This window comes from Argentina anserina, chromosome 6, assembly GCF_933775445.1.
Source record: "Argentina anserina chromosome 6, drPotAnse1.1, whole genome shotgun sequence".
Lineage (NCBI taxonomy): Eukaryota > Viridiplantae > Streptophyta > Magnoliopsida > Rosales > Rosaceae > Argentina > Argentina anserina.
In genome coordinates this window covers 27,068,838-27,125,641 of record NC_065877.1, presented here as the reverse complement: position 1 = coordinate 27,125,641, position 56,804 = coordinate 27,068,838, and the positions used below count along the sequence as shown (strand labels likewise).

Here is a 56,804-nt window from a genome sequence, read left to right as displayed (position 1 = left end):
CTCTCCACACCTTTTAGATGTCCAGAAAACATGATCAAATTTGGAAAATCATGTTGAAACATGAGCAGAAAGAATGGATAATGCTTGAGTCACATCTTAATTTTTAAAAACTTATTAAGCAATATGATTCGACGTGATGAATTATAAGATCAAAAAGTATGAACAAATATTACGGTTCGTATTTTTACTACTGAATCACCCGGTCTAAAATAAGTTTAAATCAGATGAAGTTTGTTATATGATCGAGAAAAAAAAGGTGTAGTTTTTTTTACAGCATTGTCGACACAGTGAAAGAGGGTTAAAACCTATTAAGCGGTACAGTTCATTTTATTTTTTCACTTAAAAGCTCATATATAATTCAGTGGAGCCATGAACATCATCTTTGAGTATACCAACACAGTGGAAGAGAATTAGTTTATAGCAGGCGACGTGTCACGACAAAATGACTCCCATCGTTTATTGTCGGACCAACACGTGTACCAAAGATTGGGGGAGTTGACCTGTACCAAACCATCATGACCCATTGTTTCATACCATTCATCTACACTCCGGCCAGAAAAGCAAAACTGAGCAATCACACTTGCTCAGCAAGTAGCAGAAGCCATCTCTTTGATTTCTGCATAATTATAATTTTATAACCTATTAGTTCACAGCTGACTTCTACATTACTAATTCAATTGCTCGTTTCAAGAACCATCTTTGAATCTTTCTTTACACTTGATTGGATTATTGAAGTCTAAACAGTATCTTAGACCAACCAGGAGAACTAATTAAAATGAGCATAAACACTGTTTACTTGGTTTGAGTCTCGTGTTTGTCAGTCTCAGATTGCATGATGCCACATTAAAATACAACCACAAAGCCCTTTAACCCAAATTCAATGCAATTCTTTTTTTTATTAGTGCAAATATATAACAATCTAAACTATAGACGTCAATGAGTATTTAAAAATAAAAATAGACGTCAATGAAAATATAATAATATTTTGAAAATCATGGATCAATTAAGATTTCCAACCAAAATTTTCTCAAATTGATTAGATTGAAACTCTCAATAACTCATACTTACACTATTAGATTCGATATATAAAAAGGAAGAAGATTAGAAGAGTTATACTTGAAGATTTTGATAATTTAAGAAGAAAAGGACCATCTTGTCAATAATGCATACTAAAAACCTAATTATATATATAGCACTAATATAGTAAAAACAATTAGCTTAAAAAACATGCATAGGCTCCAGCCCGGATCCGCCCCTGCAAATAAACCCTTTGATTGGTGGAAACAACTCTCACATGGACCAGCTTAAGCAAATCCCAACATCTGATAATGTGCAGCCTACAATATGTGATATCGATCAATCCCTACATGTTGAAGAACTAAATGAGCTATGTGTAAGATGTTCTTTGGTTTATATACTCGATACACGGTTAACACATCTAAACCACACCTTAGTTCATACTTTATTTGATACACAATTAGCGTGGCTAATCCCTAACCTTAACCAGTTAACCATAATATATTACCACAGCCTGTACTGAAAGGGCTATTATATGAATGAAAACTTACAAAGGTACATGATTGATCCAATAGAAAAAAGAGGAAGATTTAATTTTAACCAACATATCCCAAGCAATATGCTTTATGTACAGGTTTAGATTGTTCAAGGTTGTATACATCTGCATGCAATGGAAATATGGAATTCATGAATCAATCCTTAATTGATATTCGAGAAATTGACTACCTCTTTGAGATATTTTATCGAACACCTTGCATTCATAAGAATAAGGTTCTATTTTCTCTATATATCAAACGCATGCTTTCAGTGATAATACATATGCGGAATTTACTTAACATAAACAGAGTGAGTTAGTATTTTCCTCACCCAAAAATTGATCTGAATCAGATGAATGCAAGTGAGATTCCACCGTCACTGCGCTTGTCATCCGCCCAAAAAAGGTGTCTAGAATATGAAAATTTCCTCGAGATGCAATAATATGCAAAGAGAGTTCAAAGAAATCACTCCCTCCAAGATTCAACTTTATAATGGAAAACGAAGACGAAGCCATGTGAGATATGCAGCTACTAGATGTCTAGGGTTTACAATTTTTGCTTGATTTATCAACCTGGACCTAAAGTTTTCCATTTTCGGAATGCAGTATACTTTGTTTAAGATCTTGTCTGATGTGAAGCTCTATCGTCCAAAGGGTTCTAATAGTGCCATCATTGTTTGACTCTCTCTTAATTTCATTGGATCTTCAATTAGTTTATAAAGAATGTGTTTCTGCAATTGAGATCATAAAGCAAATGTTTAGTCTTGCACTAAGGTCCCTGTAGACCCCAGAAACTATAATAGAATATCTTTAGTGACATAGAAGTATAAGCTAGGGGCTTCTGTCTGTAGAAAACGAAGAGAAACCCACCATTGTTGGCTGCTAATTAGGACCTTGTTGGTCCAGTCTAGTCTGCCTGTAGTTTACATGAATTCCCATTACTAGGGTTGATTTGATTAATTCAACAAATAAGAATATCTGTTTTACTCAAGTTTGTAAACATTGAATTATAACGTTTGTGTTTCCATCAAGCTAGGAATCAAAATTTGTTTCTGTAGCCAAGTAGTCAAATTTAGCCAAGTTATAAGCCATTGCTTCCTTCTGATTAAGCTGAAAAACATTGACTTCAAGATTAAAGGGTACAACTAAAACTGCAGGGTTTTCATTCATGATTTCAGGGACTGAGGACTTCATATTCTCTTAGGACCGCTACCTGTAATGCGCTCCTGACATTCAGGAAGCAGGAAGCAGGAAGCAGATCATTTTTAGATATAATCTTGAGAATTCAATAAAGGTCCCAAAGTATTCTCGAAAATTAAGACCATTTCAAACTGTAGTAGTACAATAGTGTTTTTTTTTTTTTATGGAATCAATACAGTAGGTCAGTAGTACATTACCAACAGTCCTGATTCACCAAATGGATGAAAGTAGTGATGTAGCAAGATTCTCAGTATCAATCATATTATGAGCTTTCAGTGCAGCGTCATCAACAACATCTTCGTATGCATCTCCTATACTTTCCTCTGCTTTGACAATTCCACAGTTCCACCTGAGGTACTGATTCCACGATATGGAAAAACAAAGTATCTGATTTCTTGCTTTTCAAGGAAGGCAGAAGCAAACTAAAGAATGAAAATGGGAAGCAAGATTGCACTTGATTGACTATCTATAACCGAAATAATATACATTAGATGGCTGGCATTTCACAAGAGATGCCCCAAACTGTAATCAAAGAATTGGTACAGCAGTTTTTCCTCTTAAGACACGGAGTGGAGAACTGCAGATGTTGAAGAGGCTTCTCAACGAGGTCAAGTTTAGAGTTCTGCTTTGAGTTTTCACCAGCTACAGTTCATCATGTTCAGTAACTACTCTAACTGCCAAAAGAAATAAGCAGCATGAACTTTTTATTTAAGGCTTCTTCAGTCACATTCCAAAGAAATCAAGGATACATATTTTTGCATGAGGAAATAAAATAATGATTGTCACTTAAATCCTACAGCCAAGAAAGGCTAACCTTCATTAATGAAGGCTTGAGGGTAGCCGCACTAGCCCTCCAATAAAAAAAAGAAAAAAGAAAAGAAAGGCTAACCTTTTTTCTTGTAAAATTGTTTTGTACATGTGCACAGATCCTAAAATAACACCATTGCAAATATATTTTACCTGAAGACTTCTCGTCGAAGAAGAATGCAATCTCTCGTTGAGCTGACTGCAAAGAATCTGACCCATGTACACAGTTCTTCTCTAAAGTCACCCCACACATTGCCCTGATGCTGATGGCAGAGACAAGGAAATTAAGGACTAATCAGTATGATATATAATAGCAGCTGAAGTCAAATTACAAACATTGTGAAAGAAAGAAAGTATGATTCAGAAATTTTAGGTGAACATGCAAAAACAGAACAGACCTGTGAGGATCAGTAATCTTTGCTGCACTCGCATCAGTTGGGCCAATTATAGCACGCCAATCACCAACAGCATTTTCCTTCTCCAAAACCATAACCAACACTGGTCCACTGAGAAAAATAATGACAGGTAAGACACCGCAGTTCCAACATTATGCAATAACTTCAAAGCATCACTGTAAGTACCCCCAATGCACATTTTGAGTTTAAATTCATTCAAGCATCACTCCAAATAAATATTTCAACCTTCTGATCAAATTGCTAGAATAACAAAAGCTCCAAATAAGAGGGATATGCCTCATGATACTGACTTTTATAAAAAGTTATGGAGAAGCTGAACACTTCAGATAACTAAGGCATTGATAAGTAGCTCATCCATCAGATGGTTGTTCACAAGTATAAGTAGCTCATCCATTGGACGAAAATGGATTTCCTAGTAATTAAAAAAAATACATGTGTGCTCATAGTCAGATTTCGGCATTCTGCCACTTACAGTTGACATCTATGAGTGAATGGCCTAGATGCCAACACAGTTAGAAAGACACATGTTAACTTATGTAATTCCTATTGTAGAATAAAAAAAGAAGTGAAACCAAACGGAAGCAAATTTGTCGCCCTCCCCCATATCATGCCCCTTTTTCTCAACAAATTTATAATTATGGTTATTTAAAAAGACACTTGTAATTTATTTGTGAGGTGGGCATGGAGTGGGCACGGTAGGGGTGGGCGACAAAATTTGTTTCCAAAGCAAACATCCATCAGCAACATGTACCATCCCTACACTAATACAAAGCTTGTAGAGAGATATTATCCCAACATATCTAATCTTTATAAAGGCAACTAATAACCATTGTTTAGTTTAGACTGTTTGGTGCAAACGCCCTGCTAGAACAATTGAAAGGCAAGAGAATATTTCGAAAGAGAACTTATATTGAACAAGAGAACTTACAAGTTTACTTGATAGCTTGCTTGCTAGATTGCTTGATGCCTCAAATGAGAGGGGTGCCTTGCTATTTATAGGCCTCCTCATCCTACTTTACAAGTTCTAGATATTTCTAGGACTAAGTACATTGTAGAGAATTCTAGAGAACTCTACATAAGTCTATACAACTCTACATGCTTCTAAGAGAATCCTTGAGTGTTCTAGAGAACTCTAGAGTGGTCTAGTTCCACTAGCCTCTCCAAGGTTCTAGAGAAATCCGGAAATGTCTCAAGGCTTCTTGAGACATCCACCATCTTCTATGACCTTCCAAGGAGTTCCGCCATATTCCGGATCCATCTAGAATGCTCAAGGTAAAATTTGGCTTGACTTTGGCGGGATGTGACATTCTCCCCCACCAAATCTCGCGATGCCCTCATCGCGCCTCATTGTATCGCTGGATCATGTCCTTGAACTGCCAAAGCGTATCCTCGGACTCCCAGCTTGCTTCCGTATCGGGCAGACCTCTCCACTTGATGAGGTACTCTTTGTAACTTGGTACGCCTCGACGTCGAATGACCCGATCTGCGAGTACTTCATCGACTTCCTTGTCGAAGTTGGTGATTACCGCCGTTGGTGCCCGATGCGATATTCCCCTTGACGGGTCTTCCTCGTCCTCATTGTATGGCTTCAACATACTCACGTGGAAGACCGGATGTATCTTTAACTTGGGCGGGAGGTTGAGCTTGTATGAAACTTTGCCGATGCGCTTGATAACTTCAAATGGCCCTTCGTACCTGCGGATCAAGCCTTTGTGCACCTTCCTAAAGGCCTTGAACTGCTGCGGCAAGAGTTTCACAAGTACAAGGTCGCCTTCCTTGAACTCGACATGCCTCCTCTTCTTGTCCGCCCACTTATTCATCCTCTTGGCAGCCTTGTGCAACGCCGCTCGAGCTAACTCCGCTTGCTCATGTCATGTCTTGGCGAACTTGAATGCGGCTGGGCTCTTCCCTTCATAGTGAGTGGCAAGGGATAGAGGGGTAGTAGGCTGCTATCCCAAAACGATCTCAAAAGGACTCTTGTTGGTGGCCTCACTTTGCTGCAAGTTGTAGGAAAACTGCGCCACATCTAAAAGCTTGGCCCAATCCTTTTGATTGGCACTCACGTAGTGCCGTAAGTATAGCTCCAAGAGAGCATTGACGCGCTCCGTTTGACCGTCGCTTTGTGGATGGAAGCTTGTTGAAAAATTCAAGTCTGACCCCAACATTTTGAACAGCTCCGTCCAAAATCTCCCCGTGAAGCGCGGGTCTCTGTCGCTGACAATGTTCTTTGGAACTCCCCAAAGCTTGACTACATTGCGTAGGAATAGCCTTGCTGTCTCCTCCGCTGTGCAGTCGGCAGATGCGGCAATGAAAGTTGCATACTTGCTAAATCTGTCCACCACCACAATGATGCTTCCAAACCCTTCGGACTTCGGCAGGCAAGTGATGAAGTCCATAGAGACACTCTCCCATGGTCTCTCCGGTATGGGTAAGGGGTCAAGCAAGCCCCCCGGCTGCTGCTGGACTACTTTGTCTTGTTGGCAAACTAGACATGTCCTCACATACTCTTCGACCCCGTCTCGCATTCTAGGCCAATAATACATGGACTTTAACAAGACAAGTGTGCGTTTCATACCTGGGTGGCCGGCCCATTTGGAATCATGGCATTCCTTTGTGAGCTCCCTTCGCAAATTTCCCCACTTCGGTACGTAGATGCGGCGGCCTCTTGTGTAAAGAAGGTCGTCGTCTAGCCAAAACCTCCGGGTTTTTCCTTCCTTTACTAAGGTGATGAGGCTTTGTGCTTGAGGGTCTACCCTTAGTCCCTCCTTGATCTTGCCTAGCAATGGGCTAGTGACTTGCGAAATGCTTGCAAATTCCGCCTTGCGGCTTAGTGCATCCGCGACCACGTTCGCCTTCCCGGGCTTGTACTCCATGGTGTAGTCAAATTCCGCCAAGAAGTCTTGCCACCTTGCTTGCTTTGGACTTAGCTTCTTTTGAGTTTGGAAGTAGCTTGTTGCTACGTTGTCGGTCATGATCACGAACTTTGTCCCAAGCAAGTAATGTCGCCACACTCGAAGGCAATGGATGATGGCAGTCATCTCCTTCTCTTGCACGGTGTAGCGCCGCTCCGTGTCATTAAGCTTCCGACTCTCATAAGCAATTGGATGCCCTTCTTGCATGAGTACTCCGCCTATAGCAAAGTCGGAAGCATCGGTGTGCACCTCGTATGGCTTGGCATGGTCCGGTAGGCTAAGTACGGGCTCCTCGCATATCGCCTTCTTCAAGTCTTCAAAGGCTTCCTGACACTTTGTTGTCCATTCCCATGCCTTGTTCTTCTTGAGAAGGTCGGTTAATGGTGAAGCCCTCGCCGAGTATCCCTTGATAAAACGGCGATAATAGTTAACTAGCCCAAGAAAAGATCTTAAGTCATGTACCTTGGTGGGTGGTTCCCATTCTTGGATGGAATGCACCTTGCACTCTTCCATCATAAGCTTGCTGTCCTTAATCTTGTGCCCCAAGAACGACACCTCCGACTTAGCGAATGAGCATTTCTCCATCTTGATGTATAATTGGTTTTCCCTCAAAACCTTAAGCACTTCCCGCAAATGCTCCACATGCTCCCGCATGGTCTTGCTATACACCACTATGTCGTCCAAGTAGACGACCACAAACCGATCCAAGTAGGGGTGGAATAACTTGTTCATCAAGGTGCAAAAGGTTGCCGGTGCATTAGTTAGACCAAATGGCATGACCAAGAATTCATAAGAACCATACCTTGTGATGCATGCGGTCTTCGGCTCATCTCCTTCCGCAATGCGCACTTGGTAGTACCCCGAGCGAAGGTCTAACTTGGAAAAATATCGTGCATGGCCCAATTGATCAAAGAGATCGGCAATGAGAGGAATAGGGTACTTGTTCTTTACCGTGATCTTGTTGAGTGCCCTATAGTCGATGCACATGCGTAGAGATCCGTCCTTCTTCTTTTGGAATAAGACCGGGGCACCGAATGGAGCTTTCGAAGGTCTAATGAACCCCGCGTCCAAAAGCTCCTTCAATTGCCTCCTTAGTTCCGCTAACTCTGGCGGCGCCATGCGGTATGCACCCATGGCGGGTGGCTTGGTCCCTGGTTCCAACTCGATTTCATGATCGATCTCTCTCCTTGGGGGTAATCTCTTGGGCAGCTCCGTGGGTGATACATCCTTGAACTCTTCAAGAACTGCTGCTACCTCCTTGGGCATGTCATCTTGTGGCCTTGGCTCCTCGTCATCGAACTCACTAAGGATGGCCAAGTAGCTTTCCTCTTCCCTCTTGATGCCTTTCTTGAATTGCAATGCCAACAAGACCTTGATGTCTTGCTTTGCTCCTCGGTTTGTTGGCACCATACACGACCTCTCGCCATCCATAATGCATAAGCTATTGGTGAATGGCACCGGGAATGCCTTGACTTGATCATGGAACTCCAACCCCAAGACTACCTTGTAGTGATCCATCGGTACTATCGAGAAGTCTAGGTTCCCACTCCAAGCTCCCACGCTTGTCTTGACTCCTCGAGCTACTCCTTGTATTGGGCGGGCAGGTGAGTTTACCGCCTTAATGGAACCTCCTCCATTTGTTGCCTTGAGTCCAAGCTTGCATGCCTCCTCAATGGAAATGAAGTTGTGGGTGGCCCCCGTGTCGAGCATTGCCGTTGTTGGCTTCCCACCTATGGTGATGTCCGTGAAGAGTAAACCTTTGGCTTGGACCTTGGGTGTAGAGCGGATCGCATTAAGCACCTGCAAAGACCCCAAGTGTGCACCTCCATTGCCACCCTCGGCTTCACTCTCGCCTTGATGACTTCCTAAGAGCGCGCTTAGTGCTCTCCTTTGTGGGCAATGCCTAGCCCAATGCGGACCATCGCATAGGAAGCACTTGTTGTCGTTTGGCTTGTCCGAGCTCCGCATGTCCCTTGACTTGCCTTTATCCTTGAACCTTGCCGAGTAGCTCTCACGGCGGGGCTCCTCCTTGCGTTGGATTTTGTCTCCCCCACCTTTGGCATAGTTGCTCTTCTTCTCCTTTGGCTTGGTGGACTCTCTTGGACTTGAGAAATCAACTAAACCCTCGGCCACAGCTATGGCGGTAGCAAGGTCTTGCACTCCACATCGCCTAAGCTCCGTCTTGGCCCATGATTGGAGACCATCCATGAAATTGAAGAGAGCATCCTTGTCGGATAGGTCGGGAATCTCAAGCACCAAGTTAGTGAATTCTCTAATGTAATCACTAATAGGCCCGGTGTGCTTGAGCCTTCGCAAGCGAGCTCTTGCCTCATCCTCGGCATTCTCGGGATAAAATTGCTTCTTGAGTTCTTTAACAAAGTCATCAAAGGTAGAGATGGTGCACATACCTCTTTCGACATCTCCTCGCCTTCTCCTCCACCACAACATGGCGGTGTCGGTGAGATAAAGAGTCGCGGTCTTTATCTTGGCATCCTCCTCCATGATGCCTACGGCCCCAAAGTATTGGTCTAGCCCCCATAAGAAGTTGTCTACTTCTCGAGCGTTGCGCATGCCTCCGAAACTCTTTGGCTTTGGCACCTCGATCCGCTTGGCTTCCACGTTGTTGCTGGTACTAGCCCCCGCGGCTAGTGCGCGCTTGCAAAGGGCAAGATCTGCTTGCATTGCCTCCATGCGTGCAGAATCTGCCTGCATCTCCTCCATGCGTGCAAGCATGCTATTGTGCTCCCTTTCTTGAACTTCACGCATCCGGGCGAGTTCCCCCATGAACTCCTCGCGAACCTTGTCTATCTCGCCCCGCAAGGACTCCTCTAGCTTGAGCATCATGCCCTTGATCGCAGTGTGGATTGCGGCGTCCTCCGCTTCCAAGTCTTCCACCTGGGCTCCCATGCCACTCACGCTCTCTTCCACTTGAGCTAGGCGTGAGTCGATTGCAGCTAACATGTCCTTCACTCGTTCCTTCTTTGGAACCGTCGGGTTGACAAGTTCTTCATGACCCTTCTCTTGCGTGTCGTCGGAACCACTACCAACAGGATTGCAATTCTTTGCCATTGTGTCGAGCTAGCCTCTTGATCGAACTTCGGCTCTGATACCAACTGTCACGAGCTTACTTCTTTCGCTATGTAACTCGTGCGGCCTTAGCAATTCCCTTATGCTAAGTCAGCCTTACTCGCAAACGCCCTGCTAGAACAATTGAAAGGCAAGAGAATATTTCGAAAGAGAACTTATATTGAACAAGAGAACTTACAAGTTTACTTGATAGCTTGCTTGCTAGATTGCTTGATGCCTCAAATGAGAGGGGTGTCTTGCTATTTATAGGCCTCCTCATCCTACTTTACAAGTTCTAGATATTTCTAGGACTAAGTACATTGTAGAGAATTCTAGAGAACTCTACATAAGTCTATACAACTCTACATGCTTCTAAGAGAATCCTTGGGTGTTCTAGAGAACTCTAGAGTGGTCTAGTTCCACTAGCCTCTCCAAGGTTCTAGAGAAATCCGGAAATGTCTCAAGGCTTCTTGAGACATCCACCATCTTCTATGACCTTCCAAGGAGTTCCGCCATATTCCGGATCCGTCTAGAATGCTTAAGGTAAAATTTGGCTTGACTTTGGCGGGATGTGACAATATGCCATCATATAATAATTCAATCTCAAGTGGCAATTGAAATGAGTGAGGCAGTGGCAGAGCTCATAGTTTGAGGAAAATACGAGAAGATCATTTACCTCTTCTACTAATTTATTTCTGAAAAAAAACTTTGTTATTGAGATGATACAAAATGCTGGAGGTGTGTGTGTACAATAGATAGTGGAATCTTGACAATATTAGTATCACTCGAACACTAAGGCAGAAAATAACTCGTCAATATTATGACAAAAGAGATAACATTCAAGCCAGAAGATCTCATCCAATATTAACGTCAATTATATGTAAAATTATCAAAGTTGTCATTTAGTATTGAATGCTTCATGGATATAGCTCATCCATATATAAAATTGTTTTAAAAAAAACTCTTCAATTTCCACATTAAACGACAGCTTAACAATGAACAATATCTCTTTTTGTCAAATAAAAAAAATGAACAATAACTCGTAATTGGCTAGTTAGGTGTTTTTTCTCCAGGTTAAACTGTTAAAGTATCAATCTCTGTTAATGTTAAAGTATCAATCAATCGTAATTGGCTTGTTCGATCGCCAGTAAACTAAATAATGCTTCTGTAGTAATGGAAACTGCTAGCGGCTGCATCATCTCTTGTTAAAGGCATGGGCACTAGCTTTCATTGAACAACGAGCCAATTTGCAGTTGACAGAATTTCAATCAACAATACCATAAGGATTATATATATTACAATTACAGTGCTATACATAAAGCATAAGGATTACTTTACCTGCACCATTCACTCACCGTATTTATTATTACTATTACATCAAGAAAATAGTTCAAAGCAACAATTTAAGCACTCGCAGCAGCAAAGGGCAGTGCAAAGCTGTGTGAGAAAGATTGCGCACTGGTTATTTACATGGGTACAAGTCCTAATGAAACACATGCAACAGATCCGATCAAGTACTCTACTACAGCAGCCTGATGCAGCCTTAACCAAGACTTCTGCAACATCAGAAGACTTTGGTTCTTCACTTGCGGGTGCTTTATTCTCGACTGTAGCAGCCAAGTCACCAAAGCCAAGACCAAGGCTTCCGAGGATTATGTCCTTCTGGCTATTTGACTCGAATTTGGTCCGCTGAATAACTTTTTTGTAGATCTAATAGGGATAATTAATGGAAATTACTCTCTTTGATGCTGAGAACTTAAGAGATCATAGATGTACGCGAGTAGCAAGCAGATATTCTACTGTAAATACTAGCATACAGTATTAACAATTAACCAATCAATCAGAAAACAAATATTTTTTTTTTTGAAAACATGTTAGTATCAAATGCTTTTAGACTGTCCAAAAAATCATGGCTGGTATGGAGCATCAGGTTGCTAACTCCACAAAAAATTGACACGGTTTTTAGATGCATTCATGCATACCTCTTGTGTCCGAGTTAATTCTAGAGCTTTCTTTCCTTTATCAGTCCGGAACAGTGTCATGTTAGTGTACTCAGATGGGATCCCGGCTTGAATGCTCATTTTAGAGACCTACAAATCGTAGTAGGTTGGTCAGCAGTTCTAGCTGACATAGATTCCATACAGAAATCGGAATTTTAGTAAGAGTATATCTCCATTTGCCACCATTACTAAGGAACGTATCTACCAGTAAGGGAGATTGATAGATTTGAAGGGTTGTTGAACTAAGTTCAGTAATAACAAGAAATCGAATCACTCTACAGAAATAAGCAACAGACCTTCTCTTCAAGCTCTTTAGTTCCTAACAACCATGCGTGAGCTGTAAGCATACCAATATGCCTTTTCGCAAGGACCTGTTTAAAATACAGGTCAGTCCAAGACTACCAGAAGTAAGTTGAATCAAGCTAACAAATAAGCACTTCATAGATTACTAGCTTAAACAGTTCAACTAAATCTTCTTGATGACAATAACACATTAGATTTGTTCAGTTACCCGATCAAGTGGGAAATCCTTAGATCTTTGCACTTTCAAGTCTATGGTAAAGTTGCTCGTATCAGCCAAGGTACCGCTAACTTTGATGGATGGAGGAAAGCGTCCCTCATATCTGCCAGATATTATCAATGGACTCCCAGATGAAAGATCCAGCATATGAGCTGGGAACAGCTGCAAGAAACATAAGATGACAATGTACCAGTCATCCGACAGTTAATACTGAGAAGGCAGGCCTAAAATATTACATTTTAGTCAAGGTACAATGCCAGCATATACCTCAAGTGAATCGAGATGTTCAAAAGCGTCTACGGTTATATTGGCAAGAGTAACTGATGATGCCCTTGTGAATAGCCTTTGCACTCTATAGTCAATCGACTCTGAAAAGGTCCAATCCAACCATATAAATAAGAAACGCTATTAAATCAGGGTACACTAGATATACAGATTGCAAGCAACTTCTTCTAGATATAATCATCCTGTCTTGAACTGCATACTAATATAACTTCCGTACCATCATCACACACAAGATTAGAATGGTGACACAGGGGGAGAGAAATAGACCTTCATTATAAGCAGCATCATAATAGCCCCTGCCGATTTGTGCTAGCATTTGCAGGAAGTAATGATTACAATATAAACCTGGCCAAGATATGTAAGATATAATCACCATACTAATTTTTAAAAGATTGAAATCGTGATAATGTCAATATTGGATTAGTCATCTAAGAGACTAAAGGAACAAAGCCCGGCCCTTACCTATGCCAAAAGTAGATATTCGAGGACATGTTGCGCCCTCACTTGTCAGATATCCTTTCATCATATTACAAATCTCTTTTTCATCTTCAACAGCCCCATCAGTAATGAGGAAAATGAAAGGAATTGTATCAGCAGTTCTGGCCAACAACTTCATAGCCTGAAGTCAAGATACAATGTAAGATGCACTAAGAAGAGTGTAACTGCTGTGCACATTAGAATGGTGCAAAGAATACAAATAATTGAAGAAAGTAGTTATTAAGCTCTATGTTGCAGATACACCAATAAGAAAAAACAGCTTTAAACAGACGAGGCAAAAAGACAAGGCAGTGTGGTCAACATATACCCTACCTGTCTTAGGGCAAGCATGATATTTGTACCGCCATCTGCAATGAGGTTAGCGCTAACCCAATTCGTAGCTTTCAGCAATGCTTCATTTGTTGCTAACTCCATTGATGGTGAGAATAAGTGAACCTCTCCATTGAAAGCTATTATGTTGAAAGTATCTTCATGGTTGAGATTGGAAAGCGATGCCAATACTGCACTCTTTGTATTCTCAAGAGGGTCTCCAGCCATACTTCCACTTATATCAATGATAAATATAACTTCCTTTTTGAAAACCTTGCAAAATTCAAATAAATAAAGTTATAAATATTCAATTTTCTAAGAGTGAATGAGTGATGATGCCTGCAAACCCTGAAGGCAACATGATCCGGTTTCTTTCCACTAACCTCATCAAATTGCTAATTTATCCTTCACAGAAAATATATATATAATAGGTAGTATATATACTGGTGGTAAATAACCTTTTTAGTCTGGTTATTCCCGGGGATCAAATAGAAACAGAACATTTCTCTGTCATCAATATCACGAAGACTTGGAGATTGCAAGAACACACCGCCGTATACCTCCATTGTTTTAACCTGCAAGTACATTCACCAATCAAAGGAAAACTCCACATGTATCATGACTGCTACATAACACCCTTTTCTATTACAAGCATTAGTACAAAGTCTTACAGTATATGAAAAGCTGAAGTCTGCACTGGACCATGCTGCTACCTGTGATTCATGTGAGAAGCTCAACTTACCGCTTTGGCGCTTCACAACCTGGGAACAGCCATGAATCATCATCGAGTATCGCCAACTAAATGAGTACTTATAGAAACAGACTTACCTTAAGAGGATGGCTTGTACTTTGGCATAAAACTTCTGCATCAGCACCCATATTCACACTCAATAAAATCTTCTCTCCTTTCGTAATATTATTCCCAAGGGGATTAACATATGCCGGAAAATTAAAAGGCACACTGAGGCAGAACTTTCCATCATGGTATATCAATTTCTGTGACCATCTGATTCTCAGAGAAATGAATGAGCCTCCTTCAACCTGAAATGTACGCATCCAACAAAAATCTTAACACTAACAAACATAGAAAGAAAAATTGAAATGAATGTTAGTTGCATGAGGTGATGATACTTTACCTGTGGAACTTTGAAGGTGTATATGTGACGTTTCACAAAGTACCCATCTTTGGCTACTTTCCGACTATCACGTGTACCTTCTGCGGTGATCAGTTGACTCCGGTACGAACTTCCGGTGACCTCAACCTCTACACCTAGAAGTGAACCCTGTTAGCACATCATGATCCCATGGTATAAATATACAATTACGGAAAAGAAGTGTGCCAATTTTGCAATAACTGATAATTGTATCTACCTTCTCCCCCATCGGCACTGCCACGCGGCAGTCGCACCTTTTTCCGGTGGAAATACAATGCACGCGCCAATTTCCGGCCACCGTGACAAACGCCGTGTCCAGATTGCTCTCAATCTCCAAAGCCACGCCGTGCATATGCAGAGGTAACAACGCCGGCGGCTCGCAGCGGCCGTAGACATACGGCTGGTAGCTCGGAATGTCCGGATTGTCGACGATTTCCGGGTCGGACACGGCCGCGTAGACCATCGGTGCCTCCGGCAAGTAGCTTTGCTCCGGCGCAGCAGGCCTGGAACGGGAAGACGACCTCGACATGGCCGAAGGAGTCGGAGCTGACTCCTTGCCATAGAGTATCCGCTTGGAGAGGCCGAGGCCGTACTCGACGCAGCTTGAGAATTGGTCTGCCATGTCGCCGGAGAAAAAAATTCCGGCAAAGGTGGTGAGCTGTAGGTAAGAATATGGGGAGAGAGGAGAGAGAGAGAGAGAGAGAGAGGTGAGAAGGTTTTGCAGAGACTCCAGAGAGGGAGTTGAGTTTTTAAGGAGAAGGGTTAATTATAAATAAGAGACCAGTTTCGAGTTTTGACGAACAGTTACAGAGGGGAGGGAGAGAGATGAGAGTGATGAGGTGAAAGGGAAGCGGAAAGGTGAAGACGAAGAGAGGTCCATGGTGGAGGGAAAAGATTAATTTATTTTTGTAATTATGAGTTTTGAATTATTTAATTGGGCTACCGACCATTAGAGGTGGCCGCGTGCAGGCGGGTTGAAATCCGGAATCTTCTTCTACCGGATTTTTTCACGTTTTCTGTTAATTTCTTATAGAGTTGCATCACTTACATTTAACCGTGATATATGATTCTATCCTAGCTTATGAGGGCGTTCTGTTTTCATGTTGTGTCTTTCATTTTAATTAATACTTTCTTTTTTTATTATCGTCATTTATTGTAATCATACTACTTTCAAACTGATGACATTGCTAAACTTGTTGTCCTAGAGGGAAAGAAACAACAACGAAGTTGCAACACGGATGGTTTAGCATGTTTTGCATTTTTAATTTATTGTTAATAAAGCATGTGATTTTTTTTGTAATTGATGAAAAGTCATGAATTCGACTCACCTACGATAAATTAGTTGTAACATTGAAATTATTTATTGATTCAAATTGAAAATTAGAAATAACAAACACCATATGGACAGTTAGCTAAAGTATACTATTAACCCTAATTGCTTATAATGTTGTATATATTAGTACTTTGATATATTTTTAATGTTTTAGTTGGCAAGATGTCTCCTCTTAAATATGTAACATCAATGAGAGCACTATCATCTCAGGCCAGCAGTTAGATTTCGATATCGTGTTAACAATGACGTTTCCTTAACATGTTATCGAACAAAACCAATGTACACTTGATTGTTATTGATACATTTTTAACTCTTATATATATTAAACTTTCTACGTTAGGAGTTCCATATATTCATATATGCTGTCACAGTAATATAGTTAAACTTTACAAGTCAGGGAAAGACCACTAATGACAGTAGGCAGCAAACAATAATTGCCAATTGTGGAATATATTAGTGGAAGCTTTTGGCCTTGAATGGTTCGAAAAGGAATGATAATAGTAAATCTGAGTGTTTTCTTTTAGAAAGTAGAAAGGAAATAGTCAAAACTCGTGATATGTGGCTATTTGCAACTTGTTGTATTGTATGTGATCGTATCATGTACCATATCTAAAATGAGATACTTTGACATTATTATTAGGTAATCGAGAGTGCAATTGGATATATACGGAGCTCGTTGCCATGCATGGAAGGGAAGAATGTTTCAGTAAGAGGCCAAATGAGGATAGGGTGGGGGATAATTAAAGTTATTTAATTGATATACTTGCCTTCGAATCTATTAACGAATTGGGTTGTTTTACACTCGGCATTCTAGCTAAGAACATCAATCAAGCAAACAAATTTGTGTATCTAATATGGGAAGACGCTTGTCTCAAAATCAAGCAATTTTTGTCTTACCCACGATTGTAACCTAGATGTGAAGCTAAATCATTTGTCATCATCCGCTGTGTTAACCCACAAACATAGTATATGATCTTCAAACATGTATGATTAGTCTTAAACTTTCACTCTATTTATTTTGTCCAGACGTACAACTTCAATATTCGCCATACTTACACACACAATCAGTAAATTACTGAGTAAAATCTTTGTTATTTTTTTCATTTATGAATCCCTTATTGATTTCTACTAGTTATAGTAAGGAATGATGGAAACAATATGATTTGCCATCACCAGGACACCATCTTTTCAATTGTATTAGAGTTTTTTTCACCAACAGTCTCTCAATTCTGGTGTACCTACCAATGTGATACCTCAACTCTTAATCGTACCAATGTGATACCCAGACTCTAGTATTGCTATCATTGAAGTACTTCCGTTAGTTTTTTAAAACTTTTCCATTATCTTGGTGACGTGGCAGGTATGTGAGGCCCACAAAGAGGGTTAAAAGACAAAATTAACCTCATCTGAGAGGAACAATGTTTTTCCCGCCCTTTACCTTGAGAAAGACACCCAACAATTCCAATTTTGGCGCCAATTTTCCCTCTCTACTCCTTAATTTGTATCTCTTATCTAAACTAAAGAACTACCGCCAACCAGTCGACCACAATCTGATAAAACCTAGATCAATCTCATTTTCTATTTTTACCCTAGCACTTGTTAAACTAACAGAATAAATATATAAATTTATATGGAACATCTCATTTCCACAATCTCATAAGAATATAAAAACACATAACTTAACGAAATTCAAATACATGTTTAAGTACCATTAGTTGCCACCTTTTATGTTGATCTGCCATGATTTTTGCTTGTAAGAACTAATGGTACATGTAGTTGAATTTCGTTAAGTTATGTGTTTCTATATTCTTATGAGATTGTGGAAATGAGATGTTCCATATAAATTTATATATTTATTCTGTTAGTTTAACAAGTGCTAGGGTAAAAATAGAAAATGAGATTGATCTAAGTTTTATCAGATTGTGGTCGACTGGTTGGCGGTAGTTCTTTAGTTTAGATAAGAGATACAAATTAAGGAGTAGAGAGGGAAAATTGGCGCCAAAATTGGAATTGTTGGGTGTCTTTCTCAAGGTAAAGGGCGGGAAAAACATTGCTCCTCTCAGATGAGGTTAATTTTGTCTTTTAACTCTCTTTGTGGGCTTCACATACCTGCCACGTCACCAAGATAACGGAAAAGTTTAAAAAAACTAACGGAAGTACTTCAATGATAGCAATACTAGAGTCTGGGTATCACATTGGTACGATTAAGAGTTGAGGTATCACATTGGTAGGTACACAAGAGTTGAGGGACTGTTGGTGAAAAAAACTCATTGTATTATGTGTAAGTTTTCAACGCAAAATAGAAAGAAAGAAAAAAAGGAATAGTGTGTTTGACCAGAAGAAGGCTTTTTTTTTTTTGGGTTAATGACCAGAAGAAGGTTGAAACTGTTTGTAAACCACGTTTTTATAAATGAATGAAGATACTGATTCTGTCGCGTAGTAGAACCCACGGTGCCCTACAAGTCTACAACTATCATCTCAATTCTCAATCTCTCGTTGTCACTCGGCTCTCTCCAACATTTCTTTTCCATTATCTATTATGTTCAACCAAAAAATAATGTGTTACAAATAGTGGAAAGATATTAGATTATTCAATTTGTTTTCCACTCTAAAATGTGACCAGAAGAACAATCAGCAATCTCATACTCTTAGTATAACAAATTATATTTATAGATAAAGTCGCCGTTGTTATTTTCTGCGCCAGAGTATATACCTTTCTTTTCACAAATTTGTAATGTAACTAGACATAAAAACAAACAATATACATATAAAGGATCAAGAACAGACGTTCGCAAGTTTGCGATTTCGGCAACTGACAACACGTAATGACAGCACGGATGGTGCTGGCCATGCTTCCCTCTCTCCGCGCTCATGTATGTGCCGGTTGGAGCTCCATCGCCGACCCACAACAGTCGAAATCTGCAAATTTCTCATAAACCTGAAATTTCTAGAAATTTACAAATTTCGGCCGCCGTAGACCAGTGATGGAGCTCCGGCCGGCACAGACAAGAGCGCCAGGAGAGGAGGAGCACGGCCAACACCTTATGCACCGTCGTTACACATCACCGGTCGCTGGAAGCGGCGATGTCCACACTTTTGGTGCACTACGAACATCCGCTCTCAAACCCGCCTATATATACATATATACCGGGAGGATCTAAAGAGGACGACTGCAACTCACTTAAAAAAGATGTCTTGTTTCTCAGCTACATCCGGCGCCGACGGTTGTGCTAATCTTGTTGGATTGAGGCCATAGCATCCCATAAGACGTCTGATTGAAGATGGAAGCCAATTCAATCGAGGTTCGAAGGTTCTGGACATTAACCTTGACTGAAACTTCAAATCGGTCAAAAGCAGATCACAAACTGGTAATTGACGGCTCCACTATCAAGAAGAAGCTTTAGTTAGAGGCATGGACACCGTCCGGCAAGAGAGGCGCCGTCATCGGATTGTGATGACTGAGAAAAGCAAGACGTTCGCACTTTAGGGGAGTTGCGGACGTCCTCTTCAGATCTTCCCTATGTGTCTATATATAATTTGTAAAAACAGTTTTGTCCTTCTACTTTCAAATTTAATCTGTATATCCTTTAACTCTTATTTTTTAACAGTTTTGTCCTTCTTTTTTTAACAGTTTAGTCAATTCCGTTAGTTGACCGTCAAAAAATTCCGTTAAGCCGTTAAAATACCTAGAATACTCCCAATTCAAATCATATTTTTTTTTCTTTTCTTATGTTTTTTTTATTTTTTCTTTTGGTTTTTCTTGTTTTAAAATTTAATTCATCATATGTGCTATCAAATATATATAATTTTAATAAACACAAATTATCAAATTAATTATAAACAATAGGAGAATTTATGACAATTGCTTAACATCAAGTTGGAAATAAATAATTTGAAACTATTTTTGCATCAAAGTATGTATATGATAGTAGAAGTTTTTTTTTGTCTTAGCATTGTAGAAAATAATCAAAATGTGTTTGTAGAGCATCATAATATAAAGAAGTTTCTAACTTGATTTGAGTACTGACACTCACATGTCATTTTAGACATTATCCAATTGATTATAAGATGTTTACAATTAATTTGATAATTTGTGATGATACAATTATATATATTTGATAGCACATATGATGAATGAAATTTAAAAACAAGAAAAACAAAAAGAAAGACCAAAAGAGAAAATAAAAAAGGCATAAGAAAAAAAGAAAATTTTAATGGCTTAACGGAATTTTTTAACGGTCAACTAACGGAATGGACAAAACTCTTAAAAAATAAGAGTTAAAGGATATATAGATTAAATTTAAAAGTAAAAGGACAAAACTGTTTTTACAGCTAAAATATAGGGTGTCACAAGTATTTAATCCTACAATGAAAATAAATATTTTCAATTCAAAAGGAAACTTCTACTTTTTTTAGAAAGAAAGGAACTTTTAGGGGTGGTATGGTTTTCATAATATTGTTTTCAGTATTATAAAATAAAAAATAGATAATACGTGTTTAGTGTGAAGAATCTTGAAAATAATGAGAATTGTTTTCGGAGTGCAACTCTGAATCTCCGTGTAAATTGTGAAAACGACTTTTCCTTGTTTTTTGAATACAATCACGAGAAAAAAAAACACACAAGTCTAGTAGTCTACCATACTCTTCATGAAGCTCTTTCACTCTCCCTGCAACCCTTGTTTTCTTGTTCTTCTACTTGTTCATCTTTTCCTCTATCTTTCTATTATTGCTTTTCCTCGATCTGGGAAACCATTGTTCATTAGGAGAGAGAGAGACCAAAAAGTTTCCCCTTTTATGATTCCTTTTTAAAATGGATTCATTGTGAATAACTAATGAGACAATCTACATGAATTCAATTTGATAATTGAATTGACATATATGCTGGGTTAATTGGTATGAAATAGGAAGAACCACCAATTGTTTTGGAATAGAGAGATGAATATGAGTTTCAGATTTGTGTTTTCTGAGTTTAATATTTGTGTTTCATCATGCTTTGTTTAGAGACACATGGAGGTATTCAGAAGAGAGATTAGATGGAAGGGTGACAAGTGGAAAGATGAAGAGGATAGCAATTTCAAACATGACCGCACAAGTTTTATTTCACTTGGATTAGAATCTCTACCAAATACAATCCAGTGTTTTTGTTTTGCAAAACAATTTTTGAAATATCGTTTTGTAAAACATAACCGAACATGCCCTTACTTTTAGTGCGATGTCCGTTGGATATTTTGAAAGTATAAATATCAACTGAAAGATAAATGTTTGCATCTAATCTATACTATTTTATTAATAAAGCAAACATGGTTTGTCAATCAAAATATACGTGAAATTATATATACATCATTGTGTCGTATGTTAATTTGAAATTTGTTTTAATAATTTATGAGTATAAAGATAAATAACAAAATTAAAATAAAATTAATATTTTTAGATATCATCCACAATCCTCTCTGCAGATTATTACCCACTACCAGCATGTTATGATCGTAATCACCACTCTCCCATATTTTCTAAAAATAAATAAATATGTATTTACTAGTTATTTTCACACATGCAGGGCATTCGTTTATGATTAGTTACAAGGGTTCTTTTTGAATTCCTAGTTCTGTTAACAAAAAGAAAATTTAAAAAAGGGATCTCGCATTATCGACAGACAAAAAGGTCAAAGATACTTGATAATTGAGTGGGAGACACATTATTTGCTCTTGGCTATTTAGGTAATGGAAGCATAGTACTGGTAGTAGTTCATCTTTTTGTTGCTTTCTAATTTTTAGCAAGGCAAATCCTAGAGTTAAGGGCCTCCAAAGATAAGGGCTTTTAGCCGGTGGGAAATGTAAGAACATCTCCAACTCATATGACTATTTGTAACTCCTATACTACATTATGACATATTAAATCGGTATAATTCATCGATGTGATATTAATTATTACAACTCAAATGATAAATTTAATATCTAGTATCTAATTATAGCCTTTTAATATTTTTTAATGTGTTAGTATCTTTTAATTTATATATTATCATTTAATTACAACTTTACTTTTATAAATGATAAATTTAATAAATGTATCATGAGAATATCAAAACTTAAAGTTTTATTTCATAAATATTAAAATTGCATGATATTTAACTAATTTAAGTTACATAAATAATGGTTACAAAATACTAGTAATCATGATCATTTGATGTATCGGCCAGTATTTTCGAATAATAGGCATCATCGGATGAAAAATAAAACACTTATTGCACGGCTAGTTTTGTATAGCCAAAAGACTATGAAAAATAAATAAATTAAAATTATCTTATAATGAACAACTAATTTTTATCTTATTTTATAAAAATTAAAATTACATGAAAACTTAACTAATTTAAGTTTCATAAATTATATTTAATGATTAAAAAAATACTAGTACTCGTGATTATTTGATGTATAAGTCGATATATCCAAATAATAGTCATTTGCATGTATTTTTAATTATATTTATTTACAGAAGTAAAGTCGGAAACTATTCGTTATATTTTAAATGATTGCTTTATTTGTCGCTTTTATTTGTAATTTAGTTAAAAATTATTAGTTTTAATAAGTGATTATTGTTTGTTCGTTCATTAAAAAATTATTAGTATTATATCGGCAGTGTTGTTGTATATTTAATGAGTTATTACACTATAGAAAAGACAAATTTAATTCCATTTTAATATAGTAGTATATTATTTTAACAAAGAAAAATACAGTTTTCTTTTTCAAATAATGAAATATATATATATATATATATATTCACTAAAAATGTTGTTATGTATTTATGAAATTATTCACCAAAATAATAATAAAAAATAATTTTTGAAACGAGACACACGTGTGTTAGTGTGCCAAAGTAACCCGAAAGGGCTAGAAATGACAATTTCAGGTTACTTCGGCATACTAACACACTAACCCATCGATTGGAGACGAAGTGTGCGACAATTTGGGCAATAGCCCATGAGTTGGAGATGGCCTAAGGTTTCTTTTATTTTTCTTTGAAATCATGTGAGGTTTCTTTCATATTCTGTTTTTACAATTGATTAGAATCGAGTGTGTTCAAAATTGGGACCGTCAAAGTCGGTACCGGTGGCGACTCTGATCATCAAAACTAAGGGACCATCTTCATTTAAGCATGCATGCCAACATCGATGACATTTCACCAACCATAATTTATAACTAGATCTATCATAGATTCATATAATGGATTTCAGGATTTGATATAAACGTGGGAGGGGGGTCAAGAGTGTAAGCAGGAAGCAACCTTTGATCCATAATTTTCATCCAAAGAAAAACATCTTTGATCCATATTTCAAAAAGCCTCGTGCTTAGGCTTCTAGGTTATCACAATCAACATTTAAGAAGATGCTCAAGACTGAGCTTCAGTCTATCAGCTTGGCAAGTGGTTTAGTGAAGGTGGAATGAGACGTATCGTACGCTTAATGTTTCATAATTGTTTCTGTTTATGACTTTTTGGTGATTGTGAGTTTTGTAGGTCATTCTTCTATATGTTCTTGGTGGTGATACTGCTAGAACTAAAATGATCTCCCTTTTGAAGTTTAAGGACGTCATTTCCGAATCCTTCCTCTTAGTATTAAATGAGTAGTTATATTTTTTTTTTCAAAAATTGATGTTATTATGTTAACCGACCAGGCATGTCTTACTGACAAATAAGTATTTCAAAATTTCAATACACGTGGTATGATAAGAATTTCAATTATTTTGTCAATGGTTTCTATAATTATTTAAGACAAGATGATCGGTATACGGAAAACAGTTTCCTGCTTTATCAATTGCTCTATGCTTAATCATAGAGCTTCTTCTATTCATGGCAATGATGCCTCCTTACAGTGGTTCGTAACTTCGTATTCTCGCGAGAAAGTAAGATTGAATGTCCCTTTGTTTGTTTGTTTCACTTTATATATATGTTGATCAATCGAATTAGCCACATTACTGATCAGGAACTAATTTCGCATGATCCCAACGGGTATAATGGTATATAACTCATAACCTCTTTAGTTAGTAGTCGATCATCAAGGGACTCAAACCTGCATTTTAGAGCCAAGCAGAGCTTAAATCATTTGGATATAAAATAGATACGCAGTGGTCATTATCGCATTGAACCATTGAGACGAAAAGAAGTAGGGGTGCACCAAAAAAGTCTGTACAACCTAGTTCCACCAAAATGTGATACATCGTCTTAATAATTGGATCAAGACTACCATTTTAAGTTGTTAACATCAGAACATACATAGATTTCTTGTGGACGCTGGCAGTTGCATCTAAAACTCTTTTAGACGCATATACAGATCGAAAACCATCAAAACATGCGGGGGGTGAAACCACCTGCCTAATTAGCCGAACAATATCGTGCATCATAGCCAAAACCTATCCTCCAATCTCCCTCTGTTGATATCCAAAACAAATTGCCAAATGGACTTTAAGTGGGCCGAAATCGGTTCTCTTTTGACCCGAAGGCCCAACCCGCTGTGAACGAAAACGACGCCGTACGGTGACTAAATTTCAGCTCGAAACTAACTTGAGAAAAAAGCTTACTTTGCTGCTCTTATTAAATCTCTCGCAGAACCCAGACGAGCTCTTTAGTCTGATACAGAAAACCCAAAAAGCCCTAAAGCAGCGAAGAAGACGAAGCAGCAGCTCAGAAATCGAATATGAGTCGCGGTAGTGGTGGAGGTTACGACCGTCATATCACGATCTTCTCACCCGAAGGTCGTCTCTTTCAAGTCGGTATGCGATTCTAATCCACTGCCTCCGTTTTTATATCTAAACCTAGGGTTAGTGATTTGGAGTGTTTAATTTTAGGTCATTCTGTTCTTACTTGTTGATTATGGGTCACGGAGATTAAGACCCATTAATTATTATTGTGTGTTTTGTTGATGAAATCTAAGGAACTGTAGTGAATATTGTTCAGTATGACCAAGATGAAATCTTTGATTCATTAATTTGATGGGTTAAGAAGTTTGAGGAAGAAAAAAGAGTATAAAGATTCAATTTGTGGTTAAAAGATCCAGAATGAACTGTTGTAACAATTGAATGTAATTTTAAGTTCAAAATGGTTAGCATTATCTGAGTTTGGTTTGTTTTTATGTGTGAATAGAGTATGCATTCAAGGCTGTGAAGTCTGCTGGGATTACTTCGATCGGTGTCAGAGGGAAGGATTCAGTATGTGTTGTGACTCAGAAGAAAGTCCCGGTGAGTATTAGTGGTGTATATTGCTGAGAGTTTGTTTGATCATGGGTTTAATTTGTGCGGGCTGTAACTGTTACGAAATTTTTGCAGGACAAGCTCTTGGATCAGACCAGTGTGACTCATCTTTTTCCCATTACGAAGTTCCTAGGGTTGCTGGCTACCGGCATGACAGGTTTCTTTTTTGGCCCTCCTGACTTGCTGTAGCCCCAGCTAAGATGAATCTGTTGTTTAGATTTTATTCGTGCATATATGTGTAAATTGCTTGAGTTCTCATATACTTGTTGTATACAACCTCACATTTGCTTCATTGTCTTGGCATGTTGTTTTCTAGCTGATGCAAGGACCCTAGTATCACAAGCAAGGAATGAAGCAGCTGACTTCCGATTCAAAAATGGATATGAGATGCCTGTGGATGTATTGGCTAACTGGTAATGAGTTGAACTGTTTCTGTCATGTAATGCTAAATTTGGCTAGAACGTTTAGATTAATTGCCTCATTTCTGTAATTTTTCACTTATTGAGTTTAGATGTTCAAAAGAGATTTATCTGATCCCCACAAGACGATAAATAGAATAGTAAATCAACAAGTGTGCTGTGGTATGTGGACTTGCTTTGCTGTTGGTTGCTCTCTCTCTCTCTCTCTCCAAAATATTACGGCAAAGCCACCACCCAGGATAGCCAAACATTGAGACAAGGTCTTAGAGCAAAACCACCACCCAGGATCTCAAACCAATACTGTAGTACTAGGTACTGATCATGCGATCTGAACATTTCAGCATTGTGTTTCTCAAATATGTATGACTGGCAAAAGACAAGCATCTGTGATTTGTGAACTTGGCTTGCCTGTGAATCCTGGATAGCCACATAGGAAGCCAACAATATATTATTTTACGCTCTGCCCATTTCTTATAAACCTGTGTTATAAGACTATTATTTTCATGATAGTTTTCATATGGCCTCAAAATACGAAGTATCTTTCACTACTATAATTTGTATCTACAGGATTGCAAACAAATCACAAGTCTATACTCAACATGCCTATATGAGACCACTGGGAGTAGGTTTGTTTCTTGTTCCCTTTTTCTCAGAAACTTTAATTATGTACATTGGTTGTACGTTTTGGTCCTCTTGCTATATGTCTATTATTTGTCTCTCTTATTGTACTGATAGTATATGTTTTCTTGAAGTTGCTATGGTGTTGGGTGTTGATGAAGAGACCGGACCTCAACTATATAAGTGTGACCCAGCTGGTCATTACTTTGGTCATAAGGTACGTCCAAAGTTACTTTCTAACTTGATCTGGAGAAACTAAGTTTGTGAAAAGTTAATGTAATCAGAACCTTCCTACAGTTGTCCAGAAGTTTCTTCTTTGCATCAAACGTTTCTGGGTGACTGAATCATGACATATTATTGTTGTGTGATCTTTTCTTATTTCACAACTTTCCTATTTAAAAAAGACAACTTAACTTGCACCATTACAAAACTTTGATCTTGTTGGCTGAAGATTGAAACATTGATTTTGAGACGTTATTGATTTTGTAGTTTTACAGACAATTTTATCTTCTATTGTGTCTACTTTATGAGAGTATCCATCTATATCTTTAGTTCTCAACTGACACAATTTTGTATCATAGGCAACAAGTGCTGGATTGAAAGAACAAGAGGCAATTAATTTCTTAGAGAAGAAAATGAAGAATGAGCCTTCCTTTACTTACGAGGAGACTGTGCAGGTAGATATTACTCATCCTTTTATCAATTTACTGTTTCCAAAGTATTACGGGCTGACTTTTTTGAACATGTAAATAACGTAATTTCACCTGATTTATTTTATATTGTAAATAGAAAATATTCTATTCCGCAAAACTCACTTATAACTAAATTTTTTCCTGGAAATTTTGGATGTGGCTTTTACTAAAGGTCACTTAACAAATATTATCCGTAATCCATCTTCTGACATCCCATGATGCTTTCTTTGTTAGACTTGCATTTCTGCACTGCAGTCAGTTCTGCAAGAGGATTTCAAGGCCACCGAAATTGAGGTACTGGAGCCCCCTTATTACATTTGAGTAGTGTTTGTTTTTATAAACTATAACTATGGAGGCAATATTTCTTGCATGGGGTTCTGGAGTGCGTTGTGATACACATCAACTTTTGAAGACTAAAGTTAGTTGCTAGTTGTTATTTAAGACTTGAGAGATACCTATGACGGTTTCAGTCTTGCATTTAGTAGGAAAACACGTACAAATGGATGTCTTATTTCAAGCATATTCTCCCTTACCTCAGAATCTCTTCGTCAATATGTTAAATCATACATTGATAGTGGTGAAAAAAGAGAATACAAAACTTCTCAAGCTTTGACCTACAGATGCTTTATGTTTATCTCATTTGTCAATTCCATGAAATACCTGCAGATGCATATGGTTTTGTTGACTGTAATAATGTATCATGTTAATGACTTCTGTGTTCTCTTTTAGGTTGGAGTGGTGAGAATGGACAATCCCGCTTTTACAGTGTTGTCCACTGAAGAGATTGATGAGCACTTGACTGCCATAAGTGAGCGAGATTGATTTTCTGGGCAAGAACGGATACTGTATGGAGGGTTGTTTTTCAATGTGATAAAATGCTGGATGCTTTTCTCTCCCCCTGGGAATATCATATGCTTATTTTTATCGTTAAACAATTGCTTAAGCAACTTGCCTGGGATCTATAACTCTTATTAGCTGAAATTACTACAATTGTACTGTCATGCTTCTTAAAGTCTTGTATTCCCTTGAATTTAGCTATTACCATATTTATTTTGACAATCACAATGCCTCTTATTTTGACAATCACAATGCCTCTAGTTACTGTGGTTCGTGGAATAGGCATCACAAGTGACCGTAGACTTTGTATTTAGGTGTTATGACACAAGTCACTGAGCACGATCAGGGATTGGGGATTCAGTCCAATTGAGTATTTTATGGCCGAGTACTAGAGAAATAGTGGTAGTAACAACCCGAAAAAGAACCCTATAGTAATGTGGTGGAACTCGTGTTTCTACTTACCCCCTTCTTGTATAGAATTTTAAACCAGGTCGCAAGAATAATATTCATGTTGGCTCTGTTTGCTATCCTCTGATCTCAATTTGATGCTTCCTTAATGCGTCATTGAGGAAGGACAACAAATCAAGTTCATACAATCTCGGTATATCGATTTGGCTTGAACACATTAGATTTATTGCTTCATGAACAATTTTTGTCACAAATTATCTGTGAATCACTAATATTTAATGGTAGGAAAGAATGGTATAGTTTTCATCGGACACTAGAGCGCTAAGATTTAGACAATGAAAAATTGTTTTAATCATGATTTTATTTATGTTTTGGGATGGTGAAGAAAATTAAAATTAAGCGACAAATGTCAAGAAATAGAAACACTATAGCCCAAATTAACTATGAGATTCAGTAAGACGTTGTACTTGTCCAACTTTTGTAATAGATCTAGTACGTGAATAGTGGTCATACTTGATAGAATTACAATGCCCGATTATTTTAGCTTACTTTGACAAATTTTATATCATATTGTAGCTACATTCAATAGTATCACATACAATGCATGATATTTATTTGTTTTCTCACAAAATTTTGGTCACATGTTTGAATTCAAAATACTAAAAAAAATTAAAAAAATATCCTATAAGAAGAAATAAAACTCGATATCTTGTTATATTCTCATTCATATAAAAATCTTAAATACGCTAACTTGTATAATGTGACTCGAACTCACAAACTCATTACCTGGTAGGAGAGGTGCATCAATTTGTACGTGTCCAATCTCATCTTCTGCTATTTGAAATGAATAACTAATGATATAAAATAGAAAAAAGAGACCAGCTTGACTACCAAAAAAGAGGACTGAAAGAAAGAAAAGGTGAGACGCGCGTAGACGATGGGTTCCAGTCGCGAGGTCGGTTTCTAGTTTCTCCTCCGCCACGTGTCTCCCCTCCCCCTTAACCCCCCCCCCCCCCCCCCCATATACTACGCCGCAGCTTTGCCGTTTCCCTCTCTCTCTCTCTCAACGACGCATAAGAATTTGCACGCTTTGCTTCGAGTCTAATCCTTTTGATGCCTTAGCGACGAAGCCATCATATCAACCCCTCAATCATCTCTCTCTATCAATCTCCCAAAATCGATCTCCTAAGGTACACACGCTTTCTCCTTCTTCATTCTCTCCCAATTTCTCATCCTAACCTAATTAATCAAATTCATCCACAAATTACGATTCTTTTTTGTTTTCTGAGAAATCGAATATAAAAGGTTTCGGCTATGTGGTGGTTAGGGATAGTAAGCTGATGGCAACTGCAACCATGGCCACCGCAGCCGGTGCAGCTGCTCTCTTGTACTACACATTGAACCGCAAGTTACAGACCGGCGCCGCCGATGACGACGACGACGACGACGATAGAAGCGGTGATGGCTTGCCCAATCGGCCGCTTCTGGGGATTGACCGTGTTTCCAATAGGTTAATTCAGGCGCCGGCCACGTGGCTGGAGACGATTTCCACGTTGTCTGAGACTCTGAGGTTCACTTACTCCGAGACTCTCGGCAAGTGGCCCATTGGCGACTTGGCTTTCGGCATCAGCTTCCTCCTCAAGAGGCAGGTCTGGCTTTTTACTCTGACTCTGATGATATTTGACTCGGTGGATGACATTTGAGTTGTGTGGTTAGACCAAGGCAATGCTGATTTTTTGTATGGAAGAGTGATGCCTGATGATTATTGTTGTAGGGAAACTTACTGGTTGATGGTGTATTCGGTGGAGAAGAGAGCCAACAGTTAACAGGGCCTGCAATTTTGGAGGAACTTAAGCCCCTCTTGAATTTATTGACACTCTGTTGGCATTTTTCGAAGAAGCCGTTTCCTTTGTTTTTAGAGGAGACCGGTTATTCCGAAGAGAATGTTCTTCTTCAGGAACCCAAAGCAGGAGTTAGTCTTGTTTCAACTCTAATTTTGCTACCGTTATTGATAGTTCATCACTGCCTTGAATGATTTCATGATTCTCTCTGTTACTCACTGTGATGTGTATTCTGTGTGTACTTGTGCAGATCTTGAAGCCTGCTTTTACGATTATAGTTGATCATAACCAAAAATGCTTTCTCTTGTTAATTCGTGGAACTCATAGTATCAAGGACACTTTGACAGCAGCAACAGGGGCTGTTGTACCTTTCCATCATAGTGTTGTGAATGAGGGTGGGGTCAGTGATCTAGTTTTGGGCTATGCACATTGTGGAATGGTTGCAGCTGCAACGTGGATAGCAAAGCTTGCAAAACCGTGTCTTTTAGAAGCTCTTGACCAATATCCTGACTATGAACTTAAGGTAATGTCATTGATCGGATGTTAGATAGTGATACTAATCATATTAGTAATTCAACAAGCGTTCCTTTTAATGAAGATTATTTTGATGACTGCATCAATGCGTTCTGGTTTTTTGTATCTTGTGAATATGTGTGCAGTTGTTTTTTTCCTAGAAAACGCCAGAGTTATTGCCTTTGAAACATTTTGTGACAGTACATTTTATTCATGTTCAGTTGTGTGATCATCTCAAAGGCGCTCTATATATGGGGTAGCTAGGTACTCTTGTCAAGTATATGATTATCGACATGTTTATCAGATATGGATCGTTACTCTCTTTTAGTATTCTAGCCTCTTGACACACACTTAACGTTGGAGGTCCCATATCCGGGCTATAAGATAAGATACATCTGTTGTACTGCTTTACTGGTAATAAAAAGCTTACAAAGATTGGCTTATATAGTTTAATATGAAGGATGCTTGATTTTTGAAATATAATGACATGGCAGTATCAGTCACAAGTAGAGTTCTCCCTCCCCTCTTACAATTTCGCCACTTTTTTCCTTCTTATTAAAGTCTTAATGGTTATAAACAGATTGTAGGACATTCTTTGGGTGGAGGCACTGCAGCACTTCTGACATATATATTGCGTGAACAAAAAGAACTTGCAACAACCACTTGTGTGACATTTGCTCCAGGTTTGTTTTCGCTACTTGTCATAACTAATATAAAATCAATGTGTCAATCATGTGGGGTCCCCTTTCATACTACTGATTCCACGCAATAGTTTCACCTCTGTAATGAATTTTTCTCTGATGTTTTTTTTTTTAATCTTGAGAAAACCACATGGTCTTTTCCTTTATGCTTGGTGCTAACTCTGTATGTAATGCAGCTGCCTGTATGACCTGGGAATTGGCGGAATCAGGTGTTAATTTTATTACTTCCGTTGTTAATGGTGCCGACTTAGTGCCCACCTTCTCTGCCGCTTCAGTGGATGATTTACGTGCTGAGGTTATGCTCTTGAATTCAATGATGAATATTTCTGTGTTCTGCTGTTTCTTAATGTGGCTAGAGGTTAATTAAGGTTAATTAGCAGCTTGCCCAGAATGTGTTGGTATATTGATGTTGTATCATGTGGGGACTTATCTGTTTAGTTTCTTTATAAATCGAGTGGGGTAATTTTGTTTTACTGAAGTGTATTGTTGTTGTTAAAAGGATTTTCATTGTGTTGTTTGGCCCTTCCACACATGTTCCCACTCCCGCGGTTCCTTGTTCATAGGTTTGCTATATTCAGATATGCTCTTTCTCTGTTTGTGGAGTTCTAAAGAAAAACCATTGCATGGCCCAAATTTTCTTGAGATTTCATAAGATCTTAGACAAGTGTGCCGAAACATCTTTATGATGCAATCAGTGGGTTCTCGGGCTTGTTGGGTAGTTGAAAACCATGCATGCTTGGTATAAGTGTTGGAACATTATCTGACAGTGTTTTGTAAATTTTTACAGGTAACTGCATCTGCTTGGCTAAATGATCTGAGAAATCAGATTGAGCAGACAAGAATTCTTAGCACTGTCTATCGTTCTGCTTCAGCTTTGGGTTCACGCCTTCCATCCATTGCCACGGCTAAAGCAACGGTTGCAGGGGCAGGGGCAATTCTGCGCCCTGTTTCCAATGGTACTCAGGTACCGCCCTTACCTTTAATCTCATTTCCTTGGCTTCTTGTGACAACTGTATACTATCAAATTATTCATCATCTCTCATGACATCTACCTGCTGAAGCTATAAGTTTTCTTATCAAATTGTTGGTAGTTAAATTCCTTAAGCATCTCGGTGGTTGTCCAACATGTTTAATCTTTTCTTAATTTATTTATTTTGCATAGACTGGACTACAACATTGTGTCTGAAGAAAAAGCTTTTGGACTTAACAATGTCCTAAATACTTTATTTTTTTTAACATCTCAATTGAACTACCATTTATCGCCTCCAACTATTCATTCCCATTTGTTTTTGTCACTGATTTTTTACGGGAAGAGGTATAATATAATATAATATAATATAATATAATATAATATAATATAATATAATATAATATAATACGCAGTCGGAGCCGAACAGCTTGAGTTCTTCCTTGCCCAGTCAGTTGAATAACAAGTGAATTTAGATACACCTAATAGTATGGACATCAGTCATACTATAAGAATCTTTTTAAAGAAAAGCATACTTACCATACTGTAATCTTTTTGCTTTGTTAAGTCAAAACTGCAAAATGGATATGATGCCAGGAGAGTCAAAAAGGTATATGAATAGGTAAGTTATATTTTTGAAAATCTATACAGGCTTTGTATTTTTGGAGAGCTGTTTTTTTTCTGTGGAGACCAAGAAACCTTCGTTGTAATCCGTGCAATTGTGAATGTTTGGAGTGGATATTTGTGCTATTGAAGCCTTAGAGATGCAGTAAACAACGCTAATTAACATTAAGTTGTATTTAATAATTTAAATGGGTTCTTAAAACTTTCTGTTTTACAGGTGGTTATGAGAAGAGCTCAGAGCATGGCAGCGTGGGCACGTCCTAATCTTCGGATATCATCATGGAACTGCATGGCTCCTCGTCACAGAACCTCAGCTGCCCATACAAATTCAAACGACAAGGCAAATTCTGCGGAGTCCTCTTCTGGTCATATTGAGACTTCTGAACCTCTCCTTATGTCTCCCAAGACAAGGAAGAATTCAACTGTCATTGAAAGCCTTGACCTTCCTGTATCTACATCTGTAAGTATGGAGTGGACTTCGGAGATAGAGTGCTCTATTTCTGATGGTGAGATTCATCCAGCTACTGATAAGGATGTCAGTAATGAAGTTGACCATGATAGACATGAAGATCGCATGACTGAAGTTGAATTGTGGCAACAACTTGAGCATGAACTTTATGATAGAACAGAAGGTGAGGAGCCAGATGTTGCGAAAGAAATAAGGGAAGAAGAAGAAGCAGCAAGAAGGGAAGAAGAAAATGAAGCATCAATAAGGGAAGAAGAAGAAGCGGCAATTGCAGAGGTAAGCAATGGCCAGCAGGAGAGCTCTTCTCCAGGAATGAAGGAAGCGCACAGATTTTTCCCTGCAGGTAAAATTATGCATCTTGTTACCCTACATAGTGATGCTGCCGATTGTGAAAGTGGCAGCCCTAGCTCCACTGGCTCGGATGAGCAGCAGCAGGAGCAGCCAGAAGAAACTAGGATTGGCATTTTCCTTACCCCAAGATCTCTGTACAGTAAGCTGAGGTTGTCACAAACAATGATCAGTGATCACTTCATGCCAGTCTATAGAAGGCGAATTGAGAAGCTGATAAAAGAATTTGAGAAAGAAGCAGCTTCCATCGAAGATGTAGTATTATAGAAGAGGGAGCTTAACATTGTAGTTTGTGTATATGCACTGTCACGGGAGGGCCATAATAAGCCCCCAAAATTTTTGGAATCGAGCTGCATTGACATGAAAGCCGTCCACTGCATTGCTGCATTGCTGCTATCATAGATATCATGGTGATTGGAACTAGCAACTCTTCGAACCAGTTGGGCGGAAAGGACAGTGGCTCTGGTCATGTGCATCATTTTTGCTGGGACGAACGAACACATTACTTAAACATGTTTACTGTGAATAAGTTTTTGGTTTTATAAATTATAATTGGTTTAACTTTTTTCCTTTGTAGGGTAGTCTTAGTATTGACCTGTTTAAATTGTGCATTAACATTATGCTATAGAATTGCATTCCAGCATTCTCAGTGGAATGAGGTGCCTTTGTTGGTCATTTTTCTCAACATGTCCTACATTGGATTTCCACTTGTAAAAGCTGTATCATTGAACTATGCTGACTTGGAGTTTCAAATCCAACTTATATGTGCAGTCCTAGTATTATGTCGATTCTCTTCAGGTACTTAATTAGTTTTGTGAGTACCTTGTTTACTTTGTGCTATTACAAATCAAAATATAATATGTGCCCGCATGGCTGCCAATAGTCCCCCCCCCTTGTCTAAGTAACACAATTAAGCTTCTAAACTTGTTGACTAACCCCTGTCCTAACATGATTTCATATCTTAGTGCATAAACTAATGTTAATTATTCGAGTGATGAGCCTCTGCCAAGCTCACATCAATGGATCTGGCGACATCAACATAGAGATATGTTCTCCATTATTTACTACATAACAATTATTTGTAGGCAAAATTTGGATGGGAGGGTCAACTCTACTTCTCCTAGTGCAAGATATTTTGAATTGATTATTAGTAGAGGAGTAATTTATTTGTGATGATTGTATGATTTGCATCCATTTCTTTGTTGAGATTGATTAGTTAAAAGTTGGAACACATATTGGCCAGAATCCAAAACGGAACGAACAAAGGTCTCATAGATATGAACCAAAACAAACCCCATATCACTCTGGTTAGAATTTTTTTCATCTTACCTCAAAACCAACCCAGCTACCCTTAGAATATATACGAAGAGGTCCGGAGAATTTCGACAATATCATAATGGTCAAGTAAGTTCTGGTTACTCGGCAAAACATCATTTAAGCACATAAAAGTTGGAAAAACTCGTGTTTTTGGCCTGCTTTTCTTTTTGGTCCTTTTGAAAACGAAGGCCATCCCCTACATCTTACCAGAAACTACTGCAAAATCTTAACAGCAATATATATGCTAGGTGTCATTCAGACTAATAATTCCGGCCAGCTTCTTAGCTAGCTATGATCAATCATTTGCCTTTTCTTTTCAATCAACCACTATGGTAGCCTAACCAATCAAAGCGACGAAGAAAACACATAATTGAAAGTGATGATTTTCAAAATGTCAAGATTACGGAGACACTTTTTTTGACATAGGGGGCTAGACAATAATACACCTCTAATATTCTAAGCAATTACATGCAGAAAGCTAAACAATAAAATAGCAATGGAAAAGATAAGTAATCATTTTAAATGATGAATTTAGTTGTGATCTACTTGGATTTTATGTAGTGTGCAACACGTCAGTGCTGATTGTGCCGCCATGTCACTGTTTCAGTCCTATCATGCCACCACGTCAACAAATACACACGCATGCCAATTGCTCTGGTTGACCTAATTAACAAACTCGCAAAACCCCCCATATATATATATATATAATTAATTCAATTTAGTTTATAAACAAATTGATCAACTCGTAATCCATAAGCTAGCCCACACTGCAAACAGGGAACAAAATTGTAGGGCGGTTGCGTTCAATCCTAACACTAGAACGCTCTGATAGTTTTACATGTTCGAATACACACCTACGTGCTCACGCTTCATTCATTCTTTGGTTTTGTTTAAATATGTAGGTCAAATGTATGTGTTCATATGCTATTAACTGATCCAACCACTGCAACTGCATGCACCCAAATGATCGAACAATTAAACAACCCACCTAATTAAAGCGCAACGTGTTGAGTTCTTCCCTCATTTCATAAATACTCGTTAGTGATTACACCCAGGTTTGTTCCATACTTCTGTAACCAGAGATTGATGACAAACTTGTCGTTGCCTTAGAATGCATGTGAAGCATGCATATAAAATAATATGGACTAGAAGATTGATATCTGCCATGTGAAGTACTTGTGGCATAGGTATTTGGTTGCTTCAGATTAAGAGGAACCAATTTGGTCCTTGTTTTTGTGAAAGAAACAACTCTCTTTAGGTGGGTTGCCAATCTATTCTGGCAAGCTGTGTGTTTTTGCTCATTAGCGGCAGTCTCTTTCATTATAATCACTTGGAAAATTAAATCATGGGTCTCTTTCATGATGATCGATCGATAATGTAGTAGTGCAATAATTTTAGTCTCTCTAGCTTTAGGTAATGGCAAAGGCAAAGCTTGGTCCATTCATTATTGTTTCTTATTTGTGAATCGAAATTGTGATCGAGATATATAGGTCGAGTGGCGTAAGAAGCACTGCTGCTGTTCAACGTGTGAAACCCAATAATTAGAGGCGTGATCAAATATCACTGTTGGATAGTCTATTCCATATGGTCGTTCACTCGTTCTTAATTCTGTTCATTTCATTCACAATTTCGTGCAGGTGCTCATTTGCATACATAAATTTGTTTTAATATATTGCTGATGCATGTGAATGGTTATGTTCAGATGGTTTTGGAGAGATTAAGCCCTAGCTTCTTAATTTGGAGAATTTAATCCCACGTACCAGGCCACCATAGAGATAACCTGATACTATTTGAACTAGTTTATACTTAATGTGATTTATCGATCGGACACATTAGTTTTCTCAAAGCTAAAAACATAATAGTAACTACTAATATTTTAAGAACTTGACATTATTCTCTCAATGAAGAACTGCCACTAAATTATTGTACGTTAATTGGATCGTGTACACAATGGCCAGACACCATATGCACGCATCAGAGGTGATATATGATCAACCTAGCTAGCTATCTAGCTATCGTCTACAGTGACCAATCTCCTTCATTACATATATATTGGATAGAGGGTTGATTTTAATTGACATGATATGCAACTACTTCGCTATATAGTCCTAAACACAGCATGTGTACACCTTGCGATGCATACAAAATTTTAAGCTTGTCCGGGTGCTAAATTTTGTACATTCATTTGTTTGTCAATATATGAAATATAAATTTGGCCAAGTTGTGTTTGATATGTATTTTAAATTAAGTGATAAGATCTTTGATAAATTGATTCGACTTACTTGACTGACTCATTAAATTATTCGTCTCACACATTATCAAAATGGAATAGTCATTTTAAATGATAAAATTTCAACATATGCTTACACGAATTTTTTTTAATCATCATAGATAACCACATGATAATGTCCAGTGATTCTCTTCATCTGTTATATTTTGACCCGTGAATTTATTATACCAAAATTATCATTTTACATATTTTTATTAGTTGTGAAATGATCTTCATGGGTATTAATAATTTTGAACTAAGATTTCAGATTTATGGTTTAGGGTTTTAGAGTGTAAGGTTTTAGAGTTTATGATATTAGAGTATACGTAGGGCGTACGGTTTTATAAAGAAACACAAAATAGTCTTTGTTAAAATAACTTAAATATGATCTTTTTATATTAAATCATAAGTGTCACACAGTGATTGAAAAAGATGATCACTGGACATTTTCATATAATTCTCCGGGATGATTGAAATATTTTATCTACATACACGACCGTGCAGACAACATTTTTTATTAAACAAATAAATTAGATTAAATACTTGTGACACTTTATATTTTACACCTAAAAACAGTTTTGTCCCTCTACTTTCAAATTAAATTGTTATATTCCTTAAACTCACATTTACTGACGATCTTATATATTCCGTTAGTTGATTGTTAGAATATTCCATTAAGTTTTTAAAATGACTTACATATCCCCAATTCAAATCAATTTACTAATTTTCTAATTCTTTTGTTTTTTCTCTTTTTTTTCTTTAATCATCTTAAGCACAGCAAAAAATTATTATAATTAACAATGTCAACAACACAAAATGTCAAAATTCATAATATATATAGGCCTTTTTGGTTGCGGAGGTTTACACCAATGGTTTTGGTGTGGATTTTTCTATTTTTACACTACTTTTCGATTAAATTTCTTCATTTTCACCGTCTAGTATATAAATAATATTGTGTAGATCATCTCTGTAAACGTTCAGCCAATTTGGTAATCGTTAAGGCCCTCAAAATTGTGTTTCTCTTTTAAAAACATGAACGGTTCATGAGTCTGTCTATTTTTTTTTTCAAATTTGAGGGCCTTATCGATTACCAAATTAGCTGAAATTTTGCAGAGATGATCTATACAATATTATATACACTAGACGGTGGATATGAGAAAATTCAATAAAAACAATGGTGCAAAAATGGAGATCCATACCAAAATCATTAGAACGGACCTCCACACCTGAGAAAATATGTATATATATATATATATATGTGATATAACATTAATACTATCAAGATAAAATGTTTAAAGTTTTCATTAGTGTTTCATCAGAAGAAATCCCCTGTAATGTCAACTAATGAGCATAAGACTATGATTGAATAAAAGTGTTAGGAAAAAAGATTAAGAAAAAAAATAAGAATAAAATTGATTTCTAATGAGGTATTTTTGTCATTTTAACATTAAATGTTTGTCATGTTAATGAGATAACAAATACGTTTGACGGAATAGAAAAAATTGTCGAGAGTTAAATGATATATTGATTAAATTTGAAATGCGATAGATAAAATTACTTTTAATTGTAAAATATAAAATGTGACAAATATTTAATTTATTAAACTTATTAAATTATAGAAATTTCTTGGCCAAAAAAAACAAAGACTTGTGAAGTCCATGGCATAACAAAAAGAAACAAATATAAAAAAACAAATTATGCCTTACACGTTGATTCACACGTGGGTGGCACCGATTGGTGGGTATATAACTAAACATTGGAAAAAAAATTTATTCCAGTCCAAACAGAACATATTGGGTAAAAAGAAGTCTGAAAACACGATAATGCTTAGCTGGCAATCCAAATAATCAACGGTCAGAAATCTATCTCTGACAGCCAATGCTGCTGACGTGGAAAATATAATTCGGCTTTCCCTTGAAACCTTCAATCATTGGGTCTCTCTCTAGAAACTTGGCCTCTGTCTTCTTCTTCTTCTTCTGCATCTCTCTCTCTAACAGCATAACTATTCCATATAAGATCTCGGTGGAGGAGAACCAGCACAAACCAAAAAAGAAAACCAACCCTAAACCAAACTCTCTCCCCCTTTTTTGCTCATAAAAAGATCTGGGTTTCTGCAAGAAGCATCAAAACAGAGAAACAACTCAAAGAAGGATCGAAGTACGAGTCTTGCTCAGGAAAGAGCTTAGCTTGGCTTTTCCGAGTTCGAGAAAGAGAGGGTGCTTGTTTGGAAAGCTGAGGTTGAAGTATATCAGTTCAGTTCTCCGAAATGGTTTTGATGTTTGACATTTTCTTTACGGAGGAAGAGAAGGTTGAAGAAGGAGCCGGGGAAAAAGAACGATAAAGGACCAACCGAAGGAAAGCCCAATTCACAGAAGAAGTAGAAAGAAATCGAAGTACTGAGATTCATTTTTATCTGCTTCTACTGGTAATAATTCAAAGCTTTTAGTTATCGTCTATTCAAAATTGTCTTGCTCTGTTCTCACTTTTCTGTTAGATAGAAATTTCAGAAAATCAACTGTGAAACTGGAACAGGCAGCTTGGTACGTGTGATTTCCAGGTCATCTGTTCCAAAATTTGTTTCTTTGGATTGTGAAATCTGCGAAACTACAAAATTTACATACATGTAGCATAAGTCTTTTTTTGTCTTTGCCAACATTAAGAACCATAAATAGAGAAAACCCTGTTCCAGTTTCTTCATGTAATTGATGGCTTTGTTATCATTTTCAGGGTTATTGGCAACGTCTGCAACTATAATCAGTGACCCTATGGGAGGTCTATCAGCCCAAGAAAGCCAAGCAGCAGCGCCAAAGCTCAATCCTCAATCAGAGATTGAGTCTGCAAAGTGCGACTGCTGTGGGCTAACAGAGGAGTGCACCCCAGCCTATATTGTACATGTCCGGGAGAGAAATATGGGCCATTGGATTTGCGGGTTGTGTTCTGAGGCTATCAAAGATGAGATTGTGAGGTCTGAGAGGCTACTTAGCACCGAAGAAGCTATGGCTACTCATATGAACTTCTGCAAGAAGTTTAAGGCATCAGGACCTCCTTTGAACCCTACCATTCATTTGATATCTGCCATGAGACAGATTCTCCGGCGCAGTTTGGACTCTCCTAGGGGTTCGAATTCTACTCCGAGTAGTCCGGTGAGGATAGGTGGCCGCCCGGGGCTTACTAGATCCGGGAGTTGCTTTCCTGCTCTGACTGGCGTAGAGTGAGAAAAAAGAATATGGAAGTGAAACTTGGGAAAGTTACAATGGCAAGTTACAAAATCTCAATTGATGAAAAATAAGAACCCAGAAGGGTGACCAAAAAAGAAATTAGTTGAGGTTAGATGCCTAATTTAGCTGTACTTAGTAATCGGATACGTACAGAAGTTTAATTTTACTTTCTGAAAGGTAGCTTTCTCTTTCATTAACATCTTATATTTGTCATAACTCATGACCTCTGGTAATGTTAATAATGAAATGAAGGGTGTAAGATTCTGTAGAACTTGGTTAAAATTTTGATCTTTAGTTAGTTGGTGTAATTTCAATTATGGTTTATTTGTGCACGCTCAATAAAATTTCTCGACAATGGAAGTTTTGATGTTACACTATAAACTCTAAATTCGATAATGAAAGCCTTTTCTATTTAGACCTTCGTTTCAATGCTTGTTAAAATCAATCATACTCATTAACTTTCACTATATGAGTTTATCTTATCAAGTCAGATTCACATGTTCAGTAACTTGATTGTCAAGGAAGTTATATGCTTGATGAAGTGACTCAAAAAGCCTATGTAAGCATAAATGTTTCTTACTTTTCTAACTCTATTTTTGGTGGATTGAAAATTCTATGGTGCAGCACTATATGCGTACAGCGTTCCTAATTCACCGGCCATACATTTCACATACCTCACGTGCATTTCAAAACACTCTCTATCCACCGTCTAATTCAATATATATGGTATGCAGCGCTGCACCATAGACAAACTCCCGCTGGGATCCCAGAAATGGAAAGACGTCTTCATAACTCAATTGTGGCAGAACACTGCAGTGACAACTAAGATAGCGGTATTGGAATGGAATAGACAGACAGGCTTCAAAGCACTGCTACTTCCTCTGTGAATCTCTGCCAAACTGATGAAGAATATGAAGATTATGTTATGGAGCATTGGATCTTGTGCATCAGTTCAGTGCATCCATGAAGTGGCATGGACAAATTTACATAACAACCAGTTGGCCCTGCAGTTGCTTCAATAATGAATGAGACATCGTTCATAACCCCATGTTCGACCAAAAAGACCCGCCCATCCACCATATCCCTAGCTAACTCAATCATTGATATATCCCCATTTTTCAGAAAAGTGACACAGGATATATTCCCAATTGGAGAATTGGTCTATAGGCCTAATCAGTTTAATATTAAACCTCAAACATATACAGTTGCACATAAAACACGACTCAAATCAGAAGTCAGTTATATAATGAACGATTTATTTTCCGTGACGACCCATATCTTCCTAATAAGCATGTAGTATTTATATCTTTGAGTTAATTAGCGCTAGATTGGAGGAGGTCAAAATACTAGTTATGATCACCAACTAGGTTGAAAGCAAATATAGTATAAGGAAATGGAGTGTCTTTTTCTTTGGAAATGATGGCCAACTTCCTAGAAAGAACAGGAACAAATACAACCCAGCTATCTAATAAGTTAAGAGGCATATCTGCATCTAATTACAAAATTCTTCCACCAGTTATGTACCCGCCGAGCTACCTAGCTACCTAGCTTCCTTAATTGAAATATCTCTTTACCTAATCCAATACTGAATAAGATAATTGTCTTTCACTTGTGTTTTATGTTATATGTACTCAATCATTGATCCCTAAATCCCTAATATGTTGTGTATAAAATTGGCCACATGATGCATTCTTGCTTGTCTTCATATATCTCAATATATGATTGATTTCTGGGGAAGCATAGAATATCAATCTTTTAACGATTTGGGTGACTGGGTGTGGTTTGGCTAAAGCTAGTGTACACTCTACAGCTCTATATAGGAATCTACACCAAAATAGAAGACAAAAGTTAAGTTTGTTCATCATTTTTTTTTCTCCCAATGATAATTCGGTGTGTGTCAAGTTAAATAGTTAATACAAGGATGGCATTATTTCTTAGGAGAAATAGTATGCAGGCCCAATAGGGCCATTATAAACCCGAGCATAGCTCTTTGATTTGATGCACCCTTTCAAGGCTTAGTTTTTCAACACTAGAAATCGACCCAATGGATCGGATATCACAGTTGCCGGAAGCCCGTATGTTGGAAATCCTCCTCCGGTTGCCTCCAAAAGATTCAGTTCGTTTGAAAATCACGTCGAGGACACTCCCGATCTCTTACATGAATCTTCCTTCATTAAGTGGTTCGGATTATGAATCTGTCTCTAGAGTTGATCAATCTTTGAAAAAATCTCCACGAACTGCATCCGGAACACAGATTTAACTATTTTAGTTGCCTAAAAGAGCTGCGCTTGCATTTTGTTGATTTTAGCATATTGTCAACAGCATATATGCTTTCTATATCACTATATGTCCTTCCCTTCAGATCTTAGATCTCAGATTCTGTTATTCTGTTACAACATAAACCATTTTCGACTCATTGGATTTGCTAACCTAAAGCAAGTTTTACTTACACCAAGATATATACCAATGGGACGATTATAGTTACAAGATTGAAACAGCCAGTCTCGAAACTCCCCATCTTGATGCTTCTGACGTACGTCGTCAATGTTCCCAGCCATTGGATCTTGAAGCAATCAAGTGCAGTAACCTAAAGGAGTTGATCACTTGATCATCATGGCTTACAGTTGTACCCTAAACCATCAATGTACCCAAAAAAAAAACACTTTGTTTTATGACGAGTAATGCATGAGTTCTTCACATTTCAGGCCATGAGCTTCTTGTTATGGTGGTTAATGAAGTTCTTCTCCAACAGTAGATATAATCATTATTTGTGGAAGGTATCAACAGATGACGCTTTGGCCGAGTGGTTAAGGCGTGTGCCTGCTAAGTACATGGGGTTTCCCCGCGAGAGTTCGAATCTCTCAGGCGTCGTTCTTTTTCGTTATTTTGAATTTTTTTTGGGTTTGCTGGCTGTGAAGACTTTGCATCATGATTCATGAGATAATCTTTTGCTACCTACATTATCTTAAAAGGAAACCTTCATAAGTTCATATAGTTATATGTTTCGAACTTCCGATATTGAAAATTGTGGTCGTACCATGCCAAATTGCCAAATTGCCAAATTGTATCCATAGTCATTTTCACATAACAAATGTGCAAGATGCTGCTTCGCTGCTTTGGCTAGCCTTGAATGACGTAGTAAGTAGTAACTGGCTGTTACAGTTTTCCAATTAAGCTGTGTAAGGTTAGATACACTAAACAAAATCTAAAATGTAATCTACCACGGAATCTTCCCCTTTGTTCACGTAACATAGAAAGCTCTTGTTCGGCAATTTCTCTTTATCACAAGAAGTTTCAGCCACTATAAATTCGTATAAAGCTGAACTTCAAAATGTAAACTAGTAGATATGACGTAACCTGGAAACTTATGGCTTAATCTCATGTTTGTACTTTTTCTTAAAAAGACTCGGCCAAGCAAGCAGACGCGGATGTAGCCTATGGGTTGGTAGGGCTCATGCCCAACTGAGATGTTGGAAATATATTTGTTAGTATAGATAATTAAATATTTGGTCAGCTTAGTTAAGTGTGATTACTAACTTCTACCCCCCTACAGTTTGACTCCAAGTTCTAACATTCTCTCATCTTTTTTTTTTTAGTTCTTTATTTCTCAATGCTAGAAATTTTTCTACCCACAATCATCCAAATTGGACAATAGGCTTCCCCCTCTTTTGTGGCTGATTAAAACCGTTTAGGATTTAGCCTTAGTTTTTTAGGTTAGCTCTAATTCTGTAAATCATAGTAAGTTATTAATAGTAGATTCCTCTTGTGTTTGTCTTAGTAGCCTTATTCAATACCTAAAATGAAATTATTTTATAAGTAGTTTTCAGAAAATGTTTTTCTCATTAGCTATATATTAGACGGAGTTTAAGATGGTTCTTAATTTTTCCAAATGTCAAAAATTTATATATAATATACGTTTTATTTAGTATCGACATAGCGATGTATTTTTTAATTAAGATTTTTCAAGACCACCTAGACATTGAATCATGAATCCACCTCTACAAGAAAGTGAAATTTTATTTAATGAAACATTGGTACAACATAATAGAAGTAGGATTAGCAAACTACACAATTTTCCTTATTTTGTAATTAGAAGACAATACCTAAAATTATGAATATCTAAATGATCCCTACTAAAGTGGCTCACTATATATAAGATGTAGATTGAGTACAATCCCACTAAATAACATCTCACAAAACGCCAACATTAGCATGAGCATCACCAACCTGATTGTCGTCACGGAAAATATAGCTTATTCTCCAGTTCACATAAACTACTAAGTTACCAAATGATAGTGCTGACAGATTATGATGGACTTAGTCCGTTGAATGTGGCGGCGCTCAATCATTTAGAGCTCTAGGTAGCTGTGAAGGGTTTAAGGATCAATATCTATAAGGAGGAAACTCTCAACCGACTCGGGGCTGAACTTGGTGTGTTTGTGGAGGTGGATTCGAAGGTGGTGAACCCTAAGGATCTGATACAACGGGTTTGGATTGTTCATGATGTTTGTCGGAGGATCTTGGCCCGCCGATGGTTTAACTTTTCGCCGGAATTTTCAGTTTTGTTGAAAATTCATCACAAAAAGTGTCATGGCATCTACTCTAAGTGTTTTTTGGGGCATGGCGAAGGTGCTTGTGACAAAGGCTTTGTTTTGGCAACGGTAACGCCGGAGGAATTCGTGTTGTCCAGTTTTGTGGAGGATGCTAATTTGGTTGGATTGCCGGGGCCAGTGATGGGAGACTCACTAGGGTCAGCAGTCATAGAACCTAATCCGCCGTCGGTTGCAACAAGGGTGCAATAGGGGAAAATCGGAGAGGTGCCATCAGACTATGTTTCTACTCCGGTTTTCTCAGCCAAAAACCCTAGTTTCAAACTAGGGTGGACCGATAGGGGTGTTGGGTTAGGGTTGACTAAGTCGGTCTGTAGCTTGGGGATTAAATGGGCCGCTGGGCTTGCTAGTATGGGTTTGGCTGAAGGGATTAGGCCGGTTCATGATCATCTGGATGGTGGGAAAGTCTCTGGAGGGAAATCAAGTCCAATCCTTTCAATGGGGTTTGAGGGCTCTGATACAGAGATGGATGAGCCTATCATTCCTTTGAAACTGAAAGTTTGTAGGCCTTTGGGATGTCAAAATAAGAAGACCAATAAGACTACGAAGTCAGGGTCCCGTTCCGTTGTGTGTTTCTCTTAGAATTGCAGGTGGAGTAACAATTAGTCTTACTAATAAGAGTAAAGAGATTGCTTAAATCTCTTACTCTTACCTTTGTTACTGGGTGTGAATCCTTCTGTTCTACTATGGATATTATTTGTTGTACACCATGGAGATCCTTAGGCGACAATGATATTTTCTATAGGGGTTTAATTGAATGTTCGGTTTGTAATTGGTAGTTTAAATCTCTTTTTTTTGTGTAATCCATAATGAAGGTGTTTGTCATATGTTTGATGCTTGTTATGGGTGGCTCTGTCACTATATATTTTTTTAAGTTCAAAACAACTTATGATGTACGTGCATCCTACCTAGTTAATATAACTATCATTTCCTCAAAAAGATGGGAAAAATCCACCTCAAAGAACACCTATAAATCTCTAACTACAAACACCGCCATAGCTTAGCCCGAGTGAAAAACAAATTCTCGGCTCGCATCTAGAACCATAAACATGTTAAACATGCAATCCGAATCTAGTTGGTAGATGCCGCAACATTACTAGAAGTTAATTTTGCGGCAAGCTCGTTACGGACTGACTTTCAATACCATGTCATCGATTATAACAAGATTAATTTCTACAATGCCAAATGAATAATAGAGTTAAGGGATAATGATACAAAGAGTATCTCACTTTTCCCCATTCTAAACTTAGTATCTCAAGTTTCATAAATATCAAAAGGGTATCTCAAGTTTGAAACCTTATATCACTTTGATATATGGAACCGTTAACACCGTTAAACGGAGCGTAGTGACCCATAATTATGTTTGTTTATTTTGATATTATGCAGCTAAGATCTAACCTTTGTACTTAAAGGTAAACATTTATTTTTTATCTGAAACTATTGAATCAGTTAATACTCGACTTAGCTATTTAGCATTTTGGAAAATAACTTATAAAGAATTGCAAGAAGAAAAGAAAAAAATTAAGAAAGCTAGAGAATTTTAGAAATAAGCTTATTAGAACTAGTCCATGATACTGGGATACCATTTATCAAGTACAGAGAAGAATATATTATGTCAGAAGAGATGTTGAAACTCTTCAAGAAACTCTAATAGAGGACCAAAAACCTCTTAATATCCTGAGCATCGGTTAGATCCGCCATAGCTGGTAGCACAGCTTGTTTCGCTCATAAACAAGTGAAGATCATGCGTATGCCACAAAGTTGACTCCTTTTATCCAATAAAAAAGAAGCCAGACCTAAAAATTATCAGTTCTTGTGTACTGAAAAAGCTATTGATAAGTGACAAGTGTGCTTTCATAGTGCAAGTCTCATAGCAAGCGGAGAAAATATTATGGTTACTTATTATGACCATCCTCTCCCTCATAATTGTGATTTCTTTAAGTCCTTAATAAGAAAAGAAATTGACTGCACTTTGGCCACAACTACTTGGCTAGAAAAAAATAAAGCATGAGGAAAAAGTTCATATATATGATTCGGATCTCAAATCAGTTCTAGAAGATTTTGGATCAGATGATTCATTTGATTTTGATGACGAAGCTCATCTCAACATAATAAATCAAATGGAGAACTGAGAAGCTGCTAACGCAAGAAGACACTCAACTTTGCTTTAATAAAAATGTTGTCGACGCATGAAGACACATAACTTTGCTTTGATAAAAGTAAAGTTATCAAGATAAGATTCATTATTGTCCAATTATTTTTGAATAAGTTTTAAATGTAGTTGGAGTCCGGAGCTTATAAAAGGGAGCTCACTCTTCTTGTGGAAGGAATCATAAAATAATCAAGAGCTTGAGAGTGAAGTTCTATCCCCCCCCCTTTAGAGAGAAGTTAAGTTTTAGTATAGTGTGAGAAAAGTGTAAGTGTATACTATATCTGAGTGTGAGAAATATTTTGTGAAGTTTCCTACTGCTGTAATCCGGTGTGGAGTGCTTGTAATACAAGTAAGTTGTATTTATTTTAGTTATGAGTAGATAAACAACTTTCAGAGTTGAGGATATGGATTTAGTATGTATTAATATTTAAATAAATAAACTATATTGTGAGCCCATAACACCGTCTTTTTATTTATACCCTTAAGTCCCCAGGTGGCGGATTACCGCCTAAGAGTGGATCTTAAGTGTTGTTGGTTTAAGCTTATTACTTTTGTTAATTTTAGTTTTGGTATTTCTAACAGTCTATCTAAACACTTTCCTGGTAAAGGTGGAAAACGGGCCATCCCGGTCCATTTTAAAACGGCCAAACCGTACTTGTGCCATGCTCGGGCCGACTCATTTGCTTAAATATTAAGTTCGGCCCGACCCACAGCCCCAGCCCAGGCCAAGAAGCGGGCCGGCCCAACCCATTAGCATTATATGAAACAATTAAAATAAAAAATATTAATATTTTAAATATTTATTTTATATAAATCTTTAGAATAGTAAAATAAATAAAATACTACAACACATTTCATAATTTTATTTTTAAAACATTTCGTATGTCAAAACAATGATGTTTTCTTCACTATTCTGATAATATTTGTGAAATATTGTAGTTAAAATAATAAAATAATCAAGAGATTTTAATTTAAAAAGTATAATATTCAAGTTTAATAATGATAATTGTTTAAATATTGATATAAATAATATAAATTTTTGTGTTTAACGGGCTGGCCCATAAATTTATCGTGCCCGGGCCGTTTTGAGCTAAAAACTGGATTGGGCCCATGCATCAAAGTATCTCGGTCCGGCCCGGCCCATTAAAATAACGGGCTCGATCTCGAGCCGTGCCGGGCCGATTTTTAATGTGTCTGGTCCGGGCGAGGCTTAGGCTTTTGGGACCATTTGCCACCTCTATTTCTTGGTTAAGTCAGCAGTGATTTCGCCAAGTCTAAGTAACCATAGACATGAGGTCGTTAGGTGAAAATTTTTGGCATATTGAAGGCTAGTTCTTTTTTCAGGAAGTGTCTGGTAGGTGATAGGATTACCTAAAGTTTGTAAAAAAAAAGTGTTAACTTTAACAGAGCCATTAGTTTTAGATATCATTTTGATATATACTTTCAAAAGTGAGACACCATCGTGATATTATTGAAAAGTGAGATATGAAAAGTTAGAATGGAAGAAAAATCATATACTGTTTGTATCATTTACTCAAAATGTAAACCAAAACTGGCACAGTTGAGTCCGACTAACCATCCCCTAATCATAAGAGCAAGACTAGAGATTGAGACACCATGAAGCTAAAAAAATTAAAAGATAATGAAGCACAGAGCAGGCACAAAGTTGCATATGATTGAAGAAATATATGGGCCATGTTTGGTAAGGCTTTTGACATAACTGATTATAAGTTAAGTTGTTGCCAACCGTTTGGTAAATTAGCTTATCATCTCTAGCTTGAAGAAGCCAGTACTTTAAAGCTCGAAAAGGAGAAGCTCCTCCTTAGCTCATTTTAGAAGCAGAAGCCCTCTCAGCATTGTAGCGGAGTTTACTGTAGTTAAATGAATTTTTCGTAATACAAGTTCCTACCCTTATTTGCTTTGATGAATTACGGGAAATCGCCACTGAAACCCTCGTCTTCACCCTCTCTTCTACGCCGCTATTCACTCTCTCTCTCTCTCTCTCTCTCTCTCTCTCTCTCTCTCTCTCTCTCTCTCTCTCTCTCTCCCCCTCTCTCTCTCCCTGAACGGTGTCACAAGCTCTCCCTAACAATCTTTCTGACTGCTTCGTCAATCATCAATCACGATTCCGAGTTCAAGAATCCAAAGCAACACATCTTCAACATCGATCACGATTTTGGGTGCAAGAATTAAAATCAAGCCCGTGTTTTGGGAGTTTGATTAAACGATAGTAATTTAGCAATATTAGTTTCAAATTTCTTTAATTCCGTTGTAATTTGGCTTCAATTTGATCTGGGTTGTATGTAATTTGGGATTAGTGGTATGATGTTATGATTTGAAGTTTGTTATGAAATGTGTATCAATGAAACACAAAATTGGTTAGAACTAGAAACTAGAGAATGTTTGTTTTGGTTAGATTGCTTTAGGGTGGCATGATCGCATATTCTGACGGATTCATATGTTGTTTGTGTAAATTTCTTTTGGGGGCATTTGAGACAAGGGCGCATTTGACTATGGCTTTTGGGGGCAAGTAGCGAATGATTTTTTCGAGGACTTCTTCAGGTAGATAGCCTACTATTGATGCATTTAGACTGAGAGAGTGTTTGTTTCAGACTTGGAAGGAATAGTTGGGGTTTGGGAGTTTATATGAACTTATGAAGAACTAATGTTGTGGGTTAGTTTTCTGATTCTGGACGACCTAAGGTGGAGTTGGGACTTGGAAATTGAAAATTGGAATCCCCTTGTATTTTTTTTTTTGGTTTTGGTCTGATACCTTGTAGGGTTGACCGGGTGAGGCCATGAGGGTAAAAGGGTGACAAAACCGTCCAGTTTAATTTTATTTTTGTGTTAAATTGTGAGTTTGTGATTTTTTCTGTGAGTTTGTGACATTGCTGTGTGGTGTAAAGTGTATTAGGTATAACATTCATATGCTGTTGTCATGGCTGTTGTATGTGTTTTTGTGTAAATTTCTTTAACTCTTCTAATAGAGATAGGTTCATATGATGCTTTCATGGTTATTGTATGTGTTTTTGATTCGTCTGATGATGAAGGTATATATGGAAGTACCAATCATTATAACTGGCAATTCATGACTGATTTCTCAATTGTTAATTGTGTACGTGTGTGGTTGATAACATGGCCTATATGTTTGAATGTTCCTATAGTGACTACCACCATAATCTTAAATTTTAGTGTTACAAAACATGAAAACTGATTAACTGAATGTCAAATTCGTTTGCCATGGCTTTTGAGAGTACTGGCACGTTCAGTTACCATTACTCACTCAGTTGTTTTTCTGGTACATGCGTCTTCTTTGTTGCAACATCATATGAGAGAGGTTTCCCAAACTCCGCAGCCAATTCGTAGGCTTCTTTAGATAAATAGGTAGAAACTCTATTATTCTGTTGAAGTAGTGCTATGTTGCTTTGCTAGTTCTTTCAAATTGATATTACAGATACGACAGAAGATGTTGGATACTACGATCTCTATGATGGGTTACTACATCAATTTACGACATTTTGGTACACCCTGGTTTCAGGTATGAAGATAGTAATATACTGATTTCATAACATTAGAAATACAATGAGTAAGTGATTTTATAATATGTTTTCGGTTCAGACTTTTTGCCATCCCATGTAAGAGTTTACAATTAAGAACAATTCAACATTCATTTAATTGTGTCTCTATAATCTTGACATGTAAGGATAAGATCATAATCTGCCCATCTATAATCTTGCATAAAAGGAATTTCGTTGAGGATTGCATTTTTGCTGAATCATCACTAAGTTAAGTTTCTCTGCTGCTTTTTTTTTTCTGACATTAACAGATTTGTTCAGTCTCATCTATACACTCTTATCACATTTTTACTTAATTGTTCATCAAGTAGAATGTAGGTTTTGACCATTTGTTTTCCTAGGGAGATGACAATTCGTCTTTTAAAGATAATAGTAGAATTAAAGTCCATGCATATATACTCTACTATCCTTGACAAAAAAGAGAAATGTTTATATGCCTATTGCATCATGACCCTAAATGAGTGTCCTGGTTGGGTTCATATTGATAAGACATATGCTCAGTAGGATCCTTAGCTGTACAGAGTCTATTAGCCGTAGTGAATGAGGGTTGGAAATGGTAGGAGTCTTAGATTTTTTACTTTTATGGGTTGAATAAATTCATTTTGTCTTTAGGCAACTCTTTGAGATTGCTTTGCTTAATTATTTTCAATTATATCAAACATCGGCATTATGTACAACAATATTAGTAATTTGCCTACTGAAAGGACTGGCATTGTCATCAAAATCTCATCCACTAATAAAGATCAGGTAAATGCTCAAGTCATAATTTTAGTACTTTTTAAAATTGTTCATTATTCTTAATGCTTTTGTGGTTTGCAATAAATGGAGACATATATCTCTATGTAATAGAGTTGGAAAGGCAACGTAGAAATATGCTCGGCAAAGAGAAAGATGTGATTAATATGGAAACTGTAAATTCCGATCAAAATCAGTTGGTAGTGAGAAGTTTTTGTAAGTGGAGATTTCATTGTATATTGTACGAATCCCAACAATTGGGGTGGAGGTTTCTCATAAGTTTTTTTTATAATTCATTTAGGTGGAGATTTGGTAAAGTATAAGACAGTTTGAGTTTATCTAAAATTATCTTACATGTCCAAATTAGTCATTTGATAAATTAAAAATATAAGACAGTTTGAGTATACCAAATGTTTTATCATTATTTTTGTCATTAACAGTCACTTATATAAATCAGTTTATCAAACAATCAATTATTTTATTTATCAATATTTTATTTTCAGAAATCAACATAAATTTTTTTTTTTTAACCGAGCTGCCAAAGACAGCCCTGATATATTGATTTTCCATTGTAGGATTGGCCATAGCCAAATGGCTGCTCATCATCATCGCTAATACTTCTACTGTGTACTATCAACATACATGGACCAGTGGACCACTGAGCAGTTTGATCCTCCAAATCCCTGTCGTTTTCTCCCTGAAGACTCATTGATTCCTCTGTCGTATATCCATTGGTAGCAAACTTGCAACACCCGACATAAACTGAATATACACTGTGGTCGCTTATGCCTCCACGACCTTGGTTTCCAGATCAGATCAGCTTCTGAAATCCCAATACTACAAGAAACCCATCACCTAAATTTCAGATCTTCCCAAACCCTCTTTTGTCCAATTGTCGTTCAGATGAACCTGTCCATCATACGTGTACAGATTGCCCCAAATCTCTTCCATCTTTAAAACCCAGCTCCTGGATTGGCCAGACACTTCACTCTTCTTTCACCCCCTTTTGTTTCTCCCACTTCTAGTAACCTCTCATGGCTCTTTCATCTCCTTCCCTCTTCTTCTTCTTTTTCTTCCTCCTTGTCCTCTGCTCTGTCCCTGCAGCTCTCTCAGCTGACCAATCCGACGACCCTCCCCGGACTTTCATCGTCCACGTGTCGAAATCCTCCAAGCCTGCCCTGTTCTCCTCCCACCGCCGCTGGTACACCTCCATCCTCCTCTCCCTCCCTCCCTCCCCTCACCCCACCAAGCTCCTCTACACCTATTCACGCGCCCTCCATGGCTTCTCCGCCACGCTCTCCCCCGCCCAAGCTCACGCGCTCCACTCCCACCCCGCGATTCTCTCCGTCGTCCCCGACATGCCCCGCCACCTCCACACCACGCGTACCTACGACTTCATGGGCCTCGCCGATAACTTCGGCATCTGGTCCAACTCCGACTACGCGGATGACGTCATCATCGGAGTCCTCGACACCGGGATTTGGCCCGAGCGCCCGAGTTTCTCGGACACTGGCCTGGGCCCCGTCCCGAAATCATGGAAAGGCAAATGCGTCACCTCCGGCGACTTTCCGGCGTCCGCTTGCAACCGGAAGATCGTCGGAGCTAGGGCTTATTTCAGCGGCTATGAATCCAACCTCGGAAAACCAATGAACGAGTCCAACGAAGCCAGATCGCCGAGAGACACAGCAGGCCACGGCACCCACACGGCCTCCACCGCCGGCGGCTCTAGGGTTTCCAACGCCAGCTTCTACGGGTACGCTTCCGGCGAGGCCAGAGGCATGGCCAGCAAAGCCAGAATCGCGGCCTATAAAATCTGCTGGACTTTCGGCTGCTTCGACTCCGATATTCTCGCCGCCATGGACCAGGCCATCGCCGACGGAGTCCACATCATCTCGCTCTCCGTCGGCGCAAGCGGCGGCGCTCCGCCGTACGACATCGACTCCATCGCCATTGGAGGCTTCGGCGCGGCGCAGCACGGCGTTCTTCTCTCGGCCTCCGCCGGAAACTCAGGTCCCGGAAAGTTCACCGCCACCAACATCGCTCCATGGATCCTCACAGTCGGAGCTTCCACTCTCGACAGGGAGTTCCCGGCCGACGTTGTCTTAGGCGACGGCAGAGTCTTCAACGGCGTGTCGTTGTACTCCGGCGAGGAGCTAACGGACGACAAGCTCCCATTAGTCTACGGCGGAGACTGCGGCAGCAGGTTATGCTACTCCGGAGCTCTGCAGCCGTCGAAAGTACAAGGCAAGATCGTCGTGTGTGACAGGGGAGGTAACGCCAGAGTCGCCAAAGGAAGCGCCGTGAAGCTCGCCGGTGGAATCGGGATGATAATGGCAAACACTGAAGAGAGCGGTGAGGAGCTTCTTGCTGACTCTCACCTTATTCCAGCAACAATGGTGGGTCAAATGGCTGCTGATCAGATAAGGAGTTACATCAAAGTTGGGGAACATCCGACGGCCACGATCAAATTCCGGGGAACTGTGATCGGGACTTCTCCACCGTCGCCAAAAGTAGCATCGTTTTCGAGCATGGGTCCGAATTCGCTGACTCCGGAGATACTGAAACCCGATGTGATTGCTCCGGGAGTGAACATTCTAGCTGCTTGGACTGGTGCTTCTTCGCCTACTGATTTGGACATTGATCCGAGACGAGTTGAGTTCAATATCATTTCGGGCACATCAATGTCCTGCCCGCATGTTAGCGGCATTGCCGCTCTGCTGCGAAAAGCCTATCCAAAATGGTCACCTGCTGCTATTAAGTCTGCATTGGTGACAACAGCTTATACTGTGGACAATTCAGGGAGCAAAATTAAGGATCTTGCGAATGGGGGAGACTCGACGCCTTTTGTTCATGGAGCTGGGCATGTTGATCCTAACAGGGCACTTAATCCCGGGTTGGTGTATGATATCGATGTGAAAGACTATGTTGCATTCATGTGCTCGATTGGTTATGGTCCTAGGCAGATAGCTGTTTTCACTAGAGAGTTAGCTGGGGATGATGTATGTGCTAAAAACAGTTTAGCCAGCCCTGGTGATTTGAATTATCCGTCTTTTGCAGTGGTGTTTAAGCCTGGCCGGGAGTTGGTGAAGTACAAGAGAGTTGCGACGAATGTTGGGAGTGTTGCTGATGCAGTTTATGAGGTTAATGTGGATGCTCCGGCGGGTGTTGAAATCAGTTTTGAGCCAAGTAAGCTGGTTTTCAGTGAAGCAAATCAGACTCAGAGTTATGAGGTTACATTTGCCAAAGGTGCTGGGTATGAAAACGGGGAGAGATACGGGACGATTGAGTGGAGCGATGGAAGTCACCTTGTGAGGAGTCCAGTTGCTGTTAGGTGGAGCAGTACTAGTTCTGGGTATTCAGCGTCTATGTGAGTTGTACAGTGGGGAATGAAGGATAATTATGCTTGGATTGAGCATTGGCTTTGCTTTTCTGCAAATTTAATTTAGCTGCCCCTTGTGTAATTAAAAATGTGGTTTTGGGGAAAGAATGTGATCGGTGCAGGCGGTATTTATTTGCATATGTTGCACTGCTGTAAGGTTGAAGCTTGAAAGATTCAACACATGATTTGCCACATTGTTGCTTGAACGATTGCATCTTTGGAATGCACTGTTGCCATTATAGACAAGAAATTGCTAGTTTATCGGAAGTTCATTCGATGAGATTTAGACATTACTCCTCTTTGATCAGGTATGAAAGAGCTAGGACCTTTCAGATTTGTTTTAAGATCGGGATACTGTCATGTTATCCTGGCATCATTTGTTGAAAATTGAAAGCCTAACAAAGTTTCAGAATCACTTATTGTTTATAGAACTGTACATGACCATAATGTAGAGCCCCAGTGACTCCAAAAGCTCAATGACTGGATTTTATTGCGCAAAAGAACATCGGAACTAAAAAGATGGATGTCAATGCGAAATTTGCTTATAACGATGCATAGTTGGGAGGTAAGTCAGGTAACACATTTAAAGTTTTTTTTTTTTTTTACAATTTTTCTATATTATGAAAATAGAAAATGAAAATCGGAGTGTCTTGTTTGTTTTTTCTATGACATAATAACTCTTGTTTATTTCTTAAAAAGAATAACTCTTATTATAGTGACTCTTTCTTATGGTCACAACGGGTATAACTCTTTCAACTGCTTACATTTTTATTTTTGGGATGGAAATAACTGCAATCCCCCCTATAGAGGAACATACAAATTGCAGGACGACGGATGGTAGCTATACTGGGATGAGACATTTAGACAAATATATTAATGAAAAAAAAAATTATTCTCGGAGTTTGATCAAGTAGAATTAGACCACTTAAGATTGAGTAGGAATGTAGGATTCACAGAAATGTTTTGGCCAGAAATCCACTGATGCGAGTTCATTTCACTTTATTTTTCCTTACCGACCTACGTGGGTAGTTAACGAAATTAAATTTTTGAACACCACAGACAACTTGTTTCATTTTTCAGGGTAATAATTTTTCATGACAATTAAAGAACCAAATGGCTCGTAGAATCATTCTATCATGGGGAAATTTAATAGATTTGCTATAACCAAATTACTAAGTCGGCTTCTGACAGTGAATTCTTGATAAACATAAAGGAGCTTAACCATATCAAACACAAACAAAGAGGAAAATAACACGAAAAGAGAAATTGATGACAGTAAACTGGAAAATAGAAAATGCTCGAGAGATATCTTTAAAAGAATAGAGAATTCATTAAGTAAATGGTCTCTGTACATATGAAACTGATCTGCAAATGATCAGGAAGTGAGAAAACAATGAATTTACATTTTTGTTTTTGAGACTCCGAACTTAAATTCAGATGGTGTTACGAGTTACTACAGTGTAACCACCAGAACTAGAACTAGAACTCCCGTAGGAGGCAGATCCTATTTGAGAACCAGTACCATGATGCCTCTTCTGCATCTGTCGCGCCTTGAAAATATCTACTGGGAATTCTGGCTGAGGCTGGGGCTTGACATCCTCATCATTTTGATCAGCTTTCCTTTTTCTGCTCGTGTTGATTGGTATGTCACTTTGCAAAACAAATGATAACACAACATCCACATCTGGGGTTGGACCCCCAACTTGCCCGGGCATATTTGTCAGGAATGCTACCAAAGCAGGTGTGGTCTTCAGTACCTCGTCGAACTTTGGATTTCCACCTACTAGCGATCTTGAGGTTTTAACACTTCCAGACATGGGTGTT

General features: G+C 38.2%; 7 protein-coding genes and 1 non-coding gene across 10 annotated transcripts in view; 5 read left to right on the top strand and 3 right to left on the bottom strand.

The window, feature by feature from the left end:
* Positions 1–3,202: 3,202 nt before the first annotated feature.
* Positions 3,203–4,062, bottom strand: LOC126799900 (probable nucleoside diphosphate kinase 5). Its single transcript, XM_050527162.1, has 3 exons — positions 3,958–4,062; positions 3,713–3,822; positions 3,203–3,426 (listed from the first exon to the last, which is right to left on the bottom strand). Exons 1-3 carry the CDS (start codon positions 4,047–4,049, stop codon positions 3,395–3,397), a joined length of 234 nt encoding a protein of 77 aa, XP_050383119.1. The 5' UTR covers positions 4,050–4,062; the 3' UTR covers positions 3,203–3,394.
* Positions 4,063–11,215: 7,153 nt separating this feature from the next.
* Positions 11,216–15,385, bottom strand: LOC126798829 (uncharacterized). Its single transcript, XM_050525892.1, has 13 exons — positions 14,937–15,385; positions 14,702–14,848; positions 14,394–14,606; positions 14,237–14,326; positions 14,024–14,140; positions 13,569–13,838; positions 13,221–13,377; positions 13,026–13,103; positions 12,741–12,841; positions 12,465–12,635; positions 12,250–12,324; positions 11,936–12,043; positions 11,216–11,663 (listed from the first exon to the last, which is right to left on the bottom strand). Exons 1-13 carry the CDS (start codon positions 15,339–15,341, stop codon positions 11,331–11,333), a joined length of 2,265 nt encoding a protein of 754 aa, XP_050381849.1. The 5' UTR covers positions 15,342–15,385; the 3' UTR covers positions 11,216–11,330.
* A 9,244-nt stretch (positions 15,386–24,629) lies between these two features.
* Positions 24,630–28,079, top strand: LOC126798051 (proteasome subunit alpha type-6). Its single transcript, XM_050524873.1, has 9 exons — positions 24,630–24,814; positions 25,185–25,279; positions 25,367–25,448; positions 25,608–25,704; positions 26,278–26,336; positions 26,463–26,545; positions 26,910–27,005; positions 27,255–27,314; positions 27,750–28,079. The coding sequence occupies exons 1-9, from the start codon at positions 24,739–24,741 to the stop codon at positions 27,840–27,842; spliced, it is 741 nt and encodes a 246-aa protein (XP_050380830.1). The 5' UTR covers positions 24,630–24,738; the 3' UTR covers positions 27,843–28,079.
* A 1,202-nt stretch (positions 28,080–29,281) lies between these two features.
* Positions 29,282–34,511, top strand: LOC126798467 (uncharacterized). Of its 2 annotated transcripts, none has more exons than XM_050525449.1 (8): positions 29,282–29,455; positions 29,571–29,914; positions 30,040–30,237; positions 30,357–30,629; positions 31,200–31,302; positions 31,497–31,615; positions 32,108–32,284; positions 33,129–34,511. In XM_050525449.1, the coding sequence occupies exons 2-8, from the start codon at positions 29,606–29,608 to the stop codon at positions 33,990–33,992; spliced, it is 2,043 nt and encodes a 680-aa protein (XP_050381406.1). In that variant the 5' UTR covers positions 29,282–29,455; positions 29,571–29,605; the 3' UTR covers positions 33,993–34,511. The 2 variants fall into 2 exon arrangements, with proteins under 2 accessions (XP_050381406.1, XP_050381404.1); XM_050525447.1 differs by having other exon boundaries at positions 29,283–29,455; positions 29,593–29,914.
* Positions 34,512–39,276: 4,765 nt separating this feature from the next.
* On the top strand, positions 39,277–40,889 carry LOC126799573 (uncharacterized). 2 transcript variants are annotated; one of them, XM_050526801.1, is made up of 2 exons: positions 39,277–39,736; positions 40,039–40,889. In XM_050526801.1, exon 2 carries the CDS (start codon positions 40,077–40,079, stop codon positions 40,524–40,526), a length of 450 nt encoding a protein of 149 aa, XP_050382758.1. In that variant the 5' UTR covers positions 39,277–39,736; positions 40,039–40,076; the 3' UTR covers positions 40,527–40,889. The 2 variants fall into 2 exon arrangements, with proteins under 2 accessions (XP_050382758.1, XP_050382760.1); XM_050526803.1 differs by lacking the exon at positions 39,277–39,736 and adding an exon at positions 39,744–39,851.
* A 2,429-nt stretch (positions 40,890–43,318) lies between these two features.
* Positions 43,319–43,400, top strand: TRNAS-GCU (transfer RNA serine (anticodon GCU)). Its single transcript has one exon. It is a non-coding gene; the product is annotated as a tRNA-Ser (tRNA).
* An 8,867-nt stretch (positions 43,401–52,267) lies between these two features.
* Positions 52,268–55,149, top strand: LOC126797858 (subtilisin-like protease SBT1.4). Its single transcript, XM_050524598.1, has one exon. It carries the CDS (start codon positions 52,636–52,638, stop codon positions 54,970–54,972), a length of 2,337 nt encoding a protein of 778 aa, XP_050380555.1. The 5' UTR covers positions 52,268–52,635; the 3' UTR covers positions 54,973–55,149.
* A 1,231-nt stretch (positions 55,150–56,380) lies between these two features.
* LOC126799031 (cleavage stimulation factor subunit 77-like) overlaps positions 56,381–56,804 on the bottom strand; it is a 2,249-nt gene continuing 1,825 nt past the window's right edge. Inside the window, exon 1 of the mRNA XM_050526141.1 lies at positions 56,381–56,804. This exon is cut by the window's right edge and continues 1,825 nt beyond it. Coding sequence (XP_050382098.1) covers positions 56,414–56,804 — 391 coding nt within the window. The 3' untranslated portion in view covers positions 56,381–56,413.

Bases quoted from the DNA above. Each gene is read 5' to 3' on its own strand.
- LOC126798829 (XM_050525892.1), bottom strand. From the start codon at position 15,341: ATGGCAGACCAATTCTCAAGCTGCGTCGAGTACGGCCTCGGCCTCTCC. The intron at 13,839-14,023 runs GTTATTTACCAC...GAATTTTGCAAG, and splicing joins GGAATAACCAGACTAAAAAG to GTTTTCAAAAAGGAAGTTAT. The intron at 13,378-13,568 runs GTAGGGTATATG...TCTTGACTTCAG, and splicing joins TCATGCTTGCCCTAAGACAG to GCTATGAAGTTGTTGGCCAG.
- LOC126799573 (XM_050526801.1), top strand. From the start codon at position 40,077: ATGGGAGGTCTATCAGCCCAAGAAAGCCAAGCAGCAGCGCCAAAGCTC.
- LOC126797858 (XM_050524598.1), top strand. From the start codon at position 52,636: ATGGCTCTTTCATCTCCTTCCCTCTTCTTCTTCTTTTTCTTCCTCCTT.
- LOC126798467 (XM_050525449.1), top strand. From the start codon at position 29,606: ATGGCAACTGCAACCATGGCCACCGCAGCCGGTGCAGCTGCTCTCTTG. The intron at 31,303-31,496 runs GTTTGTTTTCGC...TATGTAATGCAG, and splicing joins TTGTGTGACATTTGCTCCAG to CTGCCTGTATGACCTGGGAA. The intron at 32,285-33,128 runs GTACCGCCCTTA...TCTGTTTTACAG, and splicing joins CTGTTTCCAATGGTACTCAG to GTGGTTATGAGAAGAGCTCA.
- LOC126799900 (XM_050527162.1), bottom strand. From the start codon at position 4,049: ATGGTTTTGGAGAAGGAAAATGCTGTTGGTGATTGGCGTGCTATAATT. The intron at 3,823-3,957 runs GTCTGTTCTGTT...CTCTGCCATCAG, and splicing joins AAGATTACTGATCCTCACAG to CATCAGGGCAATGTGTGGGG. The intron at 3,427-3,712 runs GTAAAATATATT...TTCTTTTGGCAG, and splicing joins CTTCGACGAGAAGTCTTCAG to TTAGAGTAGTTACTGAACAT.
- LOC126798051 (XM_050524873.1), top strand. From the start codon at position 24,739: ATGAGTCGCGGTAGTGGTGGAGGTTACGACCGTCATATCACGATCTTC. The intron at 25,449-25,607 runs GTTTCTTTTTTG...GTTGTTTTCTAG, and splicing joins GCTGGCTACCGGCATGACAG to CTGATGCAAGGACCCTAGTA. The intron at 27,006-27,254 runs GTAGATATTACT...TTTCTTTGTTAG, and splicing joins CTTACGAGGAGACTGTGCAG to ACTTGCATTTCTGCACTGCA.